Source organism: Hylobates moloch, unplaced genomic scaffold (genome assembly GCF_009828535.3).
Source record: "Hylobates moloch isolate HMO894 unplaced genomic scaffold, HMol_V3 SCAFFOLD_15, whole genome shotgun sequence".
NCBI classification, from domain to species: Eukaryota; Metazoa; Chordata; class Mammalia; order Primates; family Hylobatidae; genus Hylobates; species Hylobates moloch.
The window spans coordinates 2,254,189-2,308,420 of record NW_026652290.1 but is presented as its reverse complement, the minus strand read 5'-3'; the positions used below and the strand labels follow the sequence as shown (position 1 = coordinate 2,308,420).

General features: G+C 47.2%; 2 protein-coding genes and 2 non-coding genes across 6 annotated transcripts; 2 read left to right on the top strand and 2 right to left on the bottom strand.

Annotated features, from left to right (window-relative positions):
- Positions 1–1,006: 1,006 nt before the first annotated feature.
- Positions 1,007–2,450, bottom strand: QRICH2 (glutamine rich 2). Its single transcript, XM_058428769.1, has one exon. It carries the CDS (start codon positions 1,697–1,699, stop codon positions 1,007–1,009), a length of 693 nt encoding a protein of 230 aa, XP_058284752.1. The 5' UTR covers positions 1,700–2,450.
- A 2,208-nt stretch (positions 2,451–4,658) lies between these two features.
- On the bottom strand, positions 4,659–46,671 carry PRPSAP1 (phosphoribosyl pyrophosphate synthetase associated protein 1). Of its 3 annotated transcripts, none has more exons than XM_032176729.2 (10): positions 46,607–46,671; positions 41,306–41,358; positions 37,597–37,663; positions 26,233–26,405; positions 24,528–24,643; positions 24,022–24,077; positions 22,670–22,815; positions 7,558–7,628; positions 6,603–6,749; positions 4,659–5,426 (listed from the first exon to the last, which is right to left on the bottom strand). In XM_032176729.2, the coding sequence occupies exons 4-10, from the start codon at positions 26,384–26,386 to the stop codon at positions 5,268–5,270; spliced, it is 849 nt and encodes a 282-aa protein (XP_032032620.1). In that variant the 5' UTR covers positions 26,387–26,405; positions 37,597–37,663; positions 41,306–41,358; positions 46,607–46,671; the 3' UTR covers positions 4,659–5,267. The 3 variants fall into 3 exon arrangements, with proteins under 3 accessions (XP_032032620.1, XP_032032619.1, XP_058284369.1); XM_032176728.2 differs by lacking the exon at positions 46,607–46,671 and adding an exon at positions 46,046–46,501; XM_058428386.1 differs by lacking the exons at positions 37,597–37,663; positions 46,607–46,671 and having other exon boundaries at positions 41,306–41,331.
- LOC116484388 (small nucleolar RNA U13) lies at positions 18,510–18,613 on the top strand. Its single transcript, XR_004252560.1, has one exon. It is a non-coding gene; the product is annotated as a small nucleolar RNA U13 (small nucleolar RNA).
- LOC116484435 (U6 spliceosomal RNA) lies at positions 29,627–29,733 on the top strand. The gene has a single exon (XR_004252593.1). It is a non-coding gene; the product is annotated as a U6 spliceosomal RNA (small nuclear RNA).
- Positions 46,672–54,232: the final 7,561 nt, after the last annotated feature.

Genomic DNA, 54,232 nt, shown 5'->3' with positions numbered 1-54,232 from the left:
GTGCTGGGGTCTTGAGACCTGGGGTGATATGGCAGGAGGGCATGAGCGGCCAGGGCTCCCCTGCTGGGGCTTGGCCTCTTTTTCCCCTCCTGTCTCTCCTCTTGGCCTCCCCATCCAGCTTCCTTCCTAGTTGCTTCTGCATTTTCTTTCAGAACCAACCTAAGGTGGCTCTGAGACACGCACGTGTCTATTACCTCCTGGCACTGACCTGCGTTGCTTCCTGCTGTTCACTGGACAATACTTATGCTCAATGATTATATGCACTTGTCCCTCCAAGAAAACAAAAGTCCAGTTGAAGGCAGGGCTCAGTGGCTCACGCCTGTAATCCCACCACTTTGGGAGGCCGAGGCGGGCAGATCACTTGAGGTGAGGAATTTGAGACCAGCCTCACCAACATGGTGAAACTCCTTCTCTACTGAAAATACAAAAATTAGCCAGGCGTGGTGGCGCGTGCTTATAATCCCAGCTACTCCGGAGGCTGAAGCAGGAGAATCGCTGGAGTCTGAGAGGCGGAGGTTGCAGTGAGCCAAGACTGCACCACTGCACTTCAGCCCGGGTGACAGAGTGAGACTCCGTCTCAAAAAAAAAAAAAAAAAAAAGTCCAAGTGAAACTGTCCCCTGCCTGCTGTGGCTTGTGTCATGGCCACAGGGAGCTGACGTCCAACTCTCCATCCTGACCCTCCTTCTCTGGGAGATTTTGTCCTCAACACCTATCTCTTTATGTCTTTATTCTTTTTAAAAAGGGAATTCACTCTAAGAATCTCCTGAGAAGTTGCTGGCCCCACTCTGAGCCAGCTCTGGGTCCTTGGATGTCTGATACGTGGTGGGCGAACCTCTCCCGTAAACAGGGGCTAGGAAGGAGCGGGGTGGGATGGGGCTACTACGCTCGGGAGGTGGGGTCCCCAGGCCCCTCCAGCTCGGGGAGGCCCTGGGCCTTTTGGTGGCGTTCTTTTATGATTTTCACGTCTTGCAGCCCCGTGGACTGCAAGATAGAGCATGGGTCGCTCTATCTAGCCAGTCGCACTGAGGTCTGGCACCTCCTCGGTCCCCATCCCCTCCGTCCCCACCACCGCTCGCCCCTCCACGGTGGTGGGGACTCGACTAGGCCTGGAGGGCGGCCTGGAGGAGGCAGACGGCCTGCGCGTGCCTCCGTGTGCGCGCTCACCCTGGCAAAGCTGAGCTCCTCGGCGGCATCCTTCGTGATACTCCCAGTCCGCACCCTATCGAGCGCCCGCACGCCCACCTCCTGCTCCTCCGGCCACTCTCGCACAGCCAGGTCGAGCCCGCTGGCCTGGGAGAAGTGCTGCACGTGCGTGGCGATGCCCTGCACCTGGCCGTCCACGCGCTTGAGCTGCTTGCTCAGGTCCTCCACCTGGCCGCCCAGGTCCTTCACTTGGCTCTCCAGCGCTGACGAAGGCTCTCGGCCCACGCCCCTGCGCTTCTCCCGGGGCGCCCCCTTGGGCACCTCCTTGGGCGCGGGCAGGTGTGGGGTGCCGAGAGAGCTCCGGACGGACTGCAGCGAGTGGCTGGGCTTGGGCGACGAGGCCTGGAAGTCGATCCGGGTATTTTGGAGGTCAAGGTTCTTGAGCATGGCCACGATGAGCGTGTGCAGGGCCGTGAAGTTGACGGCGCCCACCTCTGGGGTGCCGATGGAGAGGTCCGCCAGCTCCCGGAGGGAGATTGTGGTCGCGGGCGGCATCGTGGCTGTCAGGAGCTGTGTGCCGCCGCGGGGCGCCGGCCGACCACTTCCCGCTCACTGCGCGTCGCGCCTTGGGGCCTTTCGGGGCCCTGCGAGGTCCTCGGGGCGCCCCTGCCCCGGGTCCCGCCGCGCCGGGCGAGTCACTGGACGCAGCTCTTGCCTCCAGGGAATCTGCGCCTCCGCTCCCCGGCGGGGTCCGCCATGGCCACCCCTCCGCTGTCTGTCGCCAGGCTCGGGTCCCCGAGCTGGAGCCCTGGACTCCCAGTCCCCACGCCGGCGGACGTTTGAGACGTGGGGGCCCCCGCGTGCCCCGAAGATTACAGGTAAGAACACGCCTCACTGTGAGCCAGGGGCGGAAGCAAAGGCCACCACAAGGATCACAAGGGGAGCCTTGGCAACAGGGGCTGAGGAGGCCTCCTAAGATTCAGCTAGACTCCATCCATCCCCTTAACCTAGAAAAGCCAGGATTCACTCACTCTTGGCGGGGCCACTTAAGGACAAAAAGACCTGAGGGTTTCCTGGCAACCATGCTTTGTGTCATCAGCTGCGTCCATTCCACAGAGTGGTGGCCCTATGTCTAAGGGATGCAGTCCTGGGGCCTTAGTCCCCTGCAGACAGTCCACATATTTTGTTCAATCAAAGGTGAAGCAACTTGGAAAATACAACCCACTCACTACTCAGGCAGTTCCAATTAGCCACCAGACAACTAATTGGTGGCTAATTGTCCCTTTTCTGTGCTGCCATAATTTTTTTTTTTACTTTTGGGAGGGAGTCTTGCTCTGTCACCCAGGCTGTAGTGCAATGGCATGATCTCAGCTCACTGCAACCTCTGCCTCCCGGGTTGACGCGATTCTCCTGCCTCAGCCTCCCAAGTAGCTGGGATTACAGACGCGCGGTACCATGCCCGGCTAATTTTTTGTATTTTTAGCAGAGATGGGGTTTCACTATGTTGGCCAGGCTGGTCTTGAACTCCTGACCTCAGGTGATCCACCCGCCTCGGCCTCCCAAAAGCGCTGGGATTACAGGTACAGGTGTAAGCCACTGCGCCCAGCCTGCCATAAATTAATTGATCTCAAAAAACGGCCAAGTTTGGTGGCTCACACCTGTAATCCCAGCACTTTGGGAGGCCTAGGCGGGTGGATCACCTGAGGTCAGGAGTTCAAGGCCAGCCTGGCCAACATAGTGAAACCCCATCTCTGCTAAAAATACAAAAAATTAGCCGGGCATGGTACCGCGCATCTGTAATCCCAGCTACTCGGGAGGCTGAGGCAGGAGAATCGCGTCAACCCGGGAGGCAGAGGTTGCAGTGAGCCGAGATTGCACCATTGCACTCCAGCCTGGGCGACAGTGCGAGACTCCGTTTCAAAAAAACCAAAAAACACTCACCTGGTCAAGTGTCCATGCTTCAGCTCATTACAAAGCAGGATTAAACAGCACAAGACAAATCTGGTGTTAAAAATTGAGACATGACTTCCCTATACCAGATTCTTCCCAAAAACGTATAAATAAAACTTCCTAACAGAAGCGCAGCAAGGCTACTTGAAGAGAACCTATGAGTGTGTGCCATGCACAGCCAGCCTCCTCCGTGAGCTCTCCATCTGCAGATTTAACCAACCAGGACTGAACACGTACAGATTTCTGTCATGATTCTCTAAACAATACAGCATGATCACCATTTACACAGGATATTGCAGTAGGTATTACAAGTCATCCAGGATGTGCATAGCTTCTATGCAGATACTACACCATTTTCTATCAGGGACTTGCACATCCATGGGCAGGAGGCTGAGTCCTGGAACCAATCACCCAAGGATTGTAAGGAATAACTGTACTATTTTAACTACTGTTCAAGTTCAGATTTTTCACTTCAGCCTGAGTGGTACTGTTTATTTAATTGAAGGATTTTCTATCATCATTATATTCCAGTAACTTGGTACACAGCAGGCCTTTAAGGGATTATCAAAGTAACTAGTTCTTTGCAGTTTTTTTTTTTTTTTTTTTTTTTGAGATGGAATCTTGCTCTGTCACTTGGGCTGGAGTGCAGTGGCACAATCTCAGTTCACTGCAATCTCTGCCTCTCGGGTTAAACCAATTAATTCTCCCGCCTCAGCCTCCCGAGTAGCTGGGATTACAGGCGTGCACCGCCGCCCCCCCACCCCCCAACACCCGGCTAATTTTTGTATTTTTAGTAGAGACAGGGTTTCACCATATTGGCCAGGCTGGTCTCAAACTCCTCACCTCAAGTCATCTACCCACCTTGGCCTCCCAAAGTGTTGGGATTACAGGCGTGAGCCATGACGCCCGGCCTCTTTGTAGTCTTTTTATGCTTTTAACTTAGCTGGGCTAATTTTTGTATTTTTAGTAGAGATGGGATTTTGCCATGTTGGCCAGGCTGGTCTCAAACTCTTGACCTCAGGTGATCTACCTGCCTTGGCCTCCCAAAGTGCAGGGATTACAGGCATAAGACACGATCCCTGGCTTTTTTTTTTTTTTTTTTTTTTTTTTTTGAGACAGGGTGTTGCTCTGTCACCCAGGATGGATGGCAGTGGTACACTCATAGTTCACTGCAGCTTCAACCTCCTTGGCTCAGGCAATCCTCCCACCTCAGCCTCCCAAGGTAGCTGGAACTACAGGCACATGCTACCAATGCCTGGCCAATTTTTGTATTTTTTGTAGAGATGGGGGGTTTCGCCATGTTTCCCAGGCTGGTCTCAAACTCCTGGGCTCAAGCAATCCTCCTTGCCTCAGCCTCCCAAAGTACTCAGATTATAGGCGTGAGCCACCACACCCAGCCTTTTTTTTTTTTTTTTTTTTAAGATTTAAAATATAGTATTCAACAAGGATTTAGCTTCAACACTTAGGAAGAGGGTGGAACCTGGGAAAGTGTTTGTGTCCAGCCACAGACCTGACTGCTGTTCTGTATCCATGGTCTTCTGCCATCTAATGAAAAGACTAGCAAGACAACAAATTCTTTTATTTGCAACTTCAGAGCCACTCAGATACCCAGAGGTGGGATGCTATTTTCTAATCTGATATCCTTGGGAGATGTAACAACATGAATGCTTCATATTTCAATGGCTGTAGGCATAACAATTTCTGAAAGAAAAATACGATTCTCTATAAAAGACTTGAAGTTGATTTGGGAGAGGCCAACTGGATAGTAATAGGGCCACAGGCGCTCAGCTTCCCTAACCAGGTTCAACATCAATACCTCCATTTCCCTGGAGCTGAAACAACTAAATGAACATTATAGAGTTAAGACTTTATGTGCCTTTAACTCCTCTTTAGTATCAATAAGATTTTCAGATTATTTTCAAGAAAGCAGCTAGAACTTTTAAGGAACAGGACTGATGGCAGCAGAGATGTAAGGCCATTTTATGATATTTATCCATTAGCTCTGTCTTCTTCCTGACTCTTTTAATCCCTCCTCCCCATGAATCCGGGCAAAAGAGAATATCTAACTCCAGGCTGTTTCCAGTCCTCCCTTGCAAGGAAACACTGTATCACTCATGGCACTGCTTTCTCCACGTTTCCCTCAGGAGGTCCAGGGTTGAGACCCTAGTGAAAGCTAGTCATCCACAGTGATGTTTCGGAAAAGGTAGGCCATGGACTCTCCATTGTGGATTCTCCGAATGGCTTCAGAAAGAATCAAACTGATATCCACAGTCTTTATCTTGGGGCACTGCAGCTTCTGAACCTCATGAGGGACAGTATTCGTCACCACCACCTAGTCACACAGTGATGGAAAACAAATACTGTTACTGAAGTCTGTTCCAAACTGGTTACACAGAAAAGCTTATCTAACATTGAGTCCCCACAGCCTAAGTTCCAAACTACAAAACCTTGTTCTACTGAGTATAGTTTTTATAAACCAAACTTAACTAATTTTATGCAAAGGAAAAGTTACATGGCCTCAGAACACAAGACGAAAATCTTAGGAATGGCATGGTCTCCACCCAGAAAAACAGTGAGCCCCAGTGCTATGCAAAACTCTCAGATCATAAGGGAAGAATTCCAGCCTCAAGAGAAATGCTCCTAGGGTGTCAAATTAAAGTACCCAAGCAAACTGTTATGCAAATAGACATATACAGTCCCTCAGCATAACTCTCAACTTATGATAGGGTTATGTCTGGATAAACACATTGTTATAAGTTGAAAATATTTTAAGTAGAAAATGCATTTAGGCTGGGCACAGTGGCTCATGCTTGTAATCCTAGCACTTTGGGAGGCCGAGGCGAGTGGATCACCTGAGGTCAGGAGTTCGAGACCAGCCTAGCCAACATGGTGAAACCCCGTTTCTACGAAAAATACAAAAATTAGGCCTGGTGGCCGACGCATGTAATCCCAGTTACTTGGGAGACTGAGGCAGGAGAATCACTTGAACCCGGGAGGCAGAGGTTGCAGTGAGCCAAGATTGCTACACTGCACTCCCAGCCTAGGCAACAGAGCAAGATTCCATCTCAAAAAAAAAAAAAAATGCATTTAATACACCTAAGCTACTAAACATCATTAACTTGGCCTAGCCCTACCTTAAACATGCCCAGAACAGTTACATTAGACTGTAGTTGGCAAAATCATCTAGGGCAAAGGCTTTCATTTTATAATAAAAGCGATTATTTTAAAATAAAGTGTTGAATATCTCAAGTAATTTATCGAATACTATACATTACATCGTAATTGCAATGGTTTTGCATCATCATAAAGTCAAAAAATTCTAAGTTGAACCATGGTAAGTCGCAGACTATCTGTATTCCTAAACATGTATCTGTACCAACAAACTGCTAGCCAGCAAAAGCTAGAAATGCTACAGACGGATTAAGCAATTTAGTATTGACTGAATCATTTTATTATTCCCAGAAAACACAGCAGCAAATCTTGGCTCAAGATTTAGAAGCAGCCTGACCTCGTCTACGGAGGACTCCTCAATCAGGCGGGGGGCCTCTGCAGACAGGATGCCGTGGGTGGCCATGACGTAGATCTTATAGGCGCCTCTCTCTTTCAGGATCTCCGCGGCAGCAACAAAACTCTCCACATCGTCAATAATGTCATCCTGGGAGGAGAACAGAGTGAGGTGGTAGGAAAGAAACACCCTCTAGCCCAGACTCTCAATGCACACACCACCCTACTCTTTTCTGCACTCAGTTTCAGAGGATTTCTGATGGAAAATCAGAGCTGTGTGCCTGGGTCAAAGACCGAGCATCCAGAAATGGCAACAGAAGTACCTGACGGTACCTTGTGTGTCTGTCAGAGGAGGGCACAGTCAAGCACCTGTGACATTACGGTTGGAGCTAAGGATTGCCAACACTCATTTTCCTGTTTCACATTTCTGGTTAATCCCACATAGCCAACGTTCCATTTATTTTTTTTTCAAATAGACCGTGGCATGAGAAGAAAACTGAAATAAAGTGTGCTACTGCAAAGGACTCGTGACCCACTAGCCAGCAGATATTTAGAGCTGGGAAAAAAACTATGTCAACATGCAGAACGAGTCTGCATGGGGACACCCATTCTTAGTCGTGAAAACGGAACAGCTCATCTTCAGTTCATCTTTCGGCCCTTACGCTCAAGCATGATTAGGCGAGCTGGTTTGAAGAACCTAGAATCCACACGATGAAGGTGAAGGTGCTGAATATTCTCATGGGAGTACTGTGCTCATTTCCTATCTGTAGGTTATACTTTAATGTGTGTTAACCAGGATACAGGTTTCTGCCACTTGGCACAAGGGAGTTTGGGTGAGAAAGGATACATGGATCCATTCGGATCATCGTTCCTAGAAATACAGTCCCAGAGTAGACAACCTACTGACCAAGAGCCAGGAGTGTCACCTCTGCACATGGATGACAGACACATAGCCATACCACGATGATTGCAATGCGGCCTCCAACATCTCCAACTACAGTTATCGGTGGCTTCTCTTTGGCCATCATCACTAGCAAAACAAAACAAATTGTAAGATCTCATTCATTCATGTATCACTAGAGAAATGTAATCACAACCTAATTCCCTGGAAATGGTGGCAAAACCACTATACAGACAAAAAACAAACAAACCACGCAGATTCCCCCTCAATGAACCTGCGATCTCTCAGAAACAGCAGCATTGGCCAAAAGAAACAGAAGGCACACCATACATGTTACTTTGAATTTTCTAGTAGCCACATTAAAAACAGATGAAATTAATACATTTTATTTTATGCAATTCCCAAAATATTATAATTTCAACATGTAACTGATATAAAAATGTATGTATGTATGTATGTATTTTTTGAGATGGAGTTTTGCTCTTGTTGCCCAGGCTGGAGTGCAATGGCACGAGCTTGGCTCACTGCAACCTCCGCCTCCTGGGTTCAAGCAATTCTGCCTCAGCCTCCCGAGTAGCTGAGATTACAGGCATGCACCACCACACCCAGCTGAGTTTTGTATTTTTAGTAGAGACGGGGCTTCTCCACGTTGGTCAGGCTGGTCTCAAACTCCTGACCTCAGGTGATCCACCCACCTCAGCTTCCCAAAGTGCTGGGATTACAGGCGTGAGCCACCACGTCCAGCCTGATATAAAAATTAATGAGATGTTTTACACTTTTTTTTTTTTCAGAGGGGATCTTGCTATGTTGCTCAGGCTGGTCTCAAACTGGAAGCAAGCAATCCTCCTACCTCAGCCTCCCAAAGTGCTAGGATTATAGGCATGAGCCACCGCACCCAGCTTTACACTTTTTTCCTATCAAGTCTTCTCTACTTGGTGTGTATTTTAGACATACAGCACTTCTCAGTTGAGACGAGCCGTGTCTCATGAGCTCAGCAGTCAGCACAGTGCACAGCACAGCTGGAAAGACACGAACCAGCAGAGCATGGAAGATTCTGCCAACATGGAGAAGCTGCACCGCAATGCTGTGCAGATAGAAACCCCACTCTCACAGAGACCGAGAGATATGCAGAAGGAACGCCGCTCTGTAGACCGTGCAGATAGAAACCCCACTCTCACAGAGACCGACAGAGACATGCAGAAGGAATGCCGCTCTGCAGAAAGCAAAACAGCGAAAAGCTGCCAGATCATGAGATGGCTTTATGTTATTGTCTTCCAATGTCACCTTATTTGGACAGTGTAACCTTACTATCAGATATCTGCACTACTGACATAATCAGAGTTTCCTCAAAATCAGGAACTTGAAGACAATAACTCCAGGCCCATCATCTTTTCCTGATTTAATTGGTGCCTAAAGTAGAGACTTTTATCTGACTGTAAAATCTGCATCTGAAGAAAGGCTATGAGTGTACAAAGGAAACTACAGGATAAAGAAAGGAAATAAGATTTTATCCTCAAAAGGAGGTTAGTAAACAGAGAAGAAAAACAAAGACTATTTCAGAAGAATAGGCTAAGTATTCTTTCTTTAAACTTTGTTATTATTCTGAAATATTTATTAGGCCAGTAGTGGGGGAAGCGAAAGAGAATAAAATTCAGGTAACAAGAGTTTAGTGACTACCAACAAACAATTTTGGCAGATTCCCACCAAAAGGCACTGTGTATCTCAAAGAACAGGTGTTTTTCTCTGTATACTGGCAAATCAGTTGAGCTGAAATTCAGCACTACTTTATACATTTCAACAGACATGTATTTCCTGATTTCGCATCCTAGAAACAAAGACAACTTCTTGAATTTGGGCAAGACAAGAAGGCTTTGTATATAAAATCACTTAAAATGGGGGGTGGGGGGTTTCAAACCACCACCATTAGGAGCAGCTTCCTGAGATTCTGTTTTTAAGTTAAACCATGTAAATAGGTGGTTATGTTGACCTATCCACTTTTTTTTTTTTTTTTTTTTTTTGAGAGTCTCACTCTGTCTCCCAGGCTGGAGTGCAGTGGCACGATCTTGGCTCACTGCAACCTCTGCCTCCCAGGCTCAAGCGATTCTCCTGCTTCAGCCTCCTGAGTAGCTGGGATTACAGGCACGTGCTGCCATGTCTGGCTAATTTTTTGTATTTTTAGCAGAGACGGGGTTTCACCATGTTGGCCAGGCCACCTTTGAGAGGCCAAGGCAGGTGGATCACCTGAGGTCAGGAGTTCAAGACCAGCCTGGCCAACATGGTGAAATTCTGTCTCTACTAAAAATATAAAAATTAGCCAGGCATGGTGGCACACGCCTGTAATCCTAGCTACTCAGGAGACTGAAACAAGACTTGCTTGAACCCAGGAGGCAAAGACTGCAGTGAACTGAGATCGCACCACTGTACATCAGCCTGGGCAACAGAGTGAGACTCAGTCTCAAAAAAAAAGAAAGATTGCAAGCCAATACCCCTCATCAAATATCAATGGAAATTCAGCTCTAGTTTGATGCGGAAAACATCACAGTATTTGTGTTTACTTTTTTGCAACCCTACCTCCCGCAAAGAACTATCGTTAGTTTCGCATGAAAAACCTAGGCACTGCTAGGAGGGAGGCTAAAAAAGGCTAAAATGAAAGCCTTTCTGCCCAATATACTCATTCCCTGCTGATACTGCCTTTAGGTTCTGAATAAAAGTGAATACATAATTTGGTGGCTGCCACAAACAGAGACAGACTTTATTATTACAGGGTAGAAAAAAAATGACCAACAGTTTTTGAATAGCTTACCCAAAAAATAAAACACCAAAAATTCCAGTTTTCATACAAGGTCAAGAATAGAGTGCTAAAACGACCCTAAGTTTAGATTCTGCTCTCTCTTTCCATTTTATCAAACAAAATCTAATCCATGAATAAAATAAATTGTACAACATTACTTGTGGCCAGAAATCACTGTGAAAACTATATCAACTGCAGTGAAAATGTTTCCAATTCATCAAATGATTTCCAATGTTCTTATGAAGGACGTAGGAAGTTGTCTTTTGCTTTTAAAGGTAGCATTTTCCAAGTAAAATAAAGCTGCAATGACAACCCTCCTTACCTTACGCACGCTTCCATCACAAGTACAAGCACCTGCACACATGTGCACACGTTTACTCTTTCCTGGGAGCCAATTAACCAAACCTTCCTCTGCTAAAGTAAACAGCAAAAAAGAACTATGAGCAAATTCATTCCTTACCCATTTTGACCTTTGTCTATTTCTAGTTCAATGAAATGTCAAACCATATCAACAAACTGACATTAAAAAGAGACGAGTGGCTGGGCGTGGTGGCTCATGCCTGTGATCCCAGCACTTTGGGAGGTTGAGGCGGGCAGATCACCTGAGGTCAGGAGTTGAAGACCAGCCTGGCCAACATAGCAAAAACCCTTCTCCACTAAAAATACAAAAATTAGCCAGGCGTGGTGGTGCACGCCTGTAATGCCAGCTACTTGGGAGGCTGAGGCAGGAGAATTGCTTGAGCCCGGGAGGTGGAGGTAGCAGTGAACCGACATCGTGCCACTGCATTCCAGCCTGGCCGACAGAGCAAGACTCTGTCTCAAAGAAAAAAGAAAAACAAACAAAAAAACAAAAAAAACAGTCAGGAGTGGTGGCTCACGCCTGTAATCCCAGCACTTTGGGCCAGAGGCTGAGCCGGGCGGATCACCCTGAGGTCAGGAGTTTGAGACTAGCCTGACCAACACAGAGAAACCCCATCTCTACTAAAAATACAAAATTAGCCAGGCGTGGTGGCGAATGCCTGTAATCCCAGCTACTCAGGAGGCTGAGGTAGGAGAATCGCTTGAACCCCAAAGGGAGAGGTTGCAGTGAGCCAAGTTCACACCACTGCACTCCAGCCTGGGCAACAAGAACAAAACTCCGTCTCAAAAAAAGAACAAAACAAAACAAATACAAAAATTACGTGGTGGCTCGCGCCCATAATCCCAGCTACTTGGGAGGCTGAGGCAGGAGAATTGCTTGAACCCGGGAGGTGGAGGTTGCAGTGGGCTGAGATCGCCCACTGCACTCCAGCCTGGGTGACAGAGCGAGACTCCATCTCAGAAAAATAAAATAAATTAGATGAATAAATAAAATGAGGTCTTCTGTAGAATAGAAATGAACTGGTTTCAAGCTCATAACCCCTATCTACAAGCAAACAAATCAAAATTTACATTTAACAGATGCTCAAGAGGTGCCAATGTCTGTTTTCACTTCAGTGGTGAAAACCACATCTTCACTTGTGAAATTAAGAAGCCAGGAAAAGCGAGCCAGAAAAAGTGACCTCCTCTCACTTTTGTGATCCAAACTTACTTTTCACCCCTGTGGCAAATGTAGTCTTCTTTAGCAGAACCCCTGACATATAATCTTTTCAAGTTTGTTAGATGTCCTTGCCCATCATCTGTATCAAGTCTACCAATAAGATGGAAAAGATTTAAGGTTTCACTCCTTCATTCATAAAACTTCTCCCTTAACAAATTACTCTAAAATGAGCTTCTCAGCCTTAGCACTACTGACATTTTGGACTGGGTGATTATCGCACTGCAGGATGCTGAGCAGCATCCTGGCCTTTACCTATGAGATGCCAGCAGCACCCCAGCTCCCATGGTTGTGACAACCAGAAACATCTCCAGACATTGCCAAATATCCACTATGAGGCAAAACTCACCCGTAGGCAAGAAGTAGTGCTCTAAAGAATGGGTTTGGCCAGGTGCGGTGGCTCACGCCTGTAATCCCAGCACTTTGAGAGGCCGAGGCGGGTGGATCAGGAGGTCAGGAGTTCGAGACACGCCTGGCCAAGATGGTGAAACCCCATCTCCACTAAAAATACAAAAACATTAGCTGGGGGCGGTGTCAGGCACCTGTAATCCCAGCTACTCGGGAGGCTGAGGCAGGAGAATCACTTGAACCTGGGAGGCAGAGGTGGCAGTGAGCTGGGATCATACCACTGCACTCTAGTCTGGGTGACAGAGCAAGACTCCATCTCAAAACAAAACAAAAAAAGAATGGATTTGAGGAAAATAAAATAGTTCATCTTCCTAAGAAATGCAAAGATTCCAAGGTTGAATATTTATTCTGTCATAACCATTCTAAGATCTTAATCTTCATTACCAACCAATGAACCACTGGCACACACTGGATAACTGACACACAGATGTGAAGCATATTTAATTGGGGAGGTGCAATTTATTACATATACAAGAAACAATTTTTTCAGAATTTTCTTGGCTAAGCCTATTAAAGAGAATCACAGAAAGCAATGTGATGATAACTGTGAAAGTTGCAATGTAAACACACCAGTATGTCTAGAAGTAATGCATTCTTTTCCTGTGACACACAAAGATGACTGCCAGGGAAACCATGGTTATGACCGTTAAGCAACAAAGCAACATCCTCAGAATAAATAATCTCACCATATAAAATACTCTGATAATACAACATCTATCAAAATAACCTCTGACCCAGTAATTTTATTTCTTGGTCTTTTTTTATTTTTATTTTTTTGAGATGGAGTCTCACTCTGTTGCTCAGGCTGGAGTGCAGTGGCGTGATCTCAGCTCACTGCAACCTCCACCTCCTGGGTTCAAGCGATTCTCCTGCCTCAGCCTCCCAAGTAGCTGGGATTACAGATGTGTGCCACCACTCCTGGCTAATTTTTGTATTTTTAGTAGAGACGGGGTTTCATCATGTTGGTCAGGCTGGTCTCGAACTCCTGACCTCGTGATCTGCCTGCCTCGGCCTCCCAAAGTGCTGGAATTACAGGCATGAGCCACCACGCCTGGCCTATTTCTCTGTCTTTATCCCACAACATACTCAGCCGCTTACAAAAGGACATTAAATCAAGGTAACTCACAGGTAGTAACGTGGGGTAACTGAGCATGTCCACCCTGAGCCCAAATCTTGGTTTCTAAATACCATTCTCAGCTGGTCTGATGCTAATGGGTTATCAATACTTATTAATATTAGTGTCACTAAAAAGTTGGCATACAATCCAGCACTACTAAATCTGACCGATTTATTTTTTTTTTCTAGACGGAGTCTTGCTCTGTCACCCAGGCTGGAATGCAGTGGCACCATCTTGGCTCACTGCAACCTCCGCCTCCCGGGTTCAAGCAATTCTCCTGCCTCAGCCTCCTGAGTAGCTGGGATTACAGGTGCCCACCACCACGCTCGGCTTTTTGTATTTTTAGTAGAGACAGGGTTTCACCATGTTGGCCAGGCCGACCTCGTGATTCACCCTCCTTGGCCTCCCAAAGTGCTGGGATTACAGGCGTGAGCCACTGTGCCTGGCCTGACTGATTTTTAAAAATAAATAAATACCATTCTCCACTAAAGGTATAAAGACTCCTTGGAGAAATGGCCAAGTACAGTGCTAAGAAAGTACAAGATGAACACGGGGCGTGGTTATAGCAGAAAAGTAAGGGAGTCTCCAAAAGTGTTGGGGACATGCCAAAAGAACACAGGAGGCAGCTGGAAGGAGCTCTCTCTGGCCAAATATGAGACAAACTGAGCATTAAAATAAATGTAGGCTGGGTGTGGTGGCTCACATCTGTTATCCCAGCACTTTGGGAGGCTGAGGCAGGCGGAACACCTGAGGTCAGGAGTTGGAGATCAGTCTGGCCAACATGGCAAAACCCTGTCTCTACTAAAAAAAACAAAAATTAGCCCGGCGTGGTAGTGCACACCTGTAATCCCCGAAACTTGAGAGAATGAGCCACGAGAATCACTTGAACCTGAAAAGCAAAGGTTGCAGTGAGCCGAAATAGTGCCACTGCACTCTAGCCTGGGTGAGAAAGGGAGGGAGGGAGGGAGAGAAGGAAGGATGGAAGGAAGGAAGGAGAAAAGAAGAAAAGAAAAAGGAAACGAAAAGAAGAGAAGAAAGGAAAGGAAAAGGAGAGACAGAGAGAGAGAGAAAGAAAGGAAAGAGAGAGAGAAAGAAAGAAAGGAAAGAGAGAGAAAAGGAAAGAGAGAGAGAAAGAAAGAAAGGAAAGAGAGAGAGAAAGAGAGAAAGGAAAGAGAGAGAGAAAGAGAGAAAGGAAAGAGAGAGAGAAAGAGAGAAAGGAAAGAGAGAGAGAAAGAGAGAAAGAGAGAAAGGAAAGAAAGAAAAAGAAAGAAAGAAAGAAAAAGAAAGGCATACTTCATTTTATTGCACTTTGCTTTATGTTGCTTTGCAGATAATGCTGTTTTTTGTTTTTTGTTTGTTTGTTTTTTTTTTTTGAGATGGAGTCTCCCTTTGTCGCCCAGGTTGGAGTGTGGGAGTAGTGGCACGATCTCGGTTCACTCCAACCTCTGCCTCCCAGGTTCAAGTGATTCTCCTGACTCAGCCTCCCAAGTAGCTGGGACTACAGGCACACACCACCATGTCCCGCTAATTTTTTTTTTTTTTTTCTAGTAGAGACAGGGTTTCACCATGTTGGCCAGGCTGGTCTCGAACTCCTGACCTCAGTTGATGCACCCACCTCAGCCTCCCAAAGTGCTAGATTACCAGATAATACAATTTTTACAAATTGAAGTTTGTGGCAACCCTGTGTTAAGCAAGTCTATGGGCGCCATTTCTCTCGCTCTCTCTTTTTTTTAAGACAGGGTCTTGCTCTATAACCCAGGCTGGAGTGCAGTGGTGTGATCTCGGCTTACTGCAACCTCTGCCTCCTGGACTCAAGGGAACCTCCCACCTCAGCCTCCCGAATAGCTGGGACCACAGGTGCATGCCACACCTGGCTAATTTTTTGTATTTTTTGTAGAGACCAGGTTTTGCCATGTTGCCCAGGCTAGTCTCGAACTCCTGGGCTCAAGTGATCCTGCCACTTTGGCCTCCCAAAGTGTTGGGACTACAGGCATGAGCCACCGTGCCCAGCCTGGGTGCCATTTTTCTAACAGCATGTGCTTGTTTCATGTTTCTGTGTCACATCTTGGTAATTCTTGCAATATTTCCACTTTTTCCAATATTGTTAACATCTTTTCTGGTATCTGTAATCAGTGATCTTTGATGTTACTATTGCAATTGTTTTGGGGCAGCATGAACCATGCTCATATAAGACAGCAAACTGGCTGGGTGCAGTGGTGGCTCACACCTGTAATCCCAGCACTTTGGGAGGCTGAGGCAGGTGGATCATGAGGTCAGGAGTTCAAAACTAGCCTGCCCAACATGGTGAAACCCTGTCTTTACTAAAAATACAAAAATTAGCTGGGTGTGGTGGAGCACACTACTCAGGGGCTGAGGCAGGAGAATTACTTGGACCCGGAAGGCGAAGGTTGCAATGAGCCGAGATCCAGAGCGAAACTCTGTCACAAAAAAAAAAAAAAAAAAAGACAGCAAACTTAGTAAATGTGTGTTCTGACTACTCCACTGACCTGCTGTTCCCGTCTCTCTTCCTCTTGTTGGACCTCCCTATTCCCTGAGACACAATATTTGAAATTAGGCCAATAACCCTACAATGGCCTCTAAGTATTTAAGTGAAAGGAAGAGCCCCATGTCTCTTACTTTAAATCAAAAGCTAGAAATAATTAAGCTTAGTGTGTCAAAAGCCAAAAGCTACACCTCTTTAGTCAAACAGCCAGGTTGTGAATGCAAAGGAAAAGTTCATGAAGGACATTAAAAATGTGACTCCAGGGAACACACAAATGATGAGAAAATAAAACAGCCTTATTACTGATACAGAGAAGTTTGAGTAATCTGGATAGAAGATCAAACCAGCCACAAAATTCCCTTAAGCCAAAGCCTAATCCACAGCAAGGCTGGTTCATGAAGTTTAAGGAAAGAAGCCGTTTCCGTGACCTAAGTGCAAGGTGAAGCAGTAATTGCTCATATAGAAGCTGCAATAAGTTACTCAGAAGATCTAACTAATTGATAAAAGTTCAAACAATATCAAACAACAGGCCATGCGCAGTGGTTCACCCCTGTAATCCCAGCACTTTGGGAAGCTGAGGCAGTTAGATCATTTGAGGTCAGGAGTTCGTGACCAGCCTGACCAATATGGTGAAACCTCATCTCTACTAAAAATACAAAATTAGCCAGGCATGGTGGCGCACGCCTGTAATCCCAGCTACTCGGGAAGCTGAGTCAGGAGAATCACTCGAACCCACGAGGCGAAGGTTGCAGTGAGCCGAGATCGTGCCATTGCACTCCAGCCTGGGTGACAGAGTAAGACTCCATCTCAAAAAAATCAAACAATAGTCTTTCAACAGCTCTGATGGAGATATACAAGGAGATTAGTGTTGTTTTCATGCCGGCTAATACAACATCCATTCTGCAGCCCGTTGAACAAGGAGTAATTTCAACTTCCAAGTGTTATTATTAAGAGTAATAATAATAAGGTGATCCTCCCACCTCACCCTCCCAAACTGTCGAGAATACAGGCTGAGGCGGGAGGATTACTTGAGCCAATGAATTTGATACCAGCCTGGACAACAAGACAAGACCCTGTCTCTACTAAAAATTTCTAAAAATTAGCTGGGTGCTGGGCACAGTGGCTCATACCTCTAATCCTAGCACTTTGGGAGGCCAAGGTGGGTTGACTGCTTGAGCCCAGGAGTTCACGACCAGCCTGGGCAACATGGCAAAACCCTGTCTCTAAAAAAATACAAAAATTAGTCAGGTGTGGTGGCACGCGCCTGTGGTCCCAGCTTCCAAGCTACTCGGGAGGCTGAGGTGGGAGGATCACCTGAGCCCAGGAGGTAGAGGCTGCAGTGAGCAGTGATCGCACCACTGCACTCCAGGTCTGGGCGAGAGAGGGAGATCCTGTCACTGTACTCCAGCCTGGACAGCAGACAGAGACCCGTCTCTAAAATAAAATAAAAAGAAATACATTTGGCTGGGCGTGGTGGCTCACGCCTATAATCCCAGCACTTTGGGAGGCTGAGGCAGGCAAATCACCTAAGGTCAGGAGTTTGAGACCAGCCTGGCCAACATGGTGAAACCCTGTCTCTATTAAAAATAAAAAATTAGCTGAGCGTGGTGGTGCACACCTGTAATCTCAGAAACTCGAGAGAATGAGGCACGAGAATCACCTGAACCTGGAAAGCAGAGGTTGCACTGAGCCAAGATAGCGCCACCGCATTCTAGCCTGGGTGACAGAGCAAGACTCTGTATCAAAAAAAAAAAAAAAGAAATACATTTTAGAAGACTATAGATGCCATAGATAGTGATTCCTCTGAAGGACCCAGACAAAGTAAATTGAAAATCTCTGGAAAGGATGCACCATTCTAGATGCCATGAAGAACATTCGTGATTCATGGGAGGAGGCCAAAATATCAACATTAACAGGAGTCTGGAAGAAGTTGATTCTAACCCTCATGGATGACTCTAAGGAGTTCAGGGCCTCCATGGTAGAAGTAACTGCAGATGTGGTGGAAATAGCAAAAGAACTAGAATTAGAAGTGGAACCTGAAGCTGTGACTGGGCTGCTTCAATCTTATGATAAAACTGTAATGGATAAGGAGTTGCTTTTATGGATAAGCAAAGAAAGTGGGTGTTTTTTGTTTTTTTTTTTTTTAAATGAATCTACTGCTGGTGAAGATGCTATGAACACTGTTGAAATGAAAACAAGGATTTAGAAGTATTACAAAAATCATTTGATAACACAGTGGCAGAGTTTGAGAAAAGTGACTACAATTTTTAAAGTAGTTCTTTCAGCTGGGCGCAGTGGCTCACACCTGTAATCCCAGCACTTTTGGAGGCTGAGGCGGGTAGATCACCTGAGGTCAGGAGTTCGAGACCAGCCTGGCTGACATGGTGAAACCCTGCCTCTACGAATAATACAAAAATTTGCCGGGTGTGGTGGCACACATCTGTAATCGCAGCTACTCGGGAGGCTGACCAGGAGAATTGCTTGAACCCAGGAGGCAGAGGTTGCAGTGAGCCGAGATGGTGCCACTGCACTCCAGCCTGGGAAACAGAGTGAGACTCTGTCTCAGAAAAAAAAAGAAAGTAGTTCTTTCTTCTGGGTAAAATGCTATCAAACAGATCCTTTTGTAGTTCGTAAGTGTGATCATTGGGTGTTCATGCTCACATGTGAGATGTGCCATCCTTGAACCTTGTTAGAACATCAGCACATCACCTGGCTGACATTTTTAAAAATGCTGTCGGCCGGGCGCAGTGGCTCACTCCTGTAATCCCAGCACTTTGGGAGGCTGAGGTGGGTGGATAATCTGAGGTCAGGAGTTCGAGACCAGCGTGACCAACATAGTGAAACCCTGTCTCTACTAAACACAAAAAAAATTAGCCAGGTGTGGTGGTGCATGCCTGTAATCTCAGCTACTTGGGAGGCCGAGGCAAGAGAATTGCTTGAATCCAGGAGGCAGAGGTTGCAGTGAGCCAAGATTGCACCACTGCACTCCGGCCTGGGCAACAAGAGCGAAAACTCCATCTCAAAAAAAAAAAAAAAAAAAAGCTATAAAACAGCATTACATGCTACAGAAAAACCTTTTGTGAAAGAAGTCAATCATGAGGCAAACTTCATTACGAAATTGCCACAGCTGGGCACAATCACTCTTGCCTGTAATTCCAGCTACTCAGGAAGCTGAGGTATAAAAATTGCCTGAGGCTGGCAGGGCAGGGTGGCTCACTCCTGTAATCCCAGCACTTTGGGAGGCAGAGGCGGGTGGATCATGAGGTCAGGAGATCGAGACCATCCTGGCTAACACGGTGAAACCCCGTCTCTACTAAAAATACAAAGAATTAGCTGGGCGTGGTGGCGGGCGCCTGTAGTCCCAGCTACTCAGGAGGCTGAGACAAGAGAATGGCATGAACCCGGGAGGCGGAGCTTGCAGTGAGCCAAGACTGCACCACTGCACTTCAGCCTGTGTGACAGAGTGAGACTCTGTCTTAAAAAAAAAAAAAAAAAAGACCAACCTCGGAAACAGACCTCATCTCTTAAAAAAAAAAAAAAAAGAAAAGAAAGAAATTTCCATAGCCATCCCAACTTTCAACAACCACCACCCTGATCAGTCAGCAGCCATCAACATCAAGACCCTCCACCAACAAGATGGAGGCTCAGATGACTGCTAATTTTTTTTTTTTTGAGACGGAGTCTAGCTCTGTCACCCAGGTTGGAGTGCAGCAGTGTGATCTTGGCTCACTGCAAGCTCCACCTCCATTCTCCTGCCTCCATGCCATTCCCTGCCTCAGCCTCCCAGTAGCTGGGACTACAGGCTCCCGCCACCACGCCTGGCTAATTTTTTGCATTTTTTTAGTAGACGGGGTTTCACAGTGTTAGCCAGGACAGTCTCGATCTCCTGACCTCGTGATCTGCCCGCCTCGGCCTCCCAAAGTGCTGGGATTACAGGTGTGAGCCACCGCGTCCAGCCAACTGCTGGTATTTTTTAGCAGTAAAGTATTTTTAAATTAAGGTATGTACATTGTTTTTAGACATAATGCTATTGAGCATTTAATAGACTACAGTATAAACATAACTTTCACATGCGCTGGGACACCAAAAAATTCATGAGACTCACTTTATTACAATATTCACCTATTGCAATGGTGTAGAACTGAACCTGCAATATTTAAGGTATTCCTGTGACGACAATGAATTATAACCCACTGAATGAAATAGGTCTATGAATCCATACTGATATAAATGAAGAAATGAATAGGGAAGAGAAAGCTTTCTTGCATTAGAAGGTCAACCAATAAATGTAGAAGGAATGATAGAGTTAGAAAAACGAACACTGACAACAATCACAGTCAATAACTGATTCAGGCAAGAATCATCAGTAGATGTTCATTTTGATGAGAAATAGAATATTTACAGTTAAAACATAGTCTTAACATGAGGTAGTATTAATTACAAAGAGGAAAAAAAAAAAAAGAGTAACTTCACAGTTGAGAAACCTGCCAGAGAAACCTTAACCAACTTATCAGAATGCACATCACCAGTAATCGGACACATCACGTGTTTCCTGTGATTTTTCTGCCAAAAATGCATAACCTGAATCTAATCCCGAGGACATAAACAAGCCCCAATTAAGGGATAGTCTACAAAATCACTTGATCGCACTGTTCAAAAGTATCAAGGTCATAAGAAACAAAGAATAGAGCAGCCATTCCAGATTAAATGAGACTAAAAAGAAATGACAACTAAATGCAATGTGTGACCCTGGGTTAGGTCTTGGACAAGAAAACAAGTTTATTCTTTTGCTCTAAAGGACACTGCTGGGACCACTGGTGAAACCTGAGTAAGGTCTGTAGATTACAGTGTTATAGCAATGTTAGCTTCCTGAGTCTGATAATGATACTCTGGTTATATAAGAGAACCTTTTGTCTTACAAATATACACGAAGGTATTTAGGAATAAAGGGACATTACATCTGTAACTTACCCTCAAATGGTGAAAAAAAACCCGTGTATATATGTGTTAAATGTAGGGACTCCGAGTGAAGAGCATATGCTAGAAATCTGTACTGTTCTTTCAACTTTAAGTCTAAAGTCAGTTTAAAATAAAAAGCTAAAAATGCAGAATACGGCTTGGCACGGTGGCTCACACCTGCAATCCCAGCACATTGGGAGGCCAAGGCAGGCGGATGACCTGAGGTTAGCAGTTCGAGACCAGCCTGACCAACATGGTAAAACCCTGTCTCTGCTAAAAATACAAAAATTAGCTGGGTGTGGTCGTGTGTGCCTGAAGTCGCAGCTACTTGGGAGGCTGAGACAGAAGAACTGCTTGAACCCAAGAGGCAGTGGCTGCAGTGAGCCAAGATCATGCCACTGCACTCCAGCCTGGGCAACAGAATGAGTTCAGTCTCGAACAAAATTAAAAAAAATAAAAATAGGCCGGGCACAGTGGCTCACACCTGTAATCCCAGCACTTTAGGAGGCCAAGGCAGGCGGATCACAATGTCAAGAGATCGAGAACATCCTGGCCAACATGGTGAAACTTCGTCTCTACTAAAAATACAAAAATTAGCTGGGCGTGTTGGCACGCACCTATAGCCCCAGCCACTGGGGAGGCTGAGGCAGGAGAATCGCTTGAATAGGGGAGGAGGAGGTTGCAGTGAGCCAAGGTTGCACCACTGCACTCCAGTCTGGTGACAGAGTGAGACTCCGTCTCAAAATAAATAAATAAATAAAAATAAAAGTTACCTGATCCCCAAAGCCTGGTATTTGATCAACAGCTGTCATCCAGCTTACCATAATATAAAAGCTTAAGATTTCACACCATCACACATACAACTTTTTTACTAAAGCTAAAATTATCGAACACTGTCTGAATGCTGAGTGCTACGCAGAACTGTCCATACACAGTCTACAAATGTGTATAACACAACTTCCTTTTACAAAGGAGGAAATCGGGCCTGGCATGGTGGCTCAAGTCTGTAATCTTACGTAATCTTGGCATTTTGGGAGGCCACGACAGGAGGACTGTTTGAGCAAAGAAGTTCAAAACCAGCCTGGGCAATGTAGGGAGACCCTGTCTCTATACAAAAAAACGAAAACTATCCAGGCATGGTAGTGTACCCCTATAGTCCCAGCTACCCAGGAGGCAGAGGTGGGAGAATCACTTGCACCCAGGAGGTCAAGACTGCAGTGAGCCATGACTGTGCCACTGTACAGAGCAACAGAGCAAGATCCTTTCTCAAAAACACAGGCGGAGGATAGCAAATACCATTCCATTATTTAAAAACAACAAGACAGCATATATCTACAAGGTTGATAACTCCTAGCCATTTATACTACTTAAAACTTTCTTCAGGGCCAGGCGCAGTGGCTCATGCCTGTATTCCCAGCACTCTGGGAGGCCGAGGTGAGCGGATCACGAGGTCTGCAGCGGATCACGAGGTCTGCAGCGGATCACGAGGTCTGCAGCGGATCATGAGGTCTGGAGTTTGAGACCAGCCTGGCCAACATAGTGAAACCCTGTCTCTACTAAAAATAAAAAAATTGGCCAGGCGTGGTGGCACATGCCTGTAATCTTAGCCACTCAGGAGGCTGAGGCAGGAGAATTGCTTGAACCCAGGAGGCGGAGGTTGCAGTTAGCCAATATCGCGCCACTGCACTCTAGCCTGGGTGACAGATTGAGACTCCGTCTCAAAAACAAAACAAAACAAAACAACAACAACAAAAAACCCAACAAAAAAAACTTTCTTCAGTTTACAAATAAAATAAAAACACAGAGCTCATCTTACACGGCAACTCCAGGCCTGGGTGCACAGTAGCGTTTTTGACCATAGGCGGGGAGTGACGACCATCGTCCATGTCCAGTTCCGTGCACTGAGCTTCCCCGTGGATGACGGCCAAACCCAGACGCAGTCTCTCCGCATAGGACTGGGCCCTAGAAGGACAAAGGGAAATGGTGAAACTGACAGGAAGAAATCCCACGCATCACTACTGCATCACTTTTTAACCATAAAATGAAAACATTGAACGTTTCAGGGACATACAAAGGCATTATTTATATAAATGAGAATGTGAGGCCCAGGCCAGAATGTAAATGCCTCAAAGGGCACGTGAGTTAGGGTTTGGGATTGTATCTGATTCTAGACATTTTTTTTTTTTTTTTTTTTTGAGACAAGGTCTCACCGTCACCCAGGCTGGAGTGCAGTGGCGTCAACATGGCTCACTGCAGCCTCAAGCTCCTGAGGCTCAGGTGATCCTCCCACCTCAACCTCCCGAGTAGCTGGGACCACAGGCACGTGTTGCCACAACTTGCTGATTTTTGTATTTTTGTAGAGACGGGGCCTCACTATGTTGCTCAGGCCAGTTTTGAACCCCTGGGCTCAAGCGATCTCCCGCTTTGGCCTCCCAAAGTGCTGGAATTACAGGCGTGAGACACCCCGCCCAGCCCTGATTCTAGATAATTTTGATTCTATCCTTTGTCCAATATTCTGATAGTCATCTTCAGAAGAAAGAACAACGTTAAAAACCATTGCCTGGGCCGGGCACAGTGGCTCACGCCTGTAATCACAGCACTTTGGGAGACCAAGGCGGACAGATCACTTGAGGTCAGGAGTTCAAGATTAGTCTGATGAACATGGTGAAACCCCGTCTCTACTAAAAATACAAAAAGTTAGCCGGGAGTGGTGACAGGCGCCTGTAATCCCAGCTACTGGGGAAGCTGAGGCAGGAGAGCTGCTTGAACCCAGGAGGTGGAGGTTGCAGTGAGCCGAGATCACGCCATTGCACTCCAGCCTGGGAGACAGAGTGAGACTCTCTCAAAAAAAACAAAAAACAAAACAAAACAAAACAAAAAAAACCATTGCCTGAAAAATGCTCATAGCCTCATTGCTTTCCTTTCTCTGAGAACTTGAAGGAACTTTGTTTTCCCAGAGGAAAGATGAGGAACTCAGGGATCACGTGTGCTGTCTGGGGGCTGGAGATAAAGCTGTGTGTGGTATGGGACATGGCAACGATGGAGGGGTTAACATGAGAGCCAGTGGGCTTTCAAGGGCCACGAGTGACAGCCTCTGAATTCCAAAGCAGCTCATTCTGACTTTGGGAGCGCTCAGGAGGGATCAGGACCCACGTCTGGCTTACTTACCTCTTTGCGGCATCAGGAGACTTAGCTACAATGACTGCATTTCTGTAATTTGGAATCTAGATTTGAAGGAAAAATAGAAAATACTGAAAAGTTATCAGAAAATAACACCTGGATGCTGGTATTCAAGTTTGCCCTCTAATAATGATCCAAACTAGTCATCAAATATGCTAGAATTTTAGTCACAAGTTTTAGATTTTTCAATATTTATCAATTAACATCACTGCAAAAAGCACTCCTACATCAAGAATTTTTAAAAAATAATTCTTAAAACCTTCATTTTAGAAAACATAAGCAAATTGCTAAAGATATGTAGGAAAAAAATCTGTTTTGTGTCTTTTAAAGCTATGATCCTCCACGACTAAGGCTGACCCTGTCTGCTGCCTCAGGCGTTGCGACTTAAGGGAGAGCCCATTTGATGTGCCTTCCAATATTGAAATCTGATACCAGAGAATAACTAAATAAGATCTCTTTTGAGGACAATGGGGTGTTTGCTGGTGGTTCCTCACTTCTTCCTGGATATACTGAAGCAGGAAAGGTGAGGCTCTAAGGTTGTCCACGGGAAAGCTGAAAAAGCCTTGTATTTCCTTTTGATGAAGATCCATAGTGATAATGTGAGTTAAACCTGAAATTTTAAAACAAAAAATTACAAAGTTCACCCCTACAGGTTAATGGCTACAGTGGACCTAAACTAGATGCTCAACTCCTGCTTCCTACCAGCAGACTGAAGACAGGGGGTACTGTGATTAAGCACTGCAGTCACTGGCTTGATTGTTTACCTTAATAAAGCTTTAATGTAGAGAAGGCTACAACCTTCCACATGGACAAAGAACTAAAGCTGAGAAAGTGGGGATTATTGGCTTTTGGCTTGGTCTGGAAAATTGAGAAAAGAATAATGTGGCAGAAGCAAAAATATGAATATGGAATTAATACCGAAGAGATGTAAAAAACAGTAAGGCCTTGATTAAAGAATCCTGAAAGAAAGGATAAAGAATTGCAGCGAAGGCAAAAAGTAGTAAGAACACAAAAGCAAAATAATAGACATATTAGAAGAAAAGAAACTCATATAACACAAAGATATTGAAGCTTAGAATAATTTCTGTACGTAATAAAGAATGTTTCAAGTATTCTTAAAGAAAAACAATTAAGAGATACTCTTATCATCAAGAGTACTAAAGAGGAAAAGGTACATATATAAACACATTGCGAATGGTCAAAGGTCACAGCAAAACTTCCAGGGCATAGAACCAGTATAACTTGTTCTTTCCAGAAACATTTACTTTTTTGGAGAGAATGAAATTCACATACATTTGACCATCTGGATTTATGGGTTCCACGTGTGGATTCAATGAAACACAGGCTGAAAAGGTAGTTAGGCCTACAATGGTTGTGTCTGTACTGAGCACGTATGAAATTTTTTTCTCATCATTATTCCCTAAACAAGACAGCATAACAACAATTTACATAGTGTTTATATGGTATTAGGTATTTAAAATAATCTACAGATGACTGTGTTGGTTATATGCAAATACTATGGCATTTTATATGAAAGACTTGAGTATCTTTGGGTTTTGGTATCTGCTGAGGAGCCGGGGAAGGGGGAGATGGGTTCCTGGAACCAGTCCTATAAGGATATCGAGGGAGGACCATACATTTCTTTCTGAGGACCCAAATATATGTTAAAGTTTTAGAATAGACATCAGATGAATAGAAACCCAACTGTAAAATACTACCTTGATTTACAGGCCAGAAAGTGTGCCCCCGCTACATAAGGAGAATAAAGCAATGAAAATGAGCCGCTATGTAGAAAGGCAAGGGTGGGGGAGAGGCAGTAAAACAAAATCCAGCTTGAATACTATGAACAAAAATGGAATTTAGCTAACAAAGCAGATACAGAAATCTAGACCCGAAGATCAAAAGATCACATAAGAATGCCAAGACTGTCAGCTAAGAATTTAGCGATGACAAGATGAAACAGAAAATATGTGACAGATGACAGAGAAGACACTAAAGCAATGATATTCTAAAGTAGGACGAAGCGAATAAGGGAAAAAAAAGAATTTCTAACCAAGCTCACATATCCTTAGCCAAAACTGTTCAAAAGGAAACAAACACTCAGATCCCAAATCGGATATCTGAGGTATGAACTAAGCCCAACTAGGAAAGAGTCCTAAAGGATCACGCTGGAACCCCAGGGCCCCCGCGCACACTCACCTGCTTTCGCCAGCATGGATGCTAGGAGCTTGCACACAATGGAACCCCTCTTCCTCATCTTGCTCTGCTTGCTGTAGGGGAAGTAGGGGATGACCCCAATAATATTCCTGGCACAGGCAGTCTTCAGTGCATAAGCCATGATGAGCAACTCCATCACAGCTGTATTCACATCTCTGAAACAGTCAAAGTTTGTATTTGGGGATTAATTCCATTTATTAACCCCTAGAAAAGATCTTGACTTTATCAACTTAACATGGGCTGCCCAGACGGGTGTTGTGGGAATTTTACCATCACACTAGCTTACAATGGCACCTCATGAAGGCAGGGGAAGCCTTCCGACTTTCTGTAGCTGAGTAAGCCCCAGCTTTCATCTGAGTGTACTCCTATTCACAGCACAGTTAACCCACGCTCACATTTGCCTGAGTCTCCTGTGTCATAGCCGGTTACTGCAGTGGCATCTGAAGCAACTGCTGGTGACCAGAGTTACCCAACACCTGCTGGCAGCCTCCCAGGGATTTGGGCTTAGGCCAGCATGAATGCCAAGGGAAACCCACCTGCCCTTCCATTTAGCTGCCATTAACAGGAAGATTTGGTCTCTTTCCATTGAGTGTGGGGAGGTCTTGGAACATAATTTTTTTATTTTTGAGACGGAGTCTCACTCTGTCGCCCAGGCTGGAGTGAGTGCAGTGGTGTGATCTCAGTTCACTGCAACCTCCGCCTCCCAGGTTCAAGCAATTCTCCTGTCTCAGCCTCCCGAGTAACTGGGATTATAGGCGTGCACCACCACATGTGGCTAATTTTGTATTTTTAGTAGAAACAGGGTTTCTCCATGTTGGTCAGGCTGGTCTCGAACTCCTGACCTCAGGTGATCCACCCACCTCGGCCTCCCAAAGTGCTGGGATCACAGGCGTGAGCCACTATGCCCAGCTGGAACTTAATTTTCAAAAACCTCCCTGGAGGCCGGACGCAGTGAATCACCTGCTTCATAAACCAGATCCCAATATCCACAATATGTTTGGAGTCAGTTAATTTCAGTTTGAAGCCCAGATAGTAAAACATTAATGAGCAAGATAAACAATTTTTGAGAAGTCTTGATTTCAGGGTAACATTCCTTTCATTAACTGAAAGCATTACCTGTTCAAGTAGTGAGTTTTTTTTTTTGTTTTTTGTTTTGTTTTGGAGATGGAAATTCATTTTTGTCACCCAGGCTGGAGTGTAATGGTGCGATCTCGGCTCACTGCAACCTCTGGCTCCTGGATTCAAGCAGTTCTTCTGCCTCAGCCTCTCAGGTAGCGGGGATTACAGGCACCCACCACCACGCCCAGCTAATTTTTGTATTTTTAGTAGTGATGGGGTTTCACCATGTTGGCCAGGCTGGTCTTAATTCCTGACCTCAGGTGATCCATCCGCCTAGGCCTCCCAAAGTGTTGGGATTACAGGCATGAGCCACCACACCCAGCCTCAAGTAGTGGGTTTTTAGCTGGCTTTGTCATAGACAATACACAAGTGGACCAAGTGCAGTAGCTTATGCTTGTAATCCCAGCACTTTGGGAGGCCAAGGCAGGAGTATTACTTGAAGCCAGGAGTTTGATACCAGCCTGGGCAACATAGCAAGACCTTGTCTCTAAAAACAAAATACCATTTAAAAATCAGCCAGGCACGGTGGGCGCTCACCTGTAGTCCTAGCTATTTGGGAGGCTGAGGTGGGAGGATCCCTCAAGCCCATATAATGAGTTGTGACTGTGCCACTGCACTCCAACCTGGGCAACAGTGAGACCCCATCTCTCAAAAAACACACACGAGAAAATAAAAACAGAATCAAGTAAAATACACAAGTGTATGATACCATGAGTTTTGGAGAACAAAGCACAAGGGAAGCCCAGATAGTAAAACATTAATGAGCAAGATAAACAATTTTTGAGAAGTTTTGATTTCAGGGTAACATTCCTTTCATTAATAAGCAATATCTGGGCCGGACGCGGTGGCTCACACCTGTAATCCAAGAGGCCGAGGCAGCTGGATCACCTGAGGTGAGGAGTTAGAGACCAGCCTAACCAACATGGTAAAAGCCCGTCTCTACTAATAATTCAAAAATTAGCCGGGCATGGTTGCAGGTGGCCTGTAATCCCAGCTACTTGGGAGGCTGAGGCAGAAGAATTGCTTGAACCTGGGAGGCGGAGGTTGTAGTGAGCTGACATAATACCACTGCACCCCAGCCTGGGCTACAGAGCGAGAATCCTTCTCAAAAAAAAAAAAAAAAAAAAAAGGCCAGTCGCGGTGGCTCACATCTGTAATCCCAGCACTTTGGGAGGCTGAGCCGGGACCAGCCTGACCAACATGGAGAAACCCCCGTCTCAACTAAAAATACAAAATTAGCAGGCCGGGCGCGGTGGCTCACGCTTGTAATCCCAGCACTTTGGGAGGCCGAGGCGGGCGGATCACGAGGTCAGGAGATCGAGACCACGGTGAAACCCCGTCTCTACTAAAAATACAAAAAAATTAGCCGGGCGTGGTGGCGGGCGCCTGTAGTCCCAGCTACTTGGAGAGGCTGAGGCAGGAGAATGGCGTGAACCCAGGAGGTGGAGCTTGCAGTGAGCCGAGATTGCGCCAGTGCACTCCAGCCTGGGAGACAGAGCGAGACTCCGTCTCAAAAAAAAAAAAAAAAAAAGAAACAAAATTAGCCAGGCATGGTGGCATGCCTGTAATCCCAGCTACTCAGGAGGCTGAGGCAGAATAGCTTGAACATGGGAGGTGGAGGTTGTGGTGAGCTGAGATCGCCTCATTGCACTCCAGCCTGGAAAACAAGAGCGAAACTCCATCTCAAAAAAAAAAAAAAAGAGCAATTTCCCATGAGGTTATTTTCCATTTTTCCAAGGGATTCAACATCCTCCAGCCCAAGGCTAAAGAAAGCCCCACACCTCACCCCTTATTGGTCAGAAAGGTGACAAAAGGGGCTTTGTCACATTGGCTTTACCCATTCACTGGGAGATACCGGACAAATCGGACACCAGGCAGTTACTTTGTGAACGAGCAGGGTGAAGAGAAATTGGCTGGCAGTCTCTGCTTTATCTGTTCCCTAAGAATGTTGCAAGTACACCCTGGCTAGCTCTTGTAGTCTTTATCTCTAAGTAGGACATTCTTAATTGTTTTACCAACTACTTTTCTTTCTTTTTTTTTAAATAGAGAAAGGTCTCACCATGTCGCCCAGGATGGTCTTGTACTCCTGGGCTCAGGCAATCTTCCCGCCTTGGCCTCCCAAAGTGCTGGGAGTACAGCTTGAGCCATCATGCCCAGCCAACCAACTACTTTTCTTTCCCCTAAGAAAACCACATCCTATATTAAGCCCAGCCCTTACTGCTCTAGCATTTTGGACAGGCGAAAACTAACCTGAGGTGTGCTCTCTTCGGCAGCACATATACTAAAACTGGAACAATACAGAGAAGATTAGCATGGCCCCTGTGCAAGGATGACACGCAAATTAGTGAAGCGTTCCATATGGGGCAAAAAAAAAAACCTAACCTGAGGGGAGGAAACAGGCATGGTATATGCATTCATTAAACTAGCCAGGCTTGCAAAAGAGAAACCAACACCATAGCTGGAAGTAATGGGGGAGAATTTATCCTGCTCCCAACTGTAACAATTAATCATCTGCAGCAGTTGTAAATTTTTTGTTGTTGTTGTTGAGACTGAGTCACTCTGTCACCCAGGCTGGAAGGCTAGAGTGCAGTAGCACCATCTTGGCTCACTGCAACCTCTGCCTTCCGGGTTCAATCGATTCTCCCACCTCAGCCTTCCGAATATCTGGGATTACAGGCACCCGCCACCATGCCTGGCTAATTTATTTGTATTTTTAGTAGAGACGGGGTTTCACCATGTTGGCCAGGCTGGTCTCAAACTCCTGACTTCAACTGATCCACCTGCCTCGGCCTCCCAAAGTGCTGGGAGTACAGGCGTGAGGCACCGCGCCCGGCTGTCAATGTTATTTTAATGAGTCTTTTTACTTTACATCAACACCCTAGAACTTGTACATAAACATAAAAATTATCCTTTAAAATATACTTTATAAGCTTCATATTTTACTTAGTTCCATTGCTTGGTATATCTGGAAAATCTCTGAATATCACACAGTTCAATTACCCAAAATAATCATTTTGTTCTGAATGGCTTTTTGCCATTTCCAAAAATTAAACCTATCCTCAACAACCAAAAGTCTGCTATTATTAGAACAGTCAAAAGAAATACGCTGCAAGTTTGGAAGCAGTAATTCCAAAGCTATTCCAAGAAAAAACAGCACCAAAAAAAGGGATCTATGTGATTTTAGAACAACAGCTCTGAAGGCAACTAAGCTTATTTTAATTCTAAGTTTTGGTCTGTTTGCCTAAAATTAGTCTTATTACTTTAGGCAATGCCCCCTTCCTCCCAACAACAGAAAAACCTGTAAAATATATTCCTTCATCTATGTAACTGCAGATAATATTAAAAAACCAGGTCAGGCGCAGTGGCTCACACCTGTAATCCTAACATTTTCAGAGGCTGAGGCAGGTGAATCACCTGAGGTCAGGAGTTCGAGACCAGCCTAGGCAACATGGAGAAACCCCATCTCTACTAAAAATACAAAAATTAGCTGGGTGTGGTGGTGGGCACCTGTAGTCCCAGCTACTCGGGAAGCTGAGACAGGAGAATTGCTTGAACCCAGGAGGCGGTAGTTGCAGTAAGCTGAGATTGTGCCACCGCACTCCAACCTGGGCAACTCAGCAAGACTCCGTCTCAAAAAATAAAATAATAAAATAAAACATAAAATACAAAATAAAATAAAAAATTAGGCCAGGCGTGGTGGCTCATGCCTGTAATCCCAGCACTTTCGGAGGCCGAGGTGGGTGGATCACCTGAGGTCAGGGGTTCAAAACCAGCCTGGCCAACATGGTAAAACCTCATCTCTACTAAAAATACAAAATTAGCCAGGCATGGTGGTGCATGCCAGTCATCCCAGCTACTCGGGAGGCTCAGGCAGGAGAATCACTTGAATCTGGAAGGTGGAGGTTGCAGTGAGCCGAGGTCGCACCACTGCCCTCCAGCCTGGGCAACAAGAGAGAAGCTCGTCTCAAAAAAAAAAATTAAATTATCTGTGTTCTTTAGTTGGTACTAAAGTATCCAGTACTCAAGCACTAAAAGAACTAGTTTATTGGCTGGGTACGGTGGCTCACGTCTGTAATCTCAGCACTCTGGGAGGCCGAGGCAGGTGGATTACCTGAGGTCAGGAGTTCGAGACCATTCTGGCCAACCTGGCGAAACCCCGTCTCTACTAAAAATACAAAAATCAGCTGGCTGTGGTGGCGAACGCCTATAATCCCAGCTACTCCAGAGGCTGAGGCAGGAGAATTGCTTGAACCTGGGAGGCAGAGGTTGCAGTGAGCCAACATTGCGCCACTACACTCCAGCCTGGGCAACACAGCAAGCCTCCATCTCAAAAAAAACAACAAAAAGAACTAGTTTATTGTGACAAACCTAATAACCTTCTTTATGGGCTGCACACCCACACAAAACAACACATCCAACCTCTGTCTTTTTTCAAAATTTTTCCTTTCTTCTTCCATCCCTATCAGCTTAAGAGACAGAGAAAATGCCAGGTGATGATATTTTTGCTTTGATGCTCTTAAACTGAACCACTAGGAAGAGACTTGTGGCTTTTATCTCAACACCAAATACACATAAAGAAACTTCACCATCTTCAGGACAGGGTTCTGGTTTTCAGAAGTACCCATTTATACCTATGTGCCTTTTTCAACAGGGAAGGTGCCTTTCCATGTTGACGTATGTAAAATTGTCGTTGTTATTGTACAAGACTCTCTCTTCGCTGCAACTCTATGAAGTGCTTCCTACTTCTTCCTTTGGCCAAGATTTCTTTTTTCTTTTAAATAAAAGCTGGGCACAGTGCCTCATGCATGTGATCCAAGCACCTTGGGAGGCCGGGGCAAGCGGATCACCTGAGCTCAGGAGTTCAAGACCAGCCTGGGCAACATGGCAAAACCCTGTCTCTACTAAAAATACAAAATTAGCCATGCGTGGTGGCATGTGCCTGTAGCCCCAGCTACTTGGGAGGGTAAGACGGTGGGTGCTGAGACAGGAGAATCACTTGAGCCTGGGAGGTGGAGGCTGCAGTGAGCTGAGATCGTGCCACTGCACTACAGCCTGTGTGACAGAGCAATGCCTTGTCTAAAAAAAAAAAAAAAAAAAAAAAAATAGAGACAGGGTCTTAATATATTGCCTAGGCTGGTCTCGAACTCCTGGCCTCAAGCGATCCTCTCACCTTGGCCTCCCAAAGTACTAGGGTTACAGGCATGAGCCACCACACCTGACCATGGTCAAATTTTCTAATACTCAAGATACAAGTGAGAAAAACTGTAAGTGTTTCCCAATTTGCTATTAACTAACTCATTTTTTCATGCTTCTTTTGTCCCTTCCCTGGAAGACACTTGCACACTGATGATCCTTCGTTTGTCAAGTTCAGTCTTTACTGCCCCCAGCATCACTCTAGATTGCACGTATTAAATACTTATACTGAGTACTCCTGGTTACCATGTGATATCAAAGCCAAGAATTTTATAAAATTCAACTTCTTATCACAAAGGACACTAACAATATGCTGTTTCTATGCTTGACTAGTTCGAGATAACCATGAACGGCCTGGCACAGTGGCTCATGCCTGTAATGCCAGCACTTTGGGAGGCCGAGGCGGGCAGATCACTTGAGGTTGGGAGTTCGAGACTAGCCTGACCAACATGGAGAAACCCTGTCAGTACTAAAAATACAAAATTAGCCGGGCATGGTGGTGCATGCCTATAATCCCAGCTACTCAGGAGGCTGAGGCAGGAGAATCGCTTGAACCCGGGAGGCGGCGGTTGTGGTGGGGTTTGCAGTGAACCGAGATCGTGCCATTGCACTTCAGCCTGGGCAACAAGAACAAAACTCCATCTCAAAAACCAAAAAAAAAGGGGGGGGGGGCGGGGAGAAAAACCGTCTTTCACAAAACTGGTCCCTGGTGCCAAAAAGGTTGGAGACTGCTGGACTATCTAACAAAGTGAGAAGGTTATAACCTCTTAGCTCCTCCCGACTCATAGATGATCCCTAAATACATGTAACGAAACAAAGATGCCACGAGCACAGCTGCTCCTGTGCCAGAGGAGAACTGCTCTGATTATGCACCAACTCAGTTCAGTCTTTTCCTGGAGAAGTCCAACTCACATTCCAGGTTACAATGCAGAACAACGAATTAGTGTTAACAATTTGACTTTTTTTTTTTTTTTTTTTGAGATAAGATCTGCCTCTGTTGCCCAGGCTAGAGTGCAGTGGTGCAATCACAGCTCACTGTAGCCTCGACTGCCCAGGCTCAAGCGATCCTCCCAACTCAACCTCCCGAGTAGCTGGGACTACAGGTGCACACCACCATGCCTGGCTAATTTTCGAATTTTATTCGTAGAGATGGAGTCTCACTATGTTGCCCAGGCTGTTCTCAAGCCATCTTGGACTCAAGTGATCCTCCTGCCTTGGTGTCTCAAAGTCCTGGGATTACAGGTGTGAGTCATTGTACCTGACCAACAAGATTTCTTAAAGATAACTCTTTACATGACAAATTCTTTCGTTATCACAAATTCAATTAGGGTAGTAAAGAGACTTCACCAATCAATACTGCTTTTAGAATTAGACCCCAATGGCCGGGCGCGGTGGCTCACGCCTATAATCCCAGCACTTTGGGAGGCCCAGGCGGGCGGATCATGAGGTCAGGAGATCGAGACCATTCTGGCTAACACAGAGAAACCCCGTCTCTACTAAAAATACAAAAAATTAGCTGGGCGTGGTGGTGGGCGCCTGTAAGTCCCAGCTACTCGGGAGGCTGAGGCAGGAGAATGGCGTGAACTCAGGAGGCGGAGCTTGCAGTGAGCCGAGATTGTGCCACTGCACTCCAGCCTGGGCGACAGAGCGAGACTCCGTCTAAAAAAAAAAAAAAAGATTTAGACCCCAATATTTCTTGGAGGATTAGTGACAAAGCTGGCCAACCCATGGCTACAAAGGCCATGGTCTGTTACTCCGCACCCTTTCATCAACTAGTAGAGAGCTCAGTAGTCTAAGGTGGCCAAACCATGGACCTAGGGTCACATGTGGCCCTTTCCTATGCCCTAAGGAACTCAAGAATGCAGAAAAAATAGCGATGACAAAGTAACCTTACTATTCACTACCAACAAAAACCAGGATAAGCACAGATGGCCAGGGAACAGCTATGTGGTGTGTCAAGTTGTGCCAAAGCTCCCTTCCTATGGGCACTGTATGCCTAGGCAAGCCCGTCAGGTCTTCCCCTTAAGATGGATAGTCAGGCCAGGTGCGGTGGCTCACGCCTGTAATCCCAGCACTTTGGGAGGCCAAGGCGGGCGGATCACGAGGTCAGGAGATCGAGCCCATCCTGGCTAACACGGTGAAACCCTGTCTCTACTAAAAATACAAAAAATTAGCCAAGCATGGTGGCGGGCGCCTGTAGTCCCAGCTACTTGGGAGGCTGAGGCAGGAGAATGGTGTGAACCCGGGAGGCAGAGCTTGCAGTGAGCCGAGATTGTGCCACTGCACTCCAGCCTGGGCGACAGAGCGAGACTCCGTCTAAAAATAAAAGATGGAGAGTCAAACAAAACCACCAGGCAAAAAAGACTCCAGTCACCAGGAGGCAAACAATATAAAACCAAAACTGCTGGAGAAAATGTGAATTAGTATATCCTCAATGAAGGCAACGCAGCCCCTTCCCTCAATACCACAGGGCATGGACCCTCACAACCAGAAATTTCTTAGGATCTTCCTACAGATACACCTAAAACACCGACAATATGATGTACGTACGATGAGGCTCACAGCAGCCTCTATCTTGTCAGCATAAGACTAGAAACAAACTGACACACGAGAGACTGAATAAACCGATGCATCCACACAAGATGTCATGAAGCAGCAGGAAGACAAGACAACAGGAACACAGCTTCCTTCCGAGGTACCTGAATCTCATCATAGTGAAAGAGCCATCACGGTGAAACCCAAATTGAGGGACATTTGACAAAGTAATCAGTAAAATGTCAGTCTTCAAATGTGTCAAAGTTTTGAAAGTCAAGGCCGGGTGTGGTGGCTCATGTCTGTAATCCCAGCTCTTTGGGAGGCTGAGGCGGATGGATCACTTCTGAGTCCAGGAGTTCAAGACCAGCCTGGGCAACATGGCGAAACCTCATCTGTACTAAAAATACAAAAAATTAGCCCAGGATGGTGGCACACGCCTATGGTCCCAGCTACTAAGGAGACTGAAGTGGGAGGACTGCTTGAGTTCAGGAGCTTAAGGCTGCAGTGAACCATGATTGTGTCACTGCATTCCTGCATGAGTGACAAAGCAAGACTGTCTCTCAAATAAAAAAAAAAAAGAAAGTCAAACAAAGGCTGTGAGGAACTGCTCCAAACTAAAGAAGACTGAATAGGGCCGGGCACAGTGGCTCACGCCTACAATCCCAGCACTTCGGGAGGCTGAGGTAGGCGGATCACTTGAGGCCAGGAGTTCGAGACCAGCCTGGCCAACATGGTAAAACTCCATCGCTACTAAAAATACAAAAAAATTACCCGGGCATGGTGGCAGGCGCCTGTAATCCGATACTCGGGAGGCTGAGGTAGAATCACTTGAACCCAGGAGGTGGAGGCTGCAGTGAGCCAAGATCACACCACTGCACTCCAGCCTAGGCAACAGAGTGAGACTCCGTCTCAAAAAACAAAACAAACAAAAATGAAACATATAAAGCATCCGGCACACTGGTGGCACTCAGTGCCATTCTTATTACTAATATGGTCTGCGGAATGTAAACTGATCAGGCCATGAAGGTCTGGATTTTTCAGAGACACAGATGGTGTAATGGCCCACTCCCTGTCAGGCAGTGAGAAAGGAGATAGTCCCGCATAGAAGCATGGACGTTCCCACTCAAGCAGGCCAGGATTCCCCAGGCATCAGCCCCTGCCCTGAGGGAAGCAAGGGCGATGCTCTCTGAAATAGAGATAGGCTAGAAACAGGCCACAGTGCAAGATAAAATGCAGTGCAAAAACCTGTCTTATGGGTATGAACCAGGAGCAGTTTATGCACTACACGTAACAACTAGAAGCTTTACAGCAGAGCTGAGCTGACAGACACTGGCCTAGGGTCAGTGCAAACCATGGGAAAACCCTTTGTCCTTCAGGAGTTTAAAGCTTGGGGAGTGGTGGCTCATGCCTATAACCCCGAAACTTTGGGAGGCTGAGGTGGACGGATCATTTGAGGTCGGGAGTTCAAGAACAGCCTGGCCAACATAGAGAAATCCTGTCTCTACTAAAAATGCAAAAATTAACTGGGCATGGTGGTGGGCACCTGTAATCCCATGTACTAGGGAGGCTGAGGCAGGAGAATCACTTGAACCCAGGAGGTAGAGGCTGCAGTGAGCCAAGACTGTGCCACTGCACTCCAGCCGGGGCAACAGAGTGAGACTCTGTCTCAAAAAAAGCCTGGGGAGAAGTAAACAGGTAACAGTACAGTGTGACAAATGGTAGGAATTCCAGAAGACAGTAATTGTATTTGGGGAAACATTTAGTTTAACATGCAAATGGATGTATAACTTTTTTTTTTCTTTGGTGAGAGGGAGTCTCACTCTGTCGCCCAGGCTAGAGTGCAGCGGCGCGATCTCAGCTCACCTCTGCCTCCCGGGTTCAAGCACTTCTCCTGCCTTAGCCTCTCAAACAGCTGGACTACAGGTGCATGCCACCATGCCTGGCTAATTTTTGTTTGTTTTTTGTTTTTTTTTTGAGATGGAGTCTCGCTCTGTCGCCCAGGCTGGAGTGCAGTGGCGCGATCTCAGCTCACTGCAAGCTCTGCCTCCTGGGTTCACACCATTCTCCTGGCTCAGCCTCCGAAGTAGCTGGGACTACAGGTGCCCGCCACCATGCCCGGCTAATTTTTTTGTATTTTTTAGTGGAGATGGGGTTTCACCATGTTAGCCAGGATGGTCTCGATCTCCTGACCTCGTGATCTGCCTGCCTCGGCCTCCCAAAGTGCTGGGATTACAGGCGTGAGCCACCGTGCCCGGCCAGCAATTTCTGTATTTTTAACAGAAATGGGGTTTCTACATATTGGTCAGGCTGGTCTCGAACTCCTGACCTTGTGATCTGCCCACTTCGGCCTCCCAAAGTGCTGGCATTACAGGCGTGAGCCACACGCCTGGCCTGAATATATAACTTTTAAAAACACTAAGTTGTTGTTCACATGAAAAGATAATCAATTATATTGTTAAGGTTTTTACAGAAAAGAGATAAAGTAGTCCATCCTCTTACCTGGGTATTGTCTGTATAATGAAAATATCTTGGCCACGAACAGATTCTTTTATTTCAACTCTTGTTTCTGAAAAATAAAAATGTTCTAAAGTTTTGAGAAAAGCTCCTATGTTAAAAAGGAGAAAAAAGAAAAACAAAAGCACTTCATGCCGGGCGTGGTGGCACATGCCTGTAATCCTAGCACTTTAGAAGGGCCGAGGAAAGCAGATCACTTGAGCACCAGAGTTCAAGAACAGCCTAGGCAACATGACAAAATCCTGTCTCTACAAAAAATACAAGAATTAGCCAGGCGCGGTGGCTCAGGCCTGTAATCCCAGCACTTTGGGAGGCCGAGGCGGGCAGATCATGAGGTCAGGAGATCGAGATCATCCTGGGTAACACGGTGAAACCCCGTCTCTACTAAAAACACAAAAAATTAGCCGGGCGTGGTGGTGGGCGCCTGTAGTCCCAGCTACTCGGGAGACTGAAGCAGGAGAATGGCGTGAACTCGGGAGGCGGAGCTTGCAGTGAGCCGTGATCGCACCACTGCACTCCAGTCTAGGCGACACAGAGAGATTCTATCTCAAAAAAATAATTAGCTGGACATGGTGACACGTGCCTGTAGTCCCATTGGGAGGATCACCTGAGCCAGAGAAGGTGGTGGCTGCAGTGTGAGCTGAAACTGTGCCACTGCACTTCAGCCTGGGCAACAGAGACCTTGTCTGGAAAAAAAAAAAGAGCAGAAAAGCAAAGCACTCATGATGCAACAGCTAGAAACATTTGGAGGGAGTAAAGATTAATCTAAACGAACACTTCATCTGGGGCAAAAGAATAAGTCTTGGAGCAGTATGAAGAAGAGGAAGTGAGAACGACCCCTCGAGTGACCGCAGTCCGTGCACCGCCACTGCATCCCGCTCCCAGTGCCTACATCCGGCTGCCTTCGCTGCCACCATGCCCCAAGAGAAAGGCTGAAGGGGATGCTAAGGGAGATGAGGCCAAGGTGAAGGACGAACCACAGAGAAGATCCGTGAGGCTGTCTGCTAAACCTGCTCCTCCCTCCAAAGCCAGAGCCCAGGCCTAAAAAGGCCACTGCAAAGAAGGGAGAGAAGGTACCCAAGGGAAAAAGGAAAAGGCTGACGCTGGCGAGGAGGGGAATGACTCTACGGAAAGTGGAGATGCCTGAACACACCAGGCACCTGCTGGAGATGCCGAGGGAAGCGTGTGCATTTTGGATAACTGTGTACTTCTGGTGACTGTACAGTTTGAAATACCGTTTTGTATCAAGTTTTATAAAAACGCAGAATTTTTTTTTTCTAAGCTATGTTGTTAGCACACAGAACACTTCATTGTTGCTCTGGGGGAAGGAGCGTATGTCATGAAGAGAATGTCTCCGAAGCTGGATTGATGTGGAGAAAGCATCTTTCCCTTCTAGTTTTGAGAGACTTCCCCTCAGCTCCCAGGAAGAGGGGTTCCCTGACTTTGACAAACATGGCCACTTCAGCACACAAAAGCCTTGTGGTCTGAAAAGACAAATTCGTTTCTATGTCCTCTTCTCCCTTTCCACCTTTCAGCATAGACTTAAATCCCTTAAAGCCAGACATCTGTTGGCACCTGACCTCCCATAATTGATTACCAGTGTGGCAGGCAATCTGGACCTTCCAGTGATGCCACTGAGATGGCGCCCCTCAAAAGAGCAGTAGTTCTGTTTCTAGACTGTGGATCTTCAGATAAATTCTGCCATTTTCATTTCACTTCTGAAAGTCAGGGTCAGCTTGTGAAAAGTTGTTAAACATGCTAAATGTTCACTGGGTTTTACAGTGGCTTTCTGATTTTTGGTAGTGCATTGAAAAAGGGAGTTTGAAAGTTATTGAGCCAGGCGCAGTGGCTCACGCCTATAATCCAAGCACTTAGGGAGGCTGAGGTGGATGGATCACCTGAGGTTCAGGAGTTCAAGACCAACCTGACCAACATGGCGAAACCCTGTCTCTACTAAAAATACAAAAATTAGCCAGGCGTGGTTGCACATGCCTGTAATCCCAGCTGTTTGAGAGGCTGAGGCATGAGAATTGCTCGAACCTGGGAGGCGGAGGCTGCAGTAAGCTGAGATCGCGCCACTGCACTGCAGCCCGGGCGACATCCTTATTATTTTTTCAACAAATGCTGAAGCCTCCTCCATGTCAGGAACTGTACTGGGAACCCCAAAATGCGGACTTGGACGAAGGGACAAAGACTGACCCAGGAAAGATGATACAACACCAAGGCCAGCAAACCCTCCAGGCCCAATATGCCAGAGACGCTAGCCATGACGAAGGAGAAAGAACAACGGGGCTGGAAACAAGGGCCTCACTGCAATCCAGAAGGAGCAGCGCAGAAGGGGGTTTGGGAACACAGGAAGATGTGGGATCTGAGCGTGCCACGCAGAGGGGCAGGCAGTTAGTCCACTCAGAAAGCAGACAGAGTGGGCCAGGTGCGGTGGCTCACACCTGTAATCCCAGCACTTCGAGAAGCCAAGACCGGTGGATCACCTGAGGTCAGGAGTTCAAGACCAGCCTGACCCCGTCTCTGCTAAAAATACAAAATTAGCTGGGTTTGGTGGCGTACGCCTGTAATCCCAGCTACTTGGGAGGCTGATGCAGGAGAATTGCTTGAACCTGGGAGGTGGAGGTTGCAGTGAGCCAAGATCATGCCACTGCACTGTAGCCTGGGTGACAGAGCAAGACTCCATCAAAAAAGAAAAAGAAAGCAGACAGAGTGAGGGGAAAGAGAGGGACAGGAGGTCAGGGAGCCAAGGGGCCAGGACTTGCAGGACTCTGGATTTCATTTTTTACTCGCTAAAGAGTCTGGAATTTATTCTAGCAGTGACAGGAAAGCCACTGGAAGATTTGGGGTTGGGAAAGGTTTCATCTACTTGTTTTAAAAAGACTGCTGGCTACTGTGTGAAGAAAATTGTGGCAGGGCAGGAGTGGCCACGGAGAGGCCATGGCAGCTGTTTTGGAAGGTGTCTAGCAAGCAGCAAATGGCAGGCTGGACTGAAGTGGGAGCAGCAGAGGTTGTGAGAAGGGGTCAGATTTAAGATGTATTCCAAAGTCGGAGCACACAAGATGTGGTAATGGATGGATCAAAGATGAGGCAGGTAAAGGGGTAGAATCTGGATTCCCAAAGGACCCCATGTGATTGCTAAAAAGACTGGACCCCGGCCTAGAGGGTAGGAGTAAGGAAGCAGTAGCAAGAAAAAATATTGACATTTTAGAAATAACGTGGTGGAAGCCGAGCATGGTGGCTCACACCTGTAATCCCAGCACTTTGGGAAGCTGAGGTGGGAAGACAGCTTGAGCTCAGAAGTTCAAGACCAGGCTGGCCAACACAGTGAGACCCCATCTTAATAAAAATAAATAAATAAAGGCTGGGCACAGTGGTCACGCCTGTAATCCCAGCACTTTGAGATGCCGAGGTGGGCAGATCACCTGAGGTGAGGAGTTCAAGACTAGCCTGGCCAACGTGGTGAAACCCCATCTCTACTAAAAATACAAAAATTAGCCGGGGGTGGTGGTGGGCATCTGTAATCCCACCTACGCAGGAGGCTGAGGCAGGAGAATTGCTTGAACCCGGGAGGCAGAGGTTGCAGTGAGCCAAGATCGTGCCACTGCACTCCAGCCTGGGCAACAGAGTGAGGCTCTGTCTCAAAAAAACTAAATAAATAAAAAAAATTAAAAAAAAAATTTTAACTTACCTCCATTGGTCTCTTGATATACAACAGACTTCCCCAGTTCAGCACCAAGGCGCCTATAGACCAAAAAGAACAAAAAAGGGAAATTAAGATTTCTCTTTTTAAAAAAATTCCAGTTCATATGCATATGTCTAATAAAAAGACTCAAATAATTAAGCTGGCACTCTTTCCAAAAAATAATTTAGAAAATCTAATTCATTAAACTAAAATTCTGCTGTCACTCCATAAGCAGCTCACCACGTTGTAACATACTGCTTTACCAGACAGAGCTCACAACCCATGGTTAATGTCTGGTGCATTGTTCTTTGAATAGTAATTTTCTTGGAAAATCACTTCCAAATACTTGGTTACTAGCAATGATTTCAATAACACACGCCAGAGATAAATGCCTGAATTATCAAAAGCATAGAGAAAGAAAGAGGCTTCAGCATCACTGACCAAATGTGGTGTGGATCTCGTCTGGATCCTAATTAGAATAAGCCAAGTGTAAAAAGCCATTTTTGGCCGGGCACGGTGGCTCACGCCTGTAATCCCAGCACTTTGGGAGGCCGAGGCCAGCGGATCACCTGAGGTCAGGAGTTTGAGACCAGCCTGACCAACATGGAGAAACCCCATCTCTACTAAAAATACAAAATCAGCCAGGCGTGGTGGCACGTGCCTGTAATCTCAGCTACTAGGGAGGCTGAGGCAGGAGAATTGCTTGAACCTGGGAGCCAGAGGTTGTGGTGAGCCGAGATCACGCCATTGCATTCCAGCCTGGGTAACAAGAGCGAAACTCTGTCTCAAAAAAAAAAAAAAAAGCCATTTTAAAAAATAATCAGAGAAATATGGACAAAGACTAGATATTACATAATATTAAGGAATTCATAGTAGTGTGAGGTTTTAAGTCCTGATTAGTAAGCAATATCCTTTTTACAAGTGAAATGATATGATGTAAGGGAATCTATTTAAAAATACTCCAGGCCGGGCGCGGTGGCTCACGTCTGTATTCCCAGCACTTTGGGAGGCTGAGGCGGGCGGATCACCTGAGGTCAGGAGTTCGAGACCAGCCTGACTAATACAATAAACCCCGTCTCTACTAAAAATACAAAAATTAGCCGGGTGTGGCGGCAGGCGCCTATAATCCCAGCTACTCAGGAGGCTGAGACAGGAGAATTGCCAGAAGCCAGGAGGCAGAGGTTGCAGTGAGCCGAGATCGCACCATCGCACTCCAGCCTGGACAACAGGAGTGAAACTCCATCTCAAAAAAATAATAATAATAAAAATAAAATTAAAATCTCCAGCCAGGCCAGGTACAGTGGTTCACGCTTGTAATCCCAGCATTTTGGAAGGCCAAGGTGGGCGGAACACTTGAGGCCAGGAGTTCGAGACCCGCCTGGGCAACATGGAAAAATCCTGTCTCTACTAAAAACACAAAAATTAGCTGGGTGTGGTGGTGGGCGCCTGTAATCCCGCTACTTGGGAGCTGAGGCAGGAGAATTGCTTGAACCTGGGGGGCGGGGGCTGCAGTGAGCCAAGATTGTGCCACTGCACTCCAGCCTGGGTGACTTTATCTCAAAAAAAAAAAAAAAAAACAAAAAACAAAAACAAACTCCAGCCAGGTATACACATACAATGGAATATTATTTGGCCTTAAAAAAAGAATAAATTCTGCGGCCGGGTGCAGTGGCTCACGCCTGTAATCCCAGCACTTTGGGAGGCCGAGGTGGGCGGATCACGAGGTCAGGAGATCGAGACCATCCTGGCTAACATGGTGAAACCCCGTCTCTACTAAAAATACAAAAAATCAGCCAGGCGTGGTGGCGGGTGCTTGTAGTCCCAGCTACTCGGGAGGCTGAGGCAGAATGGCGTGAACCCAGGGGGCGGAGCTTGCAGTGAGCAGAGATCGTGCCACTGCACTCCAGCCTGGGCGACAGAGCAAGACTCCATCTCAAAAAAAAAAAAAAAAAAAAAGAAGAAATTCTGGTATGTGCTATGACACGACAGAGCCTTGGAAAAGGTATGCTGAGGAAAATAAGCCAGACACAGACAAACACTATGATTCTATTTGTATGAAGTCCCAAGAATAGGCATTTCATAGAGACAAAGTAGAATGGAGGCTACCATGGAATGAGGGAGGGGAGAATGGGGAGTTAGTATTTAATGGGTACAGAGTTTCTGTTTGGGATGATGAAAAGTTCTGGAAATGAATAGTGGTGATGGCTGTGCAACACTGTGAATGTAGTTAAAGCCACTGAAGTGTACACTTAAAAATGGTTAAAAAGGTAGGCCAGGCGCAGTGGCTCATGCCTGTAATCCCAGCACTTCGGGAGGCCAAGGTAGGTGGATCACCTGAGGTTGGGAGTTCGAAACCAGCCTGACCAACGTGGAGAAACCCCATCTCTACTAAAAATACAAAATTAGGCAGGCGTGGTGGCGCAAGCCTGTAATCCCAGCTACTTGGGAGGCTGGGGCAGGAGAATCAGTTGAACTCGGGAGGCGGAGGTTGTGGGTGAGCCAAGATGGCGCTATTGCACTCCAGCCTGGGCAACAAGAGCAAAACTCCGTCTCAAAAAAAAACAAAAAACAAAAAACAAAAAAAAAAAACAAAAAAAACAGTTAAAAAGGTAAACTTTATGTTATGTATATAACAATTTTTAAAAATACTCCAGGTGGGCTGGGTGCAGTGGCTCATGCCTATAATCCCAGATCGCCTGAGGTCAGGAGTTTGAGACCAGCCTGGCCAACATGGTGAAACCCATCTCTACTAAAAATACAAAAATTAGCTAGGTGTGGTGTCAGGCATCTGTGATCCCAGCTACTTGGGAGGCTGAGGCAGGAGAATCGCTTGAACTTGGGAGGTGGAGGTTGCAGTAAGCCGAGATGACACCACTGCACTCCAGCCTGGGCGACACAGCAAGATTGTCTCAAAATAAATCAAACAGATAAGATAAAATAAAATCTTACTGAGCGACAAGTAAAACAGATAAGGGAAGTATTTATGAATATGTATCATTTATAGTAATTCAAAATCTTTCTGGAATTTGCCAGGAAAGAATCTAAAACAAAAAAAAACCCTCACTGACTTTTAAGATGTGCCCTGCTTCCCTCTGCTCTCTCTCAAGGTCAGGTAGGGTAAATCTGAACCACTAGATACACACAGAAGCTTCGTTTAAAGTCAGTGTTTTCACTGGCCTCAAAAAGAAAGACAAATAATCAGGGGTCAGAAATAGAAACTAGGTAGTAGACTGCAAAAGGATTGATTTGTTTTTTTAACATTCTTCCAATCTCCAAAACTCCAACTATTAAAAAAAAAAAGGGCAGAGCTGAAAAAAAAATATGACTAAAGTTTTCCCTTTCTTCTACATTTTCCCCCAGAAGTTTAAAATATATCCCTGCAATTATTTGTCAACCCTAAAAAAGTAACGAAGTAACTCTATGAAAACTGTTTAAAATGTGAAAATGACTTTAAATATTAAAAGACGAGCTATTCATTTTATGTCTTAGATTTCTAACAAGTGTATGTGGAAAGGGCATATAAAGGTCCTTTATATCAGAGCTCTGGGATTCTCCAAAAGAGCCAACTAGAAAAGAGGCCATTTCACAGGGCGCGGTGGCTCACGCCCGTAATCCCAACACTCTGGGAGGCCGAGGCGGGCGGATCACCCGAGGTCAGGGGGAGTTCGAAACCATCCTGGCTAACACGGTGAAACCCAGTCTCTACTAAAAATACAAAAAATGAGCCGGGCGTGGTGGCGGGCGCCTGTAGTCCCAGCTACTTGGGAAGCTGGGGCAAGACAATGGCTTGAACCCGGGAGGCGGAGCTTGCATTGAGCCAAGATCGCACCACTGCACTCCAGCCTGGGTGACAGAGCGAGACTCCGTCTCAAAAAAAAGAAAAAGAAAAGAGGCCATTTAGTAAACAACTATTCAGAGGGCCACTATGAGCCCCTACTCTGCTAGAACCAGATACTACTTCTACATTATCCAGGTCATACAATATTCTCGGCCAAGAGACAGAATCACGCCCATTTCACAGATGAGGTTCAGCGAAATCAAGTCTCTCGCCCACTGACACAGAGCTAGTAAGCGGCAGGGCTGAGAGGGCATCTCAGAGCTGTCAGACCCCAAAGGCGACTTGAGACAGGGGCTTCGTTGGGTTAAAGACACAAATGACTGATCTTATCACAAGCTGATTTACAACGCAGGATCAGGCCTGTCATTTCTACCACCAGCTCCGGCCCCTCTGCCTCCCTGGAATTGCCTTCTTCGCACTGCCAGTCCCCACACCTTTGCTCTGCGACCGCACCTGCCCCGTCGGGTCCCCCAAGTCACAACCACGCCCGCGGGTCTCACTGCAGGGAGACTTGAGAATGGCGGCGGTCAGATTCCCAGGTCAACTCCAGCCGTGGGAAAGGGAGCCAAGCCCTGAGCCCCTCTCCCCAAGGCACGCACTCCGGGGGCTCCAGAAAGCTCGGCCCGCCCCGGGGTGTGGGAGTGCGGAGACGAAAGGCAGGCAGGCCGCGGACCCAGTCACGGGGCGGGGGGCTGAGGTCACCGAGAGTCCGCCCCAAGCCTCCCAGTTGCAAAACCGGGGAGCGGGGGGTGGTGTCCGTCACCTCCAAGCTTTGTCCGGCCGGGAAGGCCCGCGCCTCCCGCCCCAGGTGCAGGAGGTGGGTTGGGTGGAGGGGAGCGGGTCCCTCGGGGCGCGAAGGAGAGCTAGGCGCCGCTGCCCCCGGCCCGGCCCTCCCGCCGCCCCCTTACTCTGTGATGCGCTTGGCCAGCTCCGTGCAGGCGGCCGTGGAGTTGGCCGAGAAGACTCGGTAGCCGGTGCGAGCGGCGTTCATGGCCGGTGGGGGAACGGGGCGGGCGCGCGGGACGCGGAAAGCCGAGGACGCGGAGAGCGGGGGCAAGAGCAGCAGCTTCTTGGGCATCGTCCGGCCCGCGGCGCGGTTACGGCCGGCCCCGCGCGGGGCTGCACTCGGAGCGCTTCCGACTGCGAGACCCCGGTTCGGGTGGGGAAGGCGCTGAGAAACTCGGCGCAAGCGGGGAGAGCTCCGAGGTCCGCGCCCTTGCGTACCCCACACCACGGACTGCAGCGGCCGAGCCTTCGCTGCGCCCTGCGCCGCCGCCTCAGAGCCAGAGGCAAGGCCACCGCCCCCTCCGGGCATCGGAAGAGCGTCGGCTAGAGTGCCCTCAGGCCGCCATCTCGGATGAGGGCAGGGAGCCTGGCGACTGTCTAAAAGCCTGTTCTTCCAAGGGGCGTTTCAGAGGTTCGCCCCGCCCCTGCTTTGACCGCTTCCACGGGAGCTCTTCCGGTCTCACCTTCTTGGGAGGAGCAGCCTGCCTCGGTAGTGGCCCCAGGTGTTTCCAACTTTTTGGCCAGGACCCAACATGTCCGCCTCCGAGGAGGTATACGATCTAGCTCTGCATGTCTATGGTAGCACAGCGCCCGCCCCACGAGGCGCATGCGCCGGCCTGAGATTTTAATTTGAAAAGTAGAGGGCGGGGTTCTTTCCAGCTGGTTGACCGCAGTACTGAAGCGGCCAGAAGGTGGTCTTCTCCTGAGCCTGATCTTTCAGGCGTTTCCGAACAGATCCCCAACCCTGTGTCTGCGTGCAAGGCAAGGTTCCCTGAACGTGCCAAAGGCCCTCTTTCCGGTATTCGCTTTCAATCAAAAAAGCCCTCCTTCCCCTCTTTCCGTGTGCGCCCCACTCCGAGACCCACTCGCGATGCGTCTGCTCCACAATCTTTCCGGTGACCTCAACCACAGTAAGCTGCCCGGCCCGCGGGACTGTGCCACATGTAGATGCTTGCATTTTTTAAATTTTTGTTGTTGTTATTGTTATTGTTTTGATGCTTGCATATTTATTTACCTTTGCAAACATCTATTTTCCAAACCAGGATGTAACCCATTTTACGGCCAGATCGTGAGTTCCTTTTTTTTTTTATTTTTTTATTATTTATTTATTTTTTGAAATAGGGTCTCGCTCTGTCGCCCAGGCTGGAGTGCAGTGGCGCGATCACGGCTCACTGAAGCGGCGCGATCACGGCTCACTGCAGCCTCTACCTCCCAGGCTCAAGCCATCCTCCCACCTCAGTCATTCAAAATGCCGACATTACAGGCCTTAGCCATCACGCCCCGCCAAGATCGTGTATTCCTGAGTGCTCCGTGTTTCCCAGTGTCTAGGGCAGTGTATGGGCTCCAGAGGCCCGCAATCGGTACTTGTTGAAGTAGAAAGTAAAGCCCAGGGAAGCATCTGAGGTCTCTAGTTATCAGCTGCACCAGAAATTGAGGGGAGGAGAGGTGCCTCTCACATTGACAGTACCATCCTTCTGAGAATGTGGTGACATTGGGCTTGAGGGAGCAGTAGATTGTGACTCAGCATGTCATGAAGGACCACAAGCCTGAAGCTACAGGATTTGGAAGTTGAGCTGCCCTGAGCCTGTAGCAGCCTGGCCCCTATTCCAATAGCTCTCTAGAAAAAAGAAAAAAAAAAAAAGGACAGTGGGTACACACCCTAGGCCAAATTATTTAACCACTGCACACATGTCCAGCACATGGACCCTGACAAAAACCTCCTTACCTTCTTTAAAAAAAGGGGGAACAGGATGGGTGCAGTAGCTCATGCCTGTAATCCCAGCACTTTGGGAGGCCGAGGTGGATGGTAATTTGGGGTCAGGAGTTCAAGACCAGCCTGGGCAACATGGCGAAACCCAATTCTCTACTAAAAATACAAAAATTAGCCAAGTGTTGGCTGAGCGTGGTGGCTCACTCCTCTAATCCCAGCACTTTGGGAGGCTGAGGTGGGTGGATCTGGCCAACGTGGCGAAACACTGTCTCTAATGAAAATACAAAAAATTAGGCTGGGCACGGTGGCTCATGCCTGTAATCCCAGCACTTTGGGAGGCTGTGGTGGGTGGATCACGAGGTCAGGAATTCGAGACCAGCCTGGCCAACATGGTGAAACCCCGTCTCTACTAATAATACAAAAAATTAGACAGATGTGGCTGAGCGCGGTGGCTCATGCCTGTAATCCCAGCACTTTGGGAGGCCGAGGCGGGCGGATCACGAGGTCAGGAGATCGAGACCATCCTGGCTAACACGGTGAAACCCCATCTCTACTAAAAATACAAAAAATTAGCTGGGCGTGGCAGTGGGTGCCTGTAGTCCCAGCTACTCAGGAGGCTGAGGCAGGAGAATGGCGTGAACCCAGGAGGCAGAGCTTGCAGTGAGCTGAGAGTGTGCCACCGCATTCTAGCCTGGGTGACAGGGCGAGGGCGCGACTCTGTCTCAAAAAAAAAAAATTAAAAAAAAATTAGCCAGATGTGGTGGTGCACACCTGTAATCCCACCTACTCAAGAGGCTGAGGCAGGAGAATCGCTTCAGCTCAGGAGGCGGAGGTTGCAGTGAGCTGAGATCATGCCACTGCACTCCATCCTGGGCAACAGAGCAAGACTCCATCTCTCACACACACGTGCACACACACACACACACACACGAAATTAGCCAGGTGTGGTGGCAGGCAACTGTAATCCCAGTTACTTGGGAGGCTAAGGCAGGAGAATCGCTTTAACCCGGGAGGCAGAGATTGTAGTGAGCTGAGATTGTGCCACTGCACTCCAGCCTGGGCGACAGAGTGAGACCTCGTCTCAAAAAAAACAAAAAAAAACAAAAAAAAAACAGGTTGGGCACGGTGGCTCACGCCTGCAATCCCAGCACTTTGGGTGGCCGAGGTGGGCAGATCACGAGGTCAGGAGATTGAGACCATCCTGGTCAACATGCTTAAACCCCATGTCTACTAAAAATACAAAAATTAGCCGGGGTGGGTGGTGGCGCGCCTGTAGTCCCAGCTACTCGGGAGGCTGGGGCAGGAGAATCACTTGAACCCGGGAGGAGGAGGTTGCAGTGAGCCAAGATCGAGCCACTGCACTCCAGCCTGGCAACAGAGTGAGACTCTGTCTCAATAACAACAATAAAAAGTTCGTCAGCCTATAGCCCCAGCTACTTGGGAGGATGAGGCAGGAGGATCTCTTGAGCCCGGAAGTCCAAGGCTGCAGTGAGCTATGATTGAGCCACTGCACTCCAGCATGGGCAACAGAGAAAGACTCTGACTCAAAAAAATTAAAAATAAATGCTTGCTGACAAGGGGAGCGCAAAACACTTCTGAGGCAGGCGAATAGGGTCTGGAGTCAGGGTACGTAAGGCCAATTCACACTGACTTCTTAGAACGAAATAAAATGGAAATACTTCAGCTATGACAAGAAATATCCTCTCCATCTACATAGGGCTTAGAGGAAATAGCCTATTTACATAGGGCATACACTGAGTGAATGACTTTGTAACTTGACTTCATTCCCTTCATTTACATAGGGCGTGCACCGGGTAACCAGTGGAAACCTCTAGAGGGTATTGAAACCCCAGAAAATTCTGTAACGGGGCTCTTGAGCCCCTACGCTCAGCGTACTCCCACCCTGTGGGGTGTACTTTCATTTTCAATAAGTCTCTGCTTTTGTTGCTTCATTCTTTCTTTGCTTTGTTTGTGCGTTTTGTCCAATTCTTTGTTCAAGATGCCAAGAACGTGGACACCCTCCACCAGTAACACGTCCAGGGTCCCACTCCCCAGCACAAGCATGGGCTTTGCAACGATGTGGGGACGCCCAGGGTGGCCAATGGTCATTGTTATGGACTGAAAGTTTGTGTCCTCCCAAAATTAATATGTTGAAGTTCTTTTTTTTTTTTTTTTTTTTTTTTGAGACGGAGTCTCGCTCTGTCGCCCAGGCTGGAGTGCAGTGGCGCGATCTCGGCTCACTGCAAGCTCCGCCTCCCGGGTTCACGCCATTCTCCTGCCTCAGCCTCTCCGAGTAGCTGGGACTACAGGCGCCCGCCACCACGCCCGGCTAATTTTTTGTATTTTTTAGTAGGGACGGGGTTTCACCGTGGTCTCGATCTCCTGACCTCGTGATCCGCCCGCCTCGGCCTTCCAAAGTGCTGGGATTACAAGCGTGAGCCACCGCGCCCGGCCCAATATGTTGAAGTTCTAACCCCCAGTGTGATGGGACTAGGAGGTGGAGTGTTTGGAGGTGAGCTGGGGTTAGATGAGTGTGGGGACCCCGTGATGGGATTAGTGCCCCTAAAGAGGAAGAAACATCAGGGCTTCTCCTCTCTTTGACATCAGGGCTTCTCCTCTCTTTGTCATGTAAGAACATAGGGAGAAAGTGGTCGTCTGCAGCCTGGAAGAGAGCCCTCACCAGAACCTGACCATGTGGCTCCCTGATCTGGGACTTCCAGCCTCTAGGACTGTGAGAAGTAAGTGTCTGTTGTTTAAGCCACCCAGTCTATTTAGTAGCAGCCCAGGCAGACTAAAGCAGGCATGCTGAGCCTGGCTAGGGTGTCACGCATCCCGCCTGACACGCAGGCCTGCCATGGTCTGGCTTGCTTTCTCCCGTGTCCTCCTCAGAAGAGGTTGATGCTCAAAGCCCTCTGCAACGCTTGTGACCCACGTTTCCCCCGCAGTCCCCCCTCCCACGGGAGCATTGCAGGGGTCTGTGTACCTGAGGAGGGAAGTGAAGGGACAGAAACAGCTCATTGCTCAATGCCCAAAGATAGCACTTTGGGCCTCAGGAGCACCTACTCAATTTAGCCACTAAAAAATTAGAAACAACCGAAATGCCCCCAAATAACAGAATAGCTCTACAAACGACGATGCCTCCAAACAGTGGAATATTTGGCAACCATCAGAAAGTTTGCTTTTTAGGAGCTGGGTGTGGTGGCCCACACCTGTGGTCCCAGCTACTCAGAAGGCTAAGGCAGGAGGACCCCTTGAGCCCAGGAGTTCAAGGCTGCAGTGAGTTAGGATCACAAATGTGAACAGCCACTGCACCCCAGCCTGGACAGCATCATAAAACTCCATCACTTTAAAAAGAAAAACAAGGCTGGAGCCGGGCGCGGTGGCTCACGCCTGTAATCCCAGCACTTTGGGAGGCCAGGGTGGGCGGATCACGAGGTCAGGAGTTCAAGACCAGCCTGGCCAACATAGTGAAACCCTGTCTCTACTAAAAATACAAAAAAGTAGCTGGGCATGGTGGCGGGCACCTGTAATCCCAGCTACTCGGGAGGCTGAGGCAGAAGAATGGCTTGAACCCAGAGGCGGAGGTTGCAGGCAAGCCGAGATTGCGCCATTGCACTCCAGCCTGGGCGACAGAGTGAGACTCCATCTCAAAATCAATCAATCAATCAATCAATCAATCAATCAATCAAACAAGGCTGGGCATGGTGGCTCATGCCTGTAATCTCAGCATTTTGGGCAGCTGAGGCTAGTGGATTACCTGAGGTCAGGAGTTTGAGACCAGCCTGGCCAACATGGCAAAACCCATCTCTACTAAAAATACAAAAATTAGCCAGGTGTGGTAGCAGGTGCCTGTAATCCCAGTTACTCAGGAGGCTGAGGTAGGAGAATCACTTGAACCTGGGAGGTGGAGGTTGCAGTGAGCCGAGATTGCGCCACTGCACTCTAGCTTGGGCCTCTGTCTCTAAATAAATAAATAGTAAATTAAAAAAATTTTTAAAAAGAACGTTTGCTTTGTCCGGCACAATGGCTCACGCCTACAAACCCAGCACTTTGGGAGGCCAAGGCAGGTGGATCACCTGAGATCAGGAGTTCAAGGCCAGCCTGGCCAACATGGCGAAACCACATCTCTACTAAAAATACAAAAATTAACCAGATGTGGTGACGAGCACCTCGGATCCCAGCTACTCGGGAGGTTGAGACATGAGAATCACTTGAACCCGGGAGGTGGAGGTTGCAGTGAGCCAAGAACATACCATTGCACTCCAGCCTGGGTGACAAAACAAGACTGTCTCAAACGAAGAAAGAAAGAAAAAAAGATTTGCTTTTATTTTTTATTTTTTATTTTTTTTTAATTTTTTGAGACGGAGTCTCGCTCTGTCGCCCAGGTTGGAGTGCAGTGGCGCAATCTCGGCTCACTGCAAGCTCCGCCTCCCGGGTTCACGCCATTCTCCTGCCTCAGCCTCTCCGAGTAGCTGGGACTACAGGCGCCCGCCACCACGCCCGGCTAACTTTTTGTATTTTTAATAGAGACGGGGTTTCACCGTGGTCTCGATCTCCTGACCTCGTGATCCGCCCGCCTCGGCCTCCCAAAGTGCTGGGATTACAAGCGTGAGCCACCGCGCCCGGCCAAGATTTGCTTTTAAAAGAATCATTTATGATGGGGAAATGCTCATAAACAAAGTGGCAAAATAACCTGACTTAGACATTATCTGAGTCATATTTTCCTGCATGTCTGAAGAGAAAGAAGGCGCGCAGGGACGCGTTCTGAGGACCTGAGACTCCCTTAAGAGGCTTTTATTATTTTTATTTATTTATTTAAGAGACAGGGTCTCACTATGTGGCCCAGGCTGGACTCAAACTCCTGGGCTCAAATGACTCTCCCGAGCAGCTGGAATTGAGGCTTTTATTATTGAAAGCCTCAATTCCCAAAGGCAAGAACTGGAGTGTCCCTGAGTGCCCCAGCTTTGGAGAGAGGGAGTCCTCACAAATTGAAGGGACAGTTGGACGAGGAGGTGGGGACTCCAGCAAGTGCCCTGGGAACTGTCATAAAGATGAGGAAAGAATGAAGACCAGAGGCTCTCCTTGAAGCTCAGGAACTGGGGAAGGCCCTGGGGCTCTTTTATGTACCAGTCCTGGCAGAGGACTTGGAGTCAGATTTAATCTTGTTTAACAGAATTTATGGCCCAGAATGGTGGCTCATGCCTGTAATTCCAGCACTCTGGGAGGCCGAGGCGGGCTGATCGCCTGAGGTCAGGAGTTCGAGACCAGTCTGACCAACATGGTGAAAGCCTGTCTCTACTAAAAATACAAAAATTAGCTGGGTGTTGTGGCATCCGCCTGTATTCGCAGCTGCTAGTGAGACTGGGGCAGGAGAATCACCTGAACCCGGGAGGCTGAGGTTGCGGTGAGCGGAGATCGCCTCATTGCGCTCCAGCCTGAGTAACAGAGTGAGACTCTGTCTCAAAAAAAAAAAAAAGAGAGAGACAGACTCCCTGAAATAAAGCAACGTTTATTTGGGATTGGGCATGACAATGGGAATATGTGTGCCATAGTAAACTATGTGTGTATCCAACGAGGTAAGGGAGGACAAACTTTTTAGAGGAAGATTGAGGGGGATTACACAATTGTTTTGGGATAATTTTCCTTGGCTACAAGGATCAACAACAAGTGTGACCCAGTGCCAGGTCGTACAGGCAGTTGCTAGGCAGATGTCCTTGCAGAAGTATTTTTTGTGTAAGGTTTCAGAGGCCTTTCTGCAAGGTTGTAATTTTTGCTGAGTCTTCCGTGATAGTTTTTGTTATCTGGCATTTATGCATAAGAACCTTCTCTTTATAGCCTTTCCTAGCTCTATTTATCAGAGTTTTTTGTTTTGTTTTAACACAAGTGACTCAATTTTGCTTCTGACAACTTTCACAGGGTCTTCATTTTTACTGATGGGTCAGGGATTTTTTCTTTTTTTGAAACGAAGTTTCGCTCTTGTCGCCCAGGCTGGAGTGCAACGGCACAATCTCGGCTCACCACAACCTCAGCCTCCTGGGTTCAAGCAATTCTCCTGCCTCAGCCTCCCAAGTAGCTGGGATTACAGGCATGCGCCACCACGCCTGGGTAATTTTTGTATTTTTAGTAGAGATGGGGTTTCAACCATATTGGCCAGGCTGGTCTTGAACTCCTGACCTTGTGATCCACCCGCCTCGGCCTCCCAAAGTGCTGGGATTACAGGTGTGAGCCACTGCGCCCGGCCTTAATATGTCTTTTTTGACCTTTGAAGTGAGACTTCACTTGACCAGTTTTGTTTTTTTTACCGTTTCTCTTTATAAGACCAGGCTGACTCTTGAGGCTCCAGACCCGCTGGATACCTCCTGCAAGAACGAAGACAGCT

Bases quoted from the DNA above. Each gene is read 5' to 3' on its own strand.
- QRICH2 (XM_058428769.1), bottom strand. From the start codon at position 1,699: ATGCCGCCCGCGACCACAATCTCCCTCCGGGAGCTGGCGGACCTCTCC.
- PRPSAP1 (XM_032176728.2), bottom strand. From the start codon at position 46,452: ATGCCCGGAGGGGGCGGTGGCCTTGCCTCTGGCTCTGAGGCGGCGGCG. The intron at 24,644-26,232 runs GTGAGTGTGCGC...TTAAAATTTCAG, and splicing joins ATCCATGCTGGCGAAAGCAG to GTTTAACTCACATTATCACT. The intron at 6,750-7,557 runs GTATGGCTATGT...TTCTCCTCCCAG, and splicing joins GCCGCATTGCAATCATCGTG to GATGACATTATTGACGATGT.